The 71,080-nt window shown below is 40.1% G+C and overlaps 5 protein-coding genes across 6 annotated transcripts in view; 4 read left to right on the top strand and 1 right to left on the bottom strand.

Moving 5' to 3' along the window:
- ARR3 (arrestin 3) overlaps positions 1-5,961 on the top strand; it is a 14,857-nt gene extending 8,896 nt beyond the window's left edge. The window contains exons 10-16 of the mRNA XM_053474011.1: positions 842-926; positions 1,078-1,150; positions 1,992-2,129; positions 2,940-3,023; positions 3,121-3,144; positions 3,579-3,631; positions 5,389-5,961. Coding sequence (XP_053329986.1) covers positions 842-926; positions 1,078-1,150; positions 1,992-2,129; positions 2,940-3,023; positions 3,121-3,144; positions 3,579-3,631; positions 5,389-5,663 — 732 coding nt within the window. The 3' untranslated portion in view covers positions 5,664-5,961. The remainder of the gene's footprint in view (positions 1-841; positions 927-1,077; positions 1,151-1,991; positions 2,130-2,939; positions 3,024-3,120; positions 3,145-3,578; positions 3,632-5,388) is intronic.
- A 2,656-nt stretch (positions 5,962-8,617) lies between these two features.
- Positions 8,618-19,357, top strand: LOC128503825 (ras-related protein Rab-6B-like). 2 transcript variants are annotated; one of them, XM_053474019.1, is made up of 8 exons: positions 8,618-8,823; positions 13,634-13,692; positions 14,289-14,342; positions 14,933-15,041; positions 16,083-16,194; positions 17,160-17,253; positions 18,111-18,177; positions 18,429-19,357. In XM_053474019.1, the coding sequence occupies exons 1-8, from the start codon at positions 8,748-8,750 to the stop codon at positions 18,491-18,493; spliced, it is 636 nt and encodes a 211-aa protein (XP_053329994.1). In that variant the 5' UTR covers positions 8,618-8,747; the 3' UTR covers positions 18,494-19,357. The 2 variants fall into 2 exon arrangements, with proteins under 2 accessions (XP_053329994.1, XP_053329995.1); XM_053474020.1 differs by having other exon boundaries at positions 8,621-8,823; positions 14,936-15,041.
- Positions 19,358-24,150: 4,793 nt separating this feature from the next.
- Positions 24,151-32,958, top strand: LOC128503824 (START domain-containing protein 10-like). Its single transcript, XM_053474016.1, has 6 exons — positions 24,151-24,769; positions 26,565-26,712; positions 29,029-29,132; positions 30,367-30,484; positions 32,053-32,105; positions 32,400-32,958. The coding sequence occupies exons 1-6, from the start codon at positions 24,608-24,610 to the stop codon at positions 32,616-32,618; spliced, it is 804 nt and encodes a 267-aa protein (XP_053329991.1). The 5' UTR covers positions 24,151-24,607; the 3' UTR covers positions 32,619-32,958.
- Positions 32,959-33,767: 809 nt separating this feature from the next.
- On the bottom strand, positions 33,768-37,641 carry PDZD11 (PDZ domain containing 11). Its single transcript, XM_053474009.1, has 7 exons — positions 37,596-37,641; positions 37,351-37,445; positions 36,988-37,071; positions 36,822-36,878; positions 36,637-36,735; positions 34,144-34,204; positions 33,768-33,856 (listed from the first exon to the last, which is right to left on the bottom strand). Coding segments are annotated over exons 1-7 (432 nt in total). The 5' UTR covers positions 37,597-37,641; the 3' UTR covers positions 33,768-33,821.
- A 1,304-nt stretch (positions 37,642-38,945) lies between these two features.
- Positions 38,946-55,928, top strand: KIF4A (kinesin family member 4A). The gene is made up of 30 exons (XM_053472938.1): positions 38,946-39,062; positions 39,164-39,278; positions 40,280-40,470; positions 40,550-40,642; positions 41,233-41,399; positions 42,100-42,194; positions 42,524-42,643; positions 42,900-43,075; positions 44,096-44,157; positions 45,662-45,794; positions 46,277-46,335; positions 46,486-46,591; positions 47,156-47,230; positions 47,721-47,900; positions 47,983-48,086; positions 48,599-48,743; positions 48,830-48,940; positions 49,961-50,044; positions 50,658-50,771; positions 51,137-51,292; positions 51,381-51,475; positions 51,623-51,755; positions 52,201-52,371; positions 52,490-52,594; positions 53,345-53,422; positions 53,687-53,791; positions 53,868-54,011; positions 54,100-54,216; positions 54,707-54,829; positions 55,140-55,928. The coding sequence occupies exons 1-30, from the start codon at positions 38,946-38,948 to the stop codon at positions 55,335-55,337; spliced, it is 3,672 nt and encodes a 1,223-aa protein (XP_053328913.1). The 3' UTR covers positions 55,338-55,928.
- The last annotated feature ends 15,152 nt before the right edge of the window (positions 55,929-71,080 follow it).

The raw sequence follows: 71,080 nt of genomic DNA, 5'->3' as shown, positions 1-71,080 counted from the left end.
AGGAGGCACTTTCAAAAACTAGACTTGAAGGGAGTTGAACATTTCAGCTCTCTGATATTACTATGCATTAGAAAAGGCCGCCACGCCAGAGTGATTTTCTCAAAACATAAACGCAAATGTTAAAAAAGTGAATGTATGATGTGGCAAACCAGGTGCATGCACGGAGATATTTATGCTCCAGGCACATGCAATTGGTAGTGTAAATGCAGACCTGTCATACAATATGGTTATGTTATTTCATAGTAAGCTGCAGTAGAGGACTGTTCCTCTCTGACCGCCAGTCTCCTTCTTGATATGCTTTTTCTTCACTGTGTCTGACTGAACACCAGATGCATTCAAGTGAGCACAGCATAGTCTGACAGCCCATCACCTTATTTATTTATACAGTACTGACATTTTGTAGGCTGCTTCTGAACATAGGCTATGAAATCAAATCTCTCATTTATAGTAAAATGCTTAGCATTCTCAAACGCTCACGCATTATGCCTCACTTGATATGCAGAGGTGTGAGAAAGGCTACTAAACCTCCAAGTGAATGAGATGACCATATTGCTTCTATATTCTACATATTTTATACTGAAGTGGCTAAAGTCTCTTGTATTTAAGTGCATAGATCCTAAAAGGCAAAATGGGATTTAAAGAGATTTTTCTCATTAGTTTCATCTTTCTCTCTGTTGCTTCGCTCTGTCCTTCTCCCACATGTATCTTGCCTATGTTGTCACCGTCTCTCATGGGGTGACAGTTTCATTTTCTTTCTCTTAATATTTTTTCTCAATGTCATTTTACGTCACACTTGATTAACATGCTTGACCATTACACCTGTTGTTATTGTTTTGTTCAGTTATACTATCATGGGGAACCTATCAATGTCAACATGAAAATCAACAACACAACCAACAAGATTGTGAAAAAAATCAAGATCGCAGGTGAGTTGGGGGAATGCCATGGTGTGTGGCACAATACAAGTGCTGCCTGTCACAACTGCTTTTAGTCTAAAGTACATTTTTAATCACTTAACATACATAGCACTCTAATGGTTAAGTCGCAACACTGACCCGTCACCCATATCTTCCATAGTGGAACAGGTTACAGATGTCGTCGTGTATTCATTGGACAAGTACACAAAGACTGTTTGCACTCTGGAGATTAAGTAAGTAAATGGAACAGAGAATAGAGGATGGGTGTCAGTGAAAAACAGAGAGAGAAATGTGCATTTTATGATGGGGTAAAATCTTGAAACTTTTCCACGTAAAGCCTATTTCTAAGATTTACACTGTGTGTTTGATAACAACCAGAGGATATGCAGTACTTGGTTTTTATATGGACTATATTTATAATAGAGCACGTATTCTGCTGCAAAGTATCCTTCAGCAGCAGATGGTCTGCTGCTTCATTACAAGTGGGATGTTTCACTTAAACGGACAGGTATCAGTTAAAAAGCAGCTCAACTCTCCTATATAAAGCAAGTTGATGAACTTGGCTTGTAGAACTGGAATGCACTGTTTGCCAAGGGGATCTGGTAAAACATTCCACAGATAATGAAAATAATAGATGTCTGAGGGTAATAATTAATTTCTATTGCACTTTGATATTCCTCATAGAAGTGGGGGATAGTAGGTTTCCATAACTTAAAAAGGCTGGTATGTTATGGAAAAAAAGCACCAGCACCAAATATATATATATTTTTTTTTTATATAAAGGTGTCGCATGAGCAAAAACAGGAAAAAAATTAAATGATTTAACAGCAAAATGTTCTGGAATGGGACAGTCCTGCTCTTCTGACAGCTTTATACTAAATTCCATAAATGCCACTGACATGAATATAGACTTAAAGAGACATCTATTCAACATCAGTAAAGCCATTTTATTGAGTAATCTATTGCATGTTGATTCATACAGAAACACTAAAAAATAATATTAGTAATGCAATCTCTTTCACCAACTCTTTTAAGCTTCTCACCTAATTCTCTCTACTCTCCTAACCATCCCAGTGATACTGTAGCAGCAAATTCTGCACTCACCAGAACATACTCTGTTACTCCTGTTTTGGCCAATAATCGAGAGAAGCGAGGCTTGGCCCTGGATGGCAAACTAAAGCATGGGGACACCAACCTAGCATCATCTACAATGTAAGAATAGTTTCGCAATCACTTCTTCATTCCTTTATACTCTACCTTTAGTAAATGTTCTTCTGCTTCATGTCTAAATTATGCTGCACTTTTGAAGTATTATAGAGTTAACATAGAAACACATAAAAATAACTTATTGTATTAAAGACACATTTTTATGTAAAAAACATTATAGTTAGTGTTGACATGTCTGCTCTGTCTGTTAGCATCCATGTGAATATCCCTTATCCAAAAATGTACAGCTAAAGCAATGAAGTTTTGTTATTTTTCTTGTTGTGCTCTGCTTTTAGAAAAAGATTGACCTTTTGAAGAAGGAAACTCATTTGAGAGAGAAACATAGAAATGTAGAATTTGACAGTTGAATGCTTTTGGCCATCTAGTCTTCCCGTTACTTTCTATTGTAAGATCCTCAAACCTTGGCTGGTCCTTAGTCTTTTCATATAGTCAGGATCCCATGCCTCTTTAAATTCTATCACAGTATTAACTTCTACTATTTCTGCCACATAATATTCCACTTGCCTAAAAAATAATTTTATTACATCTAAGCTGCTGACCCTCTAATTATAGACCTCCTTCATTGGTGAAAGGCTGCTCAGGATGTCAACATGCAATACCCAGCTCTGTTTCACAATGCGATTGGGTTGAATAAATAACCTATCCTGTTCCTGACACCCATGCGTAGACACTTGTTAGGCTGGGTACCACTTTGAGTGAAGAGGGAGGGACTTAGCAGGTATTAACTGGGAGAATTAATATAAAAATGAACTTTTTTTTCATCAATTGTTCCTTTAATGGGTTCTTTATTTTCAGTCTTCAACCTGGAATGGATAAGGAAGTGATGGGGATTTTGGTGTCTTACAAAGTTCGAATTAGTCTGATGGTATCTAGAGGAGGGTATGTACCATTACGAGGCATTGCAGTTTATAAATGTAGAAACATTCAATAGTTTACTGATATGGTTGATTAAGTCATCTGTTTACTTAATTTTCAGCATTCTCGGAGAACTGACATCAAGGTAAATAAAGTAAGGTGCATAATTATTTTGACATATTTTATGTATACATGGAAACTTCCCAGGGTGGGCTACCCAGAGCTGTTCCTCTTCTGAAGGAGTGGCTTTGTGAGGGGGAGGGACTAGCTACACAAAGACCGCCTTTAGTGGGTAGGGAGTGGGAGTGGCCAAACCCTTCTCCCTTGCATGAAGAAAGAAGAAACTGATTCTGTGTGAAACCCAGTCCCTAGGTAGCATATGGCACCAAGGCAGCCGCGCATTGCAAGGTATACACACCACAGTTAGGTACATCCCACTACCTAAAACATGAGTCGGTTATGAGCTTTCTGGCACCCCCATTACATACTCAAACCATGTTCATGTTTCATACAATCCTCTCACAATTTGCTGTATCAAGTTTGTGATCTCTAACAACTAATTCTGCTTCTGTACTTTAGTGATGTTTCAGTGGAACTTCCGCTTACATTGATGCATCCCAAGCCAGCAGAAAGTAAGTTTAATGCCTATAAACATGTCTAAGGGATGTGTAGATTAAGTAGTCCCGTGATACTAGCCTGTTTAACTGAATACACACATTCGGACAAAGGAAGTTTGTTTGCCCACTGCGTTTACGAGTGCATTTTTAATCTGATGATATCCTGATAGAAAAGTAAAATAGGTGTGTGTCAAAACATGATGGGAAGGTGTTGTGTATGAAGTATATATGATGGATTGCTGAAACACCCTCAGCACCAGGGGTACATTAGCCTGATTATTCTGTGGCAAGCACATAAGCCGAAATGGAGTAAAAATACATTTTTAACAAGTATTACTAATTGGGCTCTCTCCATAAAATCTTTGTGTACTTGAAACGTATATTCCATGCTGTCATTCAACCAAATACTTTGGTATCATAATTTTAACTGTTGCATATCAACTAAATAAATTGAGGTTTAACACAAGCTAATAGACAGTAATGGGTTCTAGCTTTTTATAGTACTGTTATACAAGTATCTTGCATAGAAGCACAACTAAATCCAAACTGGGCTTTGAGTACAAATTTTATCCATACTTAAATGAAAGGTTAATCCACCATTGTTGTCTGTTTTTGAAAATAATTAAATTGTACATGTTTGTCCCTTTTACTGCTTTGCCTGGACACATGAAATTCATAGACACAACAAGGTAAGTGCTGATCATCCATGAAATACCACCGAATACCTGTGACCAGTGGCATATTTACCCCTTTGTAGCCATCGTTCTCACTGCAGAATGCGGGTATATGATGTCATATCCGACGCTCTTAAAGGAGTGCCTTGTAATGCATCTTATCGAAGGTGTGTTGAGTGGTGTCAGTACTTGAGCACGGATAGGCATGGACATGGATCATGGCGGACATTTGGGAGACCATGAGAGTTTGGGGACTAAGCAAAGTAGTACACTATATATTTTTTTCATTTAAAACAATACTAAATGTTACCCTGGTCAAAATGCGTTAGGGTGAATGATTATATTATCATTAGAGGCCCAAAACATTAATAGTTATGGATAGACATATACACGGAACTTAAAAATGCTTGCCCCTACACACAGTCACACTTGCCCTTACACACAAATATCGTAGCTTATGTCTCCCCTTGCAGCCACACACTTTCTAAACACAAACACTCTCTCTTTTCCCCTTTTTAATTATCTCTCTTTTCTCTCCATCACACTCCCTTTTCACTATCACCTCTCACCTTCTCCAATCTCTTACTTTTATCCCACTTCTTTTCTGTCTTAAATCCTGTGGTGGGAGGACTTCCTTGTGACACCATATCCTATCACTCAACATCAATAGCCGGCACATAACGCAAGGGAGCACTGAAATAGAGCAGTCCTGTCGGCTTCTGGAGAGGGCTGGCTGGTTGACAGATAAAACACATTGTGGCGCAGACACTGGAGTCCATGTACACACACCATGCCGACCACTGAACATCAGTGTTGTGGCGGCACCCCTCACACTAGCAGGCACCTGAAGCGGACTGCCCCGGCCTAGGTACACCACTGCTCCCTAGGCATAGGCATTGTTCCAGCCTGCCACATACAATTCTCAATGCAATTATACTGTTAAATTGGTATCGTTGTACAGTCATGCATAAAGACCACCAGTGGCAATATTGTAGATAAAATGTCTGACTAACTAACTTCTTTTAACTCTGATTGTCCAACTCACCAAATTATCCTTATACGATCTTATACTCTGTTCTCTTTCCATCCATCTTTAAGTGCTGAGGATGTGGTTATTGAGGAATTTGCTCGCCATAAACTGCAAGGGCAAAATGATGATGAAGATGAAGAAGCGAACAAAGAAAGCTAAATCAGAAGTGATGGCTCAACTCAAAATGGAACAGACATTTTGTGGTTTATGTAAATTACTGCATTTTACATGCACCTGTTTCTTTATTTGGTGTTGTGAGGTATTAGTAAATATATTAGGGTTCCAGGCAAAGCTTTCTTTGTATATGTTTGGTTGGGTGACAGTGCCAACATACATCCATTAGGCCTGAAAGTGAAAAGAGAAACACAAAGATATTTATAGCCAAATACATCGTTAGAAACATCATTCCTTGCAATGTTGAATGCCCACAACCTTCCCAGCATTATTTTTTTCATCACATTTTCCTTACTACGTTTTCAGGGAATGCTTAATTGCCATGTGACACAAAGCTAAGCACACATATTCACAGTAGTTGCCATAGAAACTGAAGTTTTCTTAAATGCTTGATTTTAATGTTCAATCAATTAAAACCATTATTCTAAACTATATTTTAAGAAATAAAAATAAAATGGCAGATCTGAGCTTCATTTGCTGTCTAGTAAAAAATATCTTGTGTTCCTGATATTTTTGTGCAGTAGCCTGAAAGGGGATAGATTTTTGAACAAGAAAAACAGAACTATGGAATGTCCTATAATTTGTTACTTTCTGATATTTAGCTACTGAAATAAGCATTCAAATGATCAATTTTTGCATAACTAAATTATTTAAAACTACGTAGTTTGTGCTTTTGTTTTGTAACCAGTGTAAATGATTCTGATACAGAGCGGACCTATGTGGCAAAAGGTAGCAAAATAAGCATATCAATTAATTATCCCTCCTGATGTTATCTCTCCTTCTCTTCACCTAGCTTCATAAGGGCTGCCAGGACCAGCTGGTCGACATCAAAGAAGTAGAATCATTTAACAAAAAGAGAGAAATAAGTTAAAGGAGAGGGATAATCATCACAATTCTGTTAACATAAGGTTTTAATACATAATGAAGTCAATTTTTTATTGCACTTAAACTACAGCACAATGAAGTTCACATCATATGTTACTAAAAGTAGACCCAGAGAAGCGCCACTTGACCCGGAGTCACAGGGTGGAATCTGGAGAGTTCCCAGGTATGAGTACTGCAGTAAGGCTGTTCTTCAAACCAGCCATCTGATCAAATACTTAAAGCTTACTGATAAAAGTTAACATCCAGTCTTTAAATCTACATCCAAATAATGCTTCTACAAGTAAGTGCAAACTAATTAATTCACAGCTGATCATCATGTGGTAAAAAGTTCCCATGTGACAGGTTGCCTTCTCGCAATGATCCCGCTCACAAAGGATACTTTCTTCTGTTGAAATATGTTACCTGATTTATCATGACACTAACAGTAAAGGTCATGTAAAGCGACTGATAAAACCAGAAATGAGAAGAACAAATTGTGTGATGTTCAATTGGTTGTAATTGCTAATTAACTAAAAATTGATCTGTAAGAGAAACTGCTGGAAAGATTGGTGAGAAGGGAAAATGAGGAAAAAATACCCAAATTATTTTTTTTTTGTGCACGAGTTATAAAAAAGGATTGTGGGGTGCAAATGATCTACATGGCTAGTTTGCCAAGTATTACCCTTCATGTTGTGTGGACAAGCTGCGCAATCCTTCTGGAAAATTCTGGAAAGATCAGGATAAAAAACAAAGAGAATTCTCCAGATCTACCACTTTGCCTCAAATGTGTTCAAGTGGTGTAATATACGGCCCTTCCGCATTGTACCAACATGAAAGACTTGTGATTCAACTGTGCTTGCCATTAATCATTGAAGCTCACACTAGATTACCGGATACCACTGCTTTATTATAACAACTATATGAGTGTGATCCAACCAGAAAAGAGGCCAGAAAATCACTTTCTACTGCTTCAATAGGCATTTTCTACAACGAATAATAAGATTTGTTGTGACCTCCACCACGTAGTTTAAATTTCATCTTGGGACTGCAGAGTGGTTAAATACTTTTGTTAAGTGTAAGGAAAGCAGTTTCCTTAAAGAGGGAAATGTAACATTACGTAAGTAGGAGTAAGACATACTGTCTGTACACCAATGTCTGGGACAAGGCTTGGGTACGCCATTGGAGTCAGTGAGGCATTTAGGCGAGTGAGGTAAAGCCAGGTGCTGTCTACCTGTGCACACGAAGCACTCTGAACAATCCAAACACTAAAGGTTATTATAGAAACACACATTAGATGCTCCAGATGACACATTGTTTACAGGTAAGCAATGGTATCCGCAATCTTTTACTTTGGTTAACCAATAAACGTTGCACCCCGTTTATATTAGCACTAAATATAATATTTAGTTTTAACAAATTAGAATAAAACATAGCTCCCAACATTACAAATGACCACCTTTGTCTTTGTGGTGTGGCCAGGGGCAGGGTTTTACCAAGGCTTTTTATGTAACTTTGCAAGTTTTCTGATTTCTGTAGTTGAGTAACACATATCGAATGTAATGGAGCATCCTAGCCTGTTAGTTCTAGTTTGTAATACATGGGGTGGATCATAATACCAGGCGAGTCAGGCTGCGTCCTTCGGTGCCTGGAAAGTCACCCCAAGAACAGCCCCCCATATGTAGAAGTTGGTCTGGTACTGCAATGGAAGCCTCGACAATTGGTGAGGGACATGCTCAAGAGACCCATGACTCACTGCAATTCTAAAAGACATGAAGTGTACTGATCTGGGTTGCCAAAGGTGCTTTTTTGCCTGGAGATCTATGTTATCTAGGGCCGGCCCTGGACATACACTTTAAGTGTATGTATCGTGAGTAAAGTGCTGTGTAAATTGTTGGCACTATATAAACAAAATATAATAATACAACACTGCAATTCACTCATGTGCAGAAAACCATTCTGGATACCTAGAAAGGAGGAGATTTCAGGGGAGGAAAGAAGGACTCGGGTCCAGAGCCTCTCCTGAAGAAATTATAAAACGAAAGATTATTGAGCATGTTTACTGATGAATTTATCATAACACAATAATTTACTATTGTGAGACTACTACCGGGTATTATTGAAAAGCAGTGTTAATACACATTAATTTAAAGGCAGGCTTGACTGTCGCACTCGATAGTTGCCCCTCCCTGTGAATTACCTAGCTCTTCCTCCTCCCATGGGTATACCAATATGGCGGTGATTCTCCTTAGGGTCTGACAGGTTTCGAAGGCGCGCGCAGCCCCTCCCTCTTACGCACACTGACACATTTCGTGCTCGCTCACGAGTGCGTGCTTGCGCTTTGGTTCTGGTCGGTTCTGCTCGAGCTTGGTGATTCGGTGTCATTTTCATCATGAGCTCGGCCGGCGGCGGAGAGTTCGGGAACCCCCTGCGGAAATTCAAGCTGGTCTTTCTTGGGGAGCAAAGCGGTGAGAGCCAGTGATGGCGGGAGGGTGACAAATGAGTTAATGTCAGATATTTAGTCCTTGCAAATATATAGCGCATCCTTACGTGCATACGCATTATGTTTAAATATTGCTCGTGCATGATCTATTAATGCAATACACCGTATAAGCAAGCTGTCGTGTACATTGTATAGACGGGAGGCCTTTTAGAGGTAGGCAGGTTGGGGCGGAGAGTGTCTGAAATGGATGCAAGAGACACGGCAGGTTTCTGTCATCCGTGTACATTTTGCTCTATTTCGTGCCTCTATATGTTTAATCGTTGGGTGGGTAGAAGACGTGTTGATATCTGATTTATATAGGTTTAATCAGACGTATATTGGTTGGTGTTCATGTATAAATGATAAAAAATGGTAAGACTTTTAAGTGGGGGACATTTTTAAAATCCATCCACAGATCCATCGACCTTTGCGAGAAGTTACCAGTCCATTTATTGTTAATGGTTCATAAGGAGGGTTCTGCATCATGGAATGCATTTGTATTTCTGTGTATAAGGCACCATCATGATGCACTGTGCTGTCCTCTATAGAAGGAAAACAAAGCAGTCATGGTGGCATAGAGACCAGTAATGGTGGTCTGAGCATTTTGGATCTCCGTAAAGCGAAGGCCCGTGGGTCTTTGTGTCTGTTCTAGACACCCCTGTGGATCGGTTTTATTAAAGGCACATCGTACCTAGAAAATGAATTGTGGTGAATGGATGATCGCAAAATAAAGCCCTGGTTCTGTACTGTCCAAGTCTGGGTATGTTCGGTACGGACGTGACATTGTGATCCCGGTACTTTCAGAAGAATAGGGGAACTTTGAAGGCAGATGTAGTAGACGAAAAGGCCCAGCACCCCATCAAGCCCCAATTAACGCTGCTTTCATGAAATATTACAAATATACAAATTACTGAAATTTTCACTGTAGTTCACAATGCAGTTATTTAATTGAAAACAAGTAGAAAATACTAAATGATACAAAAAAACTAGACATCATGATACATAATGATACAAAAAACTAGACATGTCTTCTGTGAGTCAGCTTTGAGAATGCTGTGAAGGATCTCATAGTAGCATCTTTATTGTATATCCTTCACTTAGGTTATACACAAACCTAGGGCAAGTGTGGAATACAACCTTGCCACAAATATCTTTGTAATTGCTGATTTCTTTGTAATTGCTGATTTCTATGCTTACCCATGCAGCGAAGGATGGGCACACGACCCTATATAAAATAAAAGATGCTTAGGAAGTGTTTTAAAAAAGCTAAAATCCAGCAGTCAAAATTTTTAACTGTGATCTATACACTTGAAAGGGAAAGAAGGGTTTTGGAACCACTCCTAGTTCCTTGCATGGTAATTCTGCAAGAAACACTAAGCTGAGCCATAAATCCCCTCTCGTTGGCTGATGTCACCACCCTAACACAATGTAGCAGTCGTGCATGCTGTTATATTAGCCGGGAAGGTGAAAGGCATTGGCACCACTTGTGAGCAGACCCTTCACACTACTGCATTTATTCGCTGATCCCGTGTCATCAATTGACCAAATAATGTTTTGTAATAAACTGCTACTCTGCGTTCGCTTAGACACTGTCATATTTCTAGAAACTGTAGACATTGGAGACATCCAAAGTTTTGCAGTCATTTGGTGTTCGGAACATGTTGCCAAGTTAGCAAAGATAAAATAAGACAAAAGGGACATTTTCTAGGGAGGTGACTTTTAAGGTTTAAGGACAGCACTCACATGTAAATAGAGCTTCTGAAACTGAGTGCTTTAAATAAAATGATAGAATTCCTCACCAAAGACACTGCTAAATGCCTACGAGGGTGACCTCATCGGCTGTTTTCTACAGCACACGGTCGTTGTGCGTGTTGCTGGTGTGAGGTGCAGCCAGTGGCATATTGTGGTTCGGCGCTGTCTTATACCTAAGCAAGAGCAGTGGCCCCAGTGAAGCTTCTGCGCCGCTATCCTTCTAAGCGCTTTAATATGATGTCATAGGCTGAAAAAAGACATGCGTCCATCAAGTTCAGCCTTTCCTATATCTGTTAATTTTTTGCTGTTGATCCAAAAGAAGGCAAAAAAACCCCAGTTTGTCTCTTCTCAGTTTTGCACTAACAAGGGAAAAAATTCCTTCTTGACCCCAAAATGGCAGTCAGATTTCTCCTTGGATCAACAAGCTGTTTCCCCATAATTAAAGATTATATCCCCGAATATTATGTTTTTCCAAGTATTCATCCAGTTGCTGTTTAATGTGACCTCACCAGCTTTTTTTTGGGGGGGGGGGCAGTGATATCCCTGTTAACCAGCTCATTGAGCGGTGGCACTTGGCTCCAGAGGGCCTGCCATCCTTGGCCAGAATACATCACTAGATGCAACCCTGCAGTCCTTTCTGTGGGTTTATTCACCCTGCATATAGAATGGTAACAGCTACACAAGGAAACTGACTGACTGAGCTGAAGTGCACCTGAAGTAGATACAGTTGAGTTTCTGGTGGATGACAGAGGCAAAAGCTATTCTTGGTCTAACGCCCAAGCTTACAAACAAGTCATAGTAAATCACAGTTCTACGGTTTATAGCCTTTAAAAAAAAAAGTGGCAGATGACTCTGGTGAGTGGGATGTCCTTTAAGAGGAGATGGGAGATCAACCAACAAGAATGCAGTTTGTTCCATCATAATCACCCTCCTGGTGAGAATACTCGGGTGCAAAGCAGTTCTGTATAAGCAGTCTTAAAATTAAAGAGTGCAAAGGCGTAGAGGATTGTGATGAAAGTTAACGGTGAAACTTGGCTATCAAATACATTAACGTGCATATGATAGCTGGAGTGTCACTTTAAGTTCCATGTCTAGCAGACATACCATCATTATTATACCCAGGAACTGTCACATCCAAGATAAAACAGTAATTAATCCCATCTATAATTTACTCTGTTTTAGTGTTACGTTACACTACAGCCATCAAATGCACTTTAATGCATATTGTCTTTGAGTGATCCCTGTACGTTTTTGTGATGCCCCCTTTAAAATGCAGGGGGTTCACTGCAGCTACTTATCTATGTTCTGCTGCAGCTTCTCTCTGAAGAATTTCCTTTCCCATGCACAAACACACAGTACTTTAACATGTATTCTTCGATCTGTAGCAAATAAAACATTAAACAACTTAAATTAAGAAGTCGTAGCTCTGGAGACCTCCATTTTCCTGTGGAGTGCAGGAAAGCACTCTTACTGAAATCATCGGGAGCACTTTTTGGGCATACAAGCATTGGGTCTCGCATTGGAGCCAAACACATCTCCTTCAAGCCTAGAAGCATAGGATGACTGCTGTCCACCTTTATCCTTTCATTTTCTGTACCTCTGTTTTTAGAAACCACATATCAGCACAAGCAGAACATCGTAACTCGTGCCCTGTAACCAGTCTTGATTATTAAGCAGGCTGCTTATATGGATCCAGCACTACAGGGTCTTACAACTTCATGGCACCTCTATAGGTTGAATGCTTGCTGGCAGGGCCCTGTTTACCTAATATATCAGTTTGTCTTAGTCTGTCCTAGTTTTGTCATATCCTGTGTAAGAAGTGCTGTATACATAAAAGATAATAAGACAATTTGTACCTTAGAAGGTAGGTGTTTGTCCATGGCAAGATTTGTGGCATTTAGTGAAATGTCTCCTCAAGTGAAATTTTTTCTATAGAAGCGGTATAAAGTTAGTGGTTAATATGGAATCTGATAGCAATGCTTCAAGTTCCTGAAATAAAAGAAAAAGTAAGAAAATTACAAACTAATGCATTCTATAATGAAAATGTCTATGAATTACATTTTGTGTATTTTGCCTATTAAATATTTGTTGACCTACCATGACAATAAAGACTTAGAAACACCTACACTAGGTAATATTCTTTGAGCCATTTGGTCAGCTTTCTACAGGGACATTCAATGTAATTCTGAAAAACTCAAATCCTGTAAGGCTGGTTTTTTTGTAAGCGGATTATTTTCTGATCTGTATCAGTGGTGTTTGAAGGCCAAAGATCAGCTAAGGTGAAGACTAACAAGGGCTCACAGTCTGGCGTGACATCACTACAATCAGACTAATGTATGATGTAGGGGTTTCTGTGTGTGGCCTTTGTGGTTTGTTTTATTTGTGTCGTATATAATATCTGCATTCATCAGTGGCACCGACCATTACACCAACAGCGACTGTTACACTGCATCCAAAATACATAGACATTAATATGTAGCTGATTCCGCCCCACCCCCTTGCAGCTATAACCGCTTCCACTCTTCTAGGAAGGCTTTCCACAAGAGTTTGAAGGGTTTCTGTCGGAGGTCTAGGGCAACTCCAGTTAACCTGGCCCTGTCACATGCCTGGCTTGCAATCTCTGTTCCAGTTCATACCGAAGGTGTTTGATGGGGTTGAAGTCAAGGCTCTCAGTGGGCCGGTCAAGTTCTTCCTCCCCAAACTCATCTAGCCATGTCTTAATGGACCTTGCTTTGTGCACTGGGGCAGCCATGCTGGAATAGAAGAGGGCCAAAATGTCTTGTTATGCTCAAAGGGACACCATACAGTGTGTGTATGTATATATATATATATATATATATATATGTGTGAATATACACCTGATATGTTTTTTTTTTTGTTTTTATTTACAAACCAGGAAATAATTATGTTGAGTTGCTTTTAAAATAGCAAAAGCTTGGTCTAATTTGAAATATTTTGGGAACCATGCCTCCTGTCAAGCCTTTGAGCAAAACAGTGTGGCATATTTAATATTAATATTGTACATTGTTTTTCTTTTCTTGTAGTTGGCAAGACATCTCTTATTACTCGGTTCATGTATGACAGCTTTGACAACACATATCAGGTGAGTGTCTTGGGCTTTGACCTCTGACAGCATGCTGTTAATGTTAAGACTCTCTGATCATGGTATTTAGAGATTAATCCAGTTTAAGGATTATGCTGTACATGATGTTCTTAGTGTCGTCCTTAATAAATTGATGATCTGGATAGAATCACCTGCTTGATGTTTACTGAGCCAAACTTACACAACCACATTGCATGTACTAAGTATCTAGTACTATTAAGGGCCAGGCCACTGTGATGGGCAGCTGTCATCTTTTAATGTGCCTGTTGGGGAGGTCATAGATTTGCCTTAAAACCAGCACATTTTTATGGAGATCTGTGCAGACTTCTGTAGCATATTTTAGTTGGAACTCCAGGATATGGCTGTAACACCTCTAAACACATCAATGGTTGTTATATACAAAAAGTGATCCAGTGCAAGGTTCAAAAAGTGTGATTATGTTGACCAATGCAAAATACAACTCCTATGGGAACCAGTGGTATGGATTATATTTAAATTGAGAAGTTGTCCATATGACTCATTTTATATGATTGTATAAAACTTCAGACACAGATGAACTGTTCAATATATTTTTGCTGTGTTTTTTGTTTGTCCAGGCAACCATTGGAATAGACTTTCTATCTAAGACCATGTATCTGGAGGATCGTACGGTGAGTGACAAGTCTCCTGGTTTATAAACGTTGGCCAAGCAATTAATGCCTTATGCCGCAGCCAGCGTCAAGGGTCCTTACAAGCCACGTGTCATCGCAAGAATAGCGAAATTAGTCGCCGGAATGCCGGCGATGCTGGCTTCTGCTGTCAGGGGTGGGGGGAGTCCAGGCTGTCAAACAACAGCCTGATCTCCCGTGCAGCGGCAGGGATGTGTCCCTATCGCTACAAGAAGGGCAGGACGTACCGGTACGTCCATAGGGGATTCTTGGAATGCTTTTTTTTGGGTGTACCGGTACGTCCATAGGGGACTGATAGTTATTTTGATATTAACCTTGTCTTTCCTTTTTCTCACGCTCACCTCACTAGATTTCAGTTATTGAAAAGCTTTACATTTTAAGATCCATAAATTTTAAGGATGGATTGTGGGTTTCTGTGAGTGAATTGGATGGTTGCGGGTCTTTTAAACACTGCATTTGCTGTGAGAAACATTTCAGCATCGGTTTTAAGAAATGTCTTGAAATGCTTCCCTTTTTCATATAAGCGCTAACTTTCTCTCCGTCCTCTTTTCCCTTGTCCGGACTATTACTAGCAGGTGCGGCTGCAGCTCTGGGACACGGCAGGGCAGGAGCGCTTTCGCAGTTTGATTCCCAGCTACATCCGAGATTCCACCATTGCAGTGGTGGTGTATGACATTACAAGTGAGTATATCCGAAAATGTTGTTTTACTGCCTCCTGTTGACAATAATTGATATAGTATAGTTTGTGACTGTTATATCTAGCCACAAGTCTCTGTTTACTACACGAGTTTAGTTTTTATTGTTTGAGGGGGGCTGCTAAATGAATTTTTTTTATTTTCATTTTAGTCAGTCTCTCCTCTTTACTTTTCCTTTAAGGTAGGACTTCCCATATTAAATAATTTGTGTAACACTTAGTAAAAGCAGTTAACAGTATTGTGTGCTTGAATGGTGTGTGTATAACCATGCATCACCAGCAGTGAGAATACTGCTTTTTGGCATCCTGCACCGTAGCGGTAATTAATTTAGGATTTATTTTTAGGTGAGGATGATATACAGCCTCTGTGTGTCTAGAAGTGAGACACTTTATGAAAGGTTAAAGAGACAATCGTTTTTTTTTTGTTTGTTTACAAAAGGGAGAGTTTGCAAGAGACTTATGGTTTCATCTCACTGACTACGCATTACATAATGAAGGTCCCAACACAGCAGATTTAGAAAGAGCTTAGCGATCCCCTTATAATGTATAAAGAGTGCGATTTCTTCAAACTCCCCTCACTGGAAAAACTTGACAGGGTTGGACCTTCATGATGAAACATCGACGTGTCTGCAATCTGCCCTGCCAGCTTTCTTGTTTGTCATTAATTTCCAAAGATAGAACCATGCCCACACAGAAAGCTGATATTTACCAAAAAAAAAAAACCACGATGGCGATATCAGTAACAATTTTAACAGAAAATCAAGGTTTCATTTATATACGTTGGGATAGTAAGTTGGTGAGTTTCCAACTGCATGGGAAACCTACAATGCATACCCTTTTCTTCATTTACTTAAACCGTCAGCATTAAATAGTTAGGCAGAGCCTCCTTCCCATTAAAAGGTAGGTCAGAACGGTTATAGTTCAGTGTCAACATGTCGGGTTTAATCACTTTGAGTTTGCAGAAAAGTTTGTCCTCTACATTTCCTCTTTACTATTTGCTACTTTACCTTTTTGATTACTATGCACAGATCTGAACTCATTCCAGCAGACAGCCAAATGGATAGATGATGTGCGGACAGAAAGAGGAAGTGACGTCATTATCATGCTTGTTGGAAACAAAACAGATCTGGCAGATAAAAGGTAAGAATGTCTTGTCTATAAGACCCTAAAAATCTGTGCAACACATTTCAAAGTATATGTACCCGATCTACAGTAACGCAAGTGTGCTTACACTCATATCAACTTTGCCTTTATCATGTATTTTTTATGAATGTGTGTTTATGGATGCATTAAAAAAATATTTTTAGACATTCCCCAGTATTGCCATTTTTTAGTTTCTTCTAGTGCTTACACCACATGCATTACATATGTACCTAATCCACCAAAGGATTTGGGTGTTACTTTATAACGGTTTTCCTTGCTCTGCAGTGTTTTACTATAGAGGATAGTTAAGGTTTGATCATCATTTCCTCATACTTTCCTTTCATTTGTTAGGTTCACTATTTTTGTCCATCTATGCACAACATGGCTTGAAAGCATGGCTATTGATCCATCAACATGTACACTTTTTATTTGTGTTTTCCCACCGTCATCCTCTCCACTTTTTCCTTTGTCCGCTGTTCCCCTTTTGAGTTGCTCATTTTTTATTTTTGAGTTCATTTGGTTTTGTTCCATTGCTATAGACAGGTTTCAGTACAGAGGGCAAGAGGCTACTCGGGGACTGCATGTCTTGTATAAGAAAGCAGGTCACACAGGTACGTTACTTGCCGTCATAGCCAGTGAACAACACGCGTCATCCTTGTTTTATCACCACCGCCGCTGTTTCTCAAGTAGTTCTGAGCTTAAATATGGCAAAAGAGTTGAGAAAATGTTCTTGCAACCCGAAAACTAACGGTCCTTCCCATGAATGAGTTCTTCTCCAGAAGGTATCCCTAAAATGTAAACTTAAATGCTCAGTGGTTGTTTGAGAGGCTTTCCAAAAGAGCTTCTACATTTAGTCTATTTTTGTTTGTCTAAACAAAATGTGTAAATGCCCATTTTCTCAACATTTTACTGGCTGTTTGTTCTTTTTTTCATGTCTCTTCGTCATCGTCTCGGTCTTCCAGACAAATCACCACTGAAGAGGGGGAGCAGCGGGCTAAGGAGCTGAGTGTCATGTTCATTGAAACCAGTGCAAAAACGGGTTACAATGTCAAGCAGGTACAGTGTTCCTTTTCTCTACTAGACACGTTATCTTCCTCAGCGCAGTTTTAATTGAATGGCACCTTATCCTTTAAGTAGATGTGTATTTTGAAAGAGTCAGTGGATGTTAATTCAAGACAGGGGACCGACCGATTTCCAACGTTATGTGGAATGCTTTAGTAAACAGTAGATCATTCAAAGCATTAACGTACTTAAACATGCAAGCCGTAGACGTAAAGATATCCTGAATCTAAGACATTGCCAAGGACTGATTAATGTCTAAGTCTTTACGCTGGGAAAAGTGGGCAGACTAGATCATCAAGACTTAGCCATCAAACTCTATGTGCCTTCATAAGTATTTGTGTGACACGTTACATGGTTTTGTTAAAAAAAAATATATACACACTCATATAGCCCATACAGCCCATACAGAAATATATGTATATGTATAGTCCATGTAGAAAGTTTATCACTTTCTTGACTTCCCAATAGCAACATGGTTGAATTTTTCAAAATGTTTTAATGTTTGTGGATTTCTAATTGCATGCAAATGTGATTTAACATTATAATAGTTATCTCCCAAAAGGATGTTCATGTACTGTTGTAACTATCTACACCCTGGTGCTGCATGATGTAATATTATAGTTGACTGTGTAGGATGTTAGCTGTGTAGCTTTAGGATGTTTTTTTTTTTTGTGGAATTTAGTAGGCTTATTTTGACACCACTAGTGGAACATTTTACTCACATTAACTATTCATGCAGCCTACAAACAGCCCCTTTCTGTTAAGAGAGTCGTTGATGGTCTTGTTTGTATTTGGACATACGTATGAAGAACTAACAAAGGTTGATTAATAATGTGGACTCTTCTTACCAGCTTTTCCGTCGTGTTGCTGCTGCTTTGCCAGGCATGGATAGCACACCAGAGAAGAGCAAAGAGGACAGTATCCTTTACTTTTAAAATGTCATGGTAAAGGGGGTAAATATCTGGGATGATAGGTGATCAGTATTTGATTTGCTTTATTTCTGTACCACACATATTACACAAAGTTGAACAATCGGGAACTGTTTTTAGCTCAGTCTATGTACTTGCTTCCCAGGTAATGCTGCAATCTTAAACGGCAAATGCCTGTAGTATAAGGCTACAGCTGTATGTGGCAAGCATTATTTTTCTTTAACTATATTTCCTCCCCAGTGATTGATATCAAGCTAGAGAAGCCACCTGAGCAGCCAGTGACGGAAAGTGGCTGCTCCTGCTAACATCCCTGGATTTCTCACAGTCTGCTCTGAGATCCTGACTGCTGTCTCAGTGCACCAGAACGGAAAGAAAAGTGTCACTATTTATCTTAGATTCCCAATGTGTGGATGCAGTGTGTGCTCCATCATTTTATGGGGGGGTGGAGGAGCCCGTGACCAAACCACAGCCTTTCTCCCCCCACTCAAACTGCATGGTGTTGTGTATGGTTGGAGAATGAACATTTTCTGTATGTATAGTTTTTATTTCTTGCACTGTGGGCACTTAACTTGATGCCCTTTCAATTATCTCAATGTGACAAACTATTGGAAAGTTGTGCTGACATGTTCTTGTTTGTTACTGTAAATGCACCAGGATGCAGCTTCGTTACAGGAAGCTGAAACTACTCATTCAGGTCAACAACATTAACTCCAAAAAAGCAGGTACAAAGTTTGACATAGTCACACGAAGGATATAGTGCTTTCACCCTGAAGGAGTTAAGCATATGTCATTATCTGTTCAACTCTTATATTGTTCTAGTGCTTTATTTTGCCACTGACAGCACAAATGTCAACACTTATATGCTACTGACTTTAGTTTCCTTTATCTGCACTTGTTTACATACAATCTCCAGTTCTGTACATTATTAACACAATACTGTCCATTCCATTGTACCTTTTGTGTAATTACACGCTGGTTATTTGTTTTTATATCTGTGACACGTGGCTGGAATAGAATGTCCTCGGTAGGATGAATGTTGATCAGAGCTAGTTTTAAACCAAATGTTTCTTGGCCGCATTTAGAGCTGTGTTACACTACGCACACAGTCTGGCCATACTCGCCTATCTGAGTCGCCTGATAACTAAATGATCATTTTGTCGTCGTTCCCCCCCCACCACCACCACCACCCCAAAAAAAAAAAAAAAAAAACAGGAAGAATTCTGTGAGAAGGTTCCCTACTGTTCATATGTTTATAGCATTTACTTCCCTAAACTTCTGTTGAGGGCTGATAAAAGACAACCTTTGATCTGTGCGATTGACTTATTCCAGCCTGTGCACACCTGTTCTCCCTCTCATTTCTCTGCGTATTCCCTGTGCTGCATCCTGGTAGTCGCATTGATGTTTCTTTGTATACAGGGTCGGTCCTGCATTCTGGACCAGAACCTCTGATCAGTCAGTTGTATTGTAATTGCAAATCACTGGATTGTAAAAGATGAACAATAAATATTGATAATGAATAAACTATATAGTAAAATGTTCCCTGAAACATAATACTCCTTGGATGTCTTATATTGCGTATCTACCCTATATTACCTCCTCATAGCTGTTATCTGAGTAGGTGTGAATATGAGTATCTACTATATGGACACAGCTGTCTCACTAAATAAAGTCTTCGCTTAACATTTTTTGTGCTCCTTCATTTTCTTGCTCTGATTTTTCACGAAATGAAAAATGTAAACATTTACTTTGCTGTTAAATGGTAGCCGTTGCGCTAATCTTGTTATTACACAGGAAAAAATTCAAGGTGCCTGCAAGAAAGTGATAACAATATTCAGATTATATTTACGCTGTTTACATATTCAAATATTGACAGAAAAAAGCACAAATTCGTAAGCTGTTAACCATGTTCAATAGGACTGATTAATTGGTCTGAAAAACATTTGGTAAATGCATGTGACTGTTGGGACATTTCAGCATTTAACAAAACCTTATGTTTCCAAGGGAAAGAAAGTAAACTAAATATATGACTGGTTGTGAATACACTGTGGAAACTTTCACAATGCACACAATTTAATGAGGTGTGAAGAAACTGCATATCACACAAAGATGGAAAGAAATGGCCAACAACATTGTAGTATTAGGTGGTGTTGGCTTCAAATTTTTTTTATGTGTTTCAGTGGACATTTTGATTTGCATAACAAAGTCTTCTGGCTAGTGCCATTTTGGGCCGTTTTTCCTATTTTTCCCTTTCGCAACTCTGTTTTGGGTGCCAGGGATCTTTTTAAAATATTAGCCGTCCGGTTCGTCCACCCTCCCGTTGGGAGTTGATTCATATGTACGGTGCTGTGAAAGATTTTGCCTCCTACCCGATTGTATTTTTACATATTTGTCAATCTTAAATGTTTTGGATTATCAAACTAATGCTAGACATAGATAACCCGATTAAATTTAAAATGATGATTTCATGTATACAGTAAGAGGCGGAAAAGGTAATCCAACCCTACTTGCCCCTGTGTGGAAAGGTAATTTCACCCTTATTTACTAAACCCAATTAACTAAATTTAATTGATAACCGGATTCAATTTCAGTAGTCACACCCTGGCATGATTAATGCCAGCCCTGTTGAATTGAAACATCAATTCAGTAGAGCCTGTCTTGCAAAGTGAAATAGGATTAAAGGTGGTAGAAAGCAGCACATGATGCCATGATCTAAACGAATTCAAGAACGCATGAGAAACCGAGTCATTGACATCTGTCGGTCTAGAAAGTTACAAAGCCATTTCTAAGGCTCTGGGGCTCCAGCGAACCACAGTGAGAGCCATTACCTACAAATGGAGGAAACATGGAACAATGAAGAACCTTCCCAGGAGTGGCTGGGCTACCTACTAAGAGTCCAACAACTCATACAGAAGGTCATAAAATAACCCAGACTAACATGTAAAGAATTGCAGGCTGCATTTGGCTTAGTTAAGGTCACTGTTTACAATTCTACAATAAGAAAGGGACAGAAGGGCAAAAATGGCATCCCTGGGAGAGTTGCAAGGCAAAACAGCCTCCTCTCACATTTGACAAAAAACATCCTGATGGGCCCGAAATAATTTTGGGATAATAATCTGTGAGCTGATAAGTCAATTATTATTAGGAATTATTTGGAAGACATTGGGCCTGTCAATGCTTTCAAGTATTACCACAGTGTGTCCAGGTGATCTGATCCTATAAAGCAAGTTTTCTACTATTTTGCTCTCCTCTTTGCCCATAAGTTTGTATACATTATAACATTTGATATTTACCGCCCTGTTTCCTTCACTAGATTGTGGGTTTTATATAGAGAACTGTCATTTTGGTCAACAGGCAGATGTGAATGTGATTTTGCCTCATTTTCTTTTAATTGAGTCTGGCACACTGGGCACATGGAATGGATACATTCATACACAGAAATGTTAGCGTCTTGTCAGTCCCAAGCTTCCACTGGCAATTCGGGGTTTATTTATATCACTGGAGCCCAAGATACCTCCATGTGCTGCTACTCGGTGTAAGACACTGGAAATAGTGGCCATAATTTCTCCTATCTTGGACTCTGAGCTGGGAAAACATACCTCTTCCATTAATGCAGTCTTGGCACAAGTTATGAAATATAGATGGACTACACCAAGCAGAAGTCATTAAAAAGATATGTGGCATCCAGAAAAACCCACCAATCTTATGGACCTTGTCTCTCAACGGTTGCCACAGAAACTGGGGTTATACTGTACAGGTCAGTCCACAAAGAGCCCATCAGGTGGGTCTGGAAAAATCAGTGCCTTCCAGAGCCTGTATACCCAGCCTAAAGATCCTGAACTATGAAAACAAGACAAAACTATTAACTGCTTAGGAAAATGTTGGTACTTTGTAGCTCGGCTCATGGTCCATAGATAATTTGGTCCAATAAACATGCTATTCTCCAACGACAACATTAGTGCAAAGCTAATACTGTTAAAACAAGACTCCCTTTGATTCGTTGGAACCAATAAAATGCTGATCTAACATGACTGGATCCAACCCCGAGCCGGCCCCACCAATGGCAGTGTAGGTTACCTTGTTGCCTTTTTTTTTTTTTTTTTTTTTTTTTATTTATATTTTTTATTATTGTTTTTTAAAACACACAACAAAAAACTTTAAACATTTTTACCTTAATTGGCACATATATTACCATATAAAGGAAAAAGACAGAAAGAGACTTTACATATACAAAACAAGACATATATTGGATCCGATACTTATGTATCTAAATAATTAAGATATAATACTAGAATAAATAGAATAAATATCATTACATATATGAAAACAATTATGTAGCCATTAAGATATTATTACAAAATATTTCTGGCTAAAAACTATAATATACCAAGGACTGTACATATTATCAATCTAATTTTCCCTCTTGGAGTATTTTGATCCATTTTTCCCAATGTTTTTGGTATACATAAGTTCTTCTTTCCCTTGTTGCCTTTTTTATGGACACACACTCTTTGTGGCTTTTGTTGTTTTATTTTAGTTTTAGATTCACCTATACAAAAAGCCATTCTAAGTTTATACCAAAGATACCATGTCACCCCCTCACATTAACAACAGACCAATTTTTGTTAGGCCTAAATTTTTACCTCATCTTTGTCAAGCAAATTGGTACACGCCATATCAATCCCCTAGTGCATGTCCATAGCTAAACGTTAATTGTAAAGTTTCAGGGAAATACTCTTTTAATTGGATATTTTCCTCTGTTTTCTGTGCGTGGGATCTAGAGGGAAAGTGGTAGAATTTCTTAAACGATGATCTGCAGCATTCTGGGGAACCTACTTTGTTTTGGGTTACCTTGAAGGTGGGCCTAAGGGGCCAAACTATTTTCTTATATGACCCACAATAAAAAACATCTAGATGACCACATCGAAATATCACATGGAAAACTTCCCAAACACACATCGATATCATTACGACTACCTGCCTAATTGTATAGGTCCCCCATTTGCCGCCAAAACAGCCCTGACCCGTTAAGGCATGGACTTTTATGTACAAGTGACTTACAACCACTAAAAGATAAAACGAATGCTGTATGGTGGGAGCTCCCCCTTAATTGGCGTGCCATGATGATACATGAATGGTTTGCACACATGCAAGGCCAATTTGGACTAGGGTGACAAAATGTCCTCTCAATGATTGTCCCCAGAGGCCCTTAACCTCAAAAGTAAAAAAAAAAAAAAAAAAAGTAATCAATCTTATTATCATTTTGAATGGCAGAAAACTATTGAAGTCAGAGCCATTGTACAATTATAGTAATTTGTAGCGTGATACTATTAATCCACCTAACATCAGTTCAGAAGGCATTATAAATACTACAGGGATTATGCATAAAAAGTGCTGTAAAGATTCAAACGCGGTCCCTTCACAGCAACCAATGAAATCATCCAATCGTTAAACTCTGGAATTGGTTGCTATGACGATAAGGCAACGTTTTAAACGTTGCGTTGGAAACATGTTAGTCACAACCCTCGTTGTATATAACTGCAGCTTACCAGCCATTGTCTCTTGGCGACTTTAATGTACGAAGAAAAGACATAACCCGTCTATTTTCATTTATTAAACGTGGAAAACGTCAGCGAAAAGCCAGTGATTCGCAAACAACAGTAAAATAGCCAGCGCAGAGGCATATGGCGGACATGTTTGTTTAGGGCAACATCGCCCAGGAAACAGTGCGACCAAATATGATTGCTAATAATCATTACATTAAATACAACACACGCAGGGCGTCCCTTATTTCATTCATTTGATCTCATTCGGTGTGCTCGTGGCCGAACAAAGATGGCCGCTTCTTCGCCTAGTCATGTATGTGTGAGCAGAGTACCAGTCCTGCTTCCATGCACGCGGTGCGAGTTCACGTAGTCCTTGGCTGAGTGCCGCCTAGCAAGTAGTTATTGATTGGGAACGCGCATTGCGTGTCCCCGCGCCTCGCACACCTGTTACCTGGTGTTTCACCGGAGATCACTGATTACCTGTATGAGGAGACGACCGGATCCGTATCTTACCTCCTAGGCTCCTAATAATCTATCGGCGAGGGGTTAGATGGAGAGATTATACGCATTTAACTAGTTCAGTGACTGCGTAGCATTGACTGTAATGTGACACAGTGTTACCTGGAAATCATTAGTACATGTGGAAACAACCGACGACACTAGAACCAATACTAATGCGACTGGAATCCGGAGGGTGACACTTCGTATTGAAATAATAGGACCCTTTTCATTTTCGTGACTGTGGCACCCGGGGAAACTTCCAAACTTCCACGAGAAGATACGCACCTTCTTTGGGAGACATCGCAGCGATATCGCCTCCTCATCACTCTCCGGCCCCCAACCAGGATCGGACTGATCTTCCTTGATTTCCCACTCATGGCCCAGGAAACCCCACAGATCCCCGATGATTCCTTGTTCTTGTCTTTCCGGACGCAGTGCGAGTCAAATGAGGGCTGGGTTTGTACTTACAGCAAGTCGGGAACTGGAGTATGGCTGAAACCCCCTACTGATAAGGCGTCACTCATACACACCGTCAAGGTTAGCACAAGGCAGGGTGGTCTGGGTGACATTAGCAAGTGTCATGGCTCATCCATGAATACGTTTTTCATCTGAATTCTTTAAGCTGCTAAATATATATATAAAAAATCAGGTGTCTCCATCACTAAGCTTAAAAGATTCATAACAAAATGCTAGCAAGTGTTTCAGATATTCTGGCCAACAGAGCTGACAATCTGATATTCACTGCCCATATTCAGGTAGATAGGTATATTGATCAGTAGTTTAAATTGGGTTCACCTACTTAAATGTTTAGTGTGTGTGTGTGTGTGTGTGTGTGTGTGTGTGTGTGTGTGTAGAGGTTGTAGCTGTATTAGTCCAGTGGTGTCAATATCAAATAACAGATGGACTAAGTATCTTGTGATAATACCTTTCCAATAAAAGTTATTTGATATATATATAGTAAAGCAAATATTTGTTCATCAAGTAAATGATTTCTGGCGTTATCACTGATCTGCGACTATCCTGTGTCACTGTAATATTGAGGTGTGACTGCGGTTCTCAGTATTTACCTTTTTATGGCTGCTTTTGATGGACAGGAAGATATTTCTATATATGGTTCAACAAAAAGTTGTAAAATTCCTTCGTAGAGCACAAAGTACAACTTTAATCAATATAAATATATATTGACTGATAGCAAAAGTTTCTGTTTGTCTTTTGAAAAGTTTTAAAGCTAGTTGATTGGTGTAGAAATTCATCATGGGGGAATTGGTCACCATTTTGTATAATGCCAACTCTTGATGTGTAGGATAAGTTCATTACCATACATTGTTTTTTTGCCTAAATCCCAAAGTTTCACAGTTGATGCAGTCTGCAGCTGACTCCTTCCACTTCTACACTGCTGTGATCATGCATAGGACTGCTAGTTGGCGCTTTTACTGCCAGTATGTTATGGTTGATATCCCTGCTTGAATTTAGGTGACTAAATTATGTTTATCTTATAAATAATGACCAATATTAGCCCCGTTTGGTTAACACATTTGGCGAGTCACTACATTGAATCTTGGCAATGGGCCGTTAACGTGTTAATATTTCAAGAGTCTCATGGTCAGCTAATTTAGAAAGTTTCCAGGTGTGTTAATTACACTGAAGAAGCTGACTGCTGTTAAACAAAAATGCTGTGCCCGGCAGAGAGTTTCCATGTGAAAAATGATGCTGATGTGGCAAGCTCCTCCCGTTTGTGCACACCAGCCAATCAGGTGCTTGCGTAGACATGCACTGGGACTCCAGTGTGTGACGGGTGACCCTGTCTTTGGTATAGGCTGGACGTCACCAAGAGCGATCCTGAACCCCTTCATCAAGGAAGGGAAGCACTGGGAGCGGGTGGACACGGCAGGCGTGGATATTTGTTGCTGTCTTGTGCAAAATCAGAGGACGGCAGCAGGTTTAATTGAGTTTATTCAAAGACACAACATGCATTTCCCATACAGCGCAGAACATAGACATGGACAGGCAAAACAAGAGTACAGCCAATAATATTCAAAACAAGTATACCTTAGACATCAAAATACTGACAACAATCATACGTTGATGGGAAACCTAGTACAAAAAAACCAACAGGAGCCATGGTAACGAAAAATAAAAACAAATAATGTAAACAGTTCCAAGGCCACAAAAATTGTATTGTTACGGGAGGTATGACCACTGGGAATGGGGGTGGGATGATGATTTTTTATTGAGCTGAGATAGTGTATCCAATTCAATTTGACACATTTATTTCTTAGAGTAGAGATGCTTGTATGGATGGAACATATTCCCTTTGTTTTCCCATCCGCAGGGTTGTATGACGTTTCCAGATGTATCAGCTGACACTGTATATGATGTCCTACATGACACTGCATATCGCCGGAAGTGGGACCTGAGTATGATCGAGACACGGGACATTGCTCAGCTTTCTGCCAATGCCGATGTGGGGTATTACTCATGTGAGTACAAACAAGGCTCTATTGTTCACGGAGTTCAAAGGTTAAAAATGTGTTTTAAGGGAACTCCCACTGTTTTCCTATATGTGGCATATCTATATCAATAGGGTGTGTAGGTTTTTTGTAACAAACAGAAAGCCCTGTGGTCGTTGGGTTCCCAATTATTCCAGTGTGGCTTACGGGTTGTACATCCAGTGTTGCCTACAGTTGTGTGTTGCCTTTCCTAGACTCAGGACACCGTGAGGAGTTGATACCAGTGTATGTGAAGCCGGAGTATTGTTGCAAATACAGGCACGTTTTGTTATGGCCGGAATAATGATCAAAGGGGGGTGGTAGTAGCCAGGGCCGGCCTTTGGGGTGTGCGACCTGTGCGACCACACAGGGCGCCACACTCCAGGGGCGCCGCCGCGGGGTCCGCCGCCGCCACCCGACGACGATGCGGGGTCCGACGACGCCGCCGCAGCCGCGGGGTCCGCTGCCGCCCCCTCTGGACCTAGATTAAAACATCGGTTTTTTGTTGTTGTTGTTTTTTTAACTTTATTTAAAATCCTCCATGTTAAATAAAGTTTTTTTTTAACTTTATTTAACATGGAGGATGTTAAATAAAGTTAAAACAAACAAAAAACCCCCCCAATGTTCTCATTTATGACCTGGGCAGGGGCGCCGAGCGGTTGCTCGTGAAGTTCTCAGCAACCGCTCGACGCCCCTTACTCTCCGTGACTCCGTCGCGGTGCCGGCATCTCAGTCCGGTGCTCAAGATGAGATGCCGGCATTTCAGTCCGGTGCTCAAGATGAGATGCCGGCAGGACTCCTCAAGGTAAGTTAGGAGAAGTGGGGGGTAGTTTGAAGGGGCAGGGGGGGGTAGTTTGAAGGGGCAGGGGGGGGTAGTTTGAAGGGGCAGATGGGGGGTAGTTTGAAGGGGCAGATGGGGGGGTAGTTTGAAGGGGCAGATGGGGGGGGTAGTTTGAAGGGGCAGAGGGGGGGTAGTTTGAAGGGGCAGAGGGGGGGTAGTTTGAAGGGGCAGAGGGGGAGTAGTTTGAAGGGGCAGATGGGGGGTAGTTTGAAGGGGCAGATGGGGGGTAGTTTGAAGGGGCAGATGGGGGGGTAGTCTGAAGGGGCAGAGGGGGGGTAGTTTGAAGGGGCAGATGGGGGGGTAGTTTGAAGGGGCAGATGGGGGGGTAGTCTGAAGGGGCAGAGGGGGGGTAGTTTGAAGGGGCAGATGGGGGGGTAGTCTGAAGGGGCAGAGGGGGGGTAGTTTGAAGGGGCAGGGGGGGGTAGTTTGAAGGGGCAGAGGGGGGGTAGTGGGGGGGCGCCAGAGGAGTAGTTCGCACAGGGCGCCAGAACACCTAAGGCCGGCTCTGGTAGTAGCCTCGGGTGCAATTGGGGGCGTTGTATAAAAATAATAAGTAGTAGTTACTTTATTTTCCAAATAAACATACAAAATGCAAGTTATAATTATATATGCTTCTCCAAGTGGGCAATACCACCCCCTGGGGGGTGCTGGAGCGATCCAGGTAGATTTCTAGGGGGGCGCTAAGTCATTTTTTCTGAAAAGGGGCATAAGCCAAGTAAGTATGGGAGCCTCTGATTTCCATGATTAAATCGCTCGCTGTGTCACGTGACGCACCCCTGTTGTGTTCCGATCTCAGAGGATTTTTGTGCCATAAGAACTAACTTTTCAGAAAACGCTCACATGAAATATAGAACTGAATTATAACGTTACTATTTGTGACCTTCATGACAAATATATGTATACATTCCTTACAATCATAGGATGATAAAAAAAAAAAAAAAAAAAAAGCATGGAAAAAAGGTATACAATGCCCAAAAGACTAAGTGATAGAAGGCAAAAATTGGGTAAAATATATAAAAGCGCGTGTAGGTATTCCCTATGCTGTATGCGCAGGCTACAACCGGTTTGTCTTTGTAGCGGCCTTTCTTCTGCTAACCTGAAAGGGATACTGAAAGGGTGGTCAATAAATGGAAGAGCCTCCAAGCAGAAGTGGTAGAGGCTAAGACAGTGAGGGGATTTAAACATACATGGGATAGACATAAAGCAATTCAGAATCTAAAAACAAGATCAAGGATTGATTACAAATTTGCTGATTGTATGAGCCAGATGGTTCTTATCTGCTGTTTCTATTACCTTTTAACTTAAGTAAACTCAATATACTTCACTCCGGAGCTGTGCCTTTTCTTCTGCACATCCCCTTTTATGTTTTAAAATGTATATTATATGTATATGTATTATTAGATCAAATAATGGGCAACAGCTGATTGACCATAAGTAGTACAGATTACATTATGATTCTTTACCAGGGAAATGCCCCAAGCCACTAAAGAATCGTGATGTTGTCACTCTTCGTTCATGGCTTCTTCTGGATGAGTTTTACATGATCATCAACTTCTCTGTCAAGCACAAGGTAAGGTTTTTTTCATCCTTCCGTACACAAATTCATATTCAAGGGAATCTGACCACATAAGTTTGGCAGGTGATCACATTCATGCCATTAAAGAGGTTTATTGATCTATAGATATTATTAGATAGTATGCAAAAAAAGTGAAATGTCAGACAATCTCGCCAAAGAAGCATGCATGTTAAAGGACTTTAAGAGTGTGCGCTCTGTAAAATGTTTTGTTAGAATTTTCCATCCCTGATATGCCTTATACCCCTTATCTGCCGCTCTGCCTCCCTGATATGCCTTATACCCCCCTATTTACCACACCCCCCCTATATGCTGCCCCCGACTTACCAATGCATCCCTAGACTTGTCCCCCATGCTCCAGACTCCCTGGGGTCAAGTGGGGGCAGCTGGTGGTTGTCTGGGACTTCTATGTCTAAACACCTGAAGGTCACATCGTGCCGGTGCTCCGTCATTTATCACTTACGTGTCAGTTTCTTTTAAGTCCGTTAGTCACACTTTACAGTGTACGGTGTTACACTTTACAAAGGCATATCGAAGCGTTTAGTGTGTCCACAGAGCAGTTCTCCTGACGTTTTTTGGCGTTGTTGTGCATTTATTTTGATTTCACTTTGGACTGTATGCTTCATTTTTTGCAAGTATATTTAATTTGCTGTAATATGTTTGATTAAAATGATTTTGTCTAAACATTTGTATTGATATACTCAAACCCAGCCTAGATTACTATAAAAGGTCAGTGTAAAATCCCATACAGCCCCCAATGACTGTAAATGAAAATACAAGCATTAACATGCATACCTGAAAAAAGACATACCTTGTTGCAGCTTCAAGTTGCCAATCACTGTTAGGAAAGTCTTCACATTGAAATGAGTTGGAGCACTTTTTGTACATGTGTGGAAGGTCTCATTAGCCAGCACTGGCTGGTTGGCAGTAAGCATATTGCGCAAGGACACTGGTAAGCAGTAGATGCGTTCAGCTGAGGTTACGGAGCCATTCAATACCTCCATGCATTTGCACTGAGAAATAAAAGTAATTAAAGATAACTTACCTACAAGTTTAGGTATGTAAAGCGTGTCACACGTAACACTCCCGTGAAGTCTGGAATTCATTACTAAACGTATTTAGCATGGCTTATCTTGTGTTTTCGAAGTTGGTTACTCAACTGTCTGTCTGGTGACCCTGTACACTTGTTACATGATATATCGCGTGCTGGTTATTGTCTTGTACTTTACAGCTTTACCCTCCACGTAAGGACATGATTCGAGCCGTCTCTCATCTTGCTGGATATCTGATTAAAATTACTGGTCCCAACAGCTGCATACTTACATACCTGGCACAGGTAGACCCCAGAGGTAAGGCAAGCACACCCATTAAAGGAAAGGCAGCAGACCTTCAAAAGAACCATGTAAAGGGTATAAATGCTAACTCTTTGAACAGTTACACACTTTAGTCTTTCCAGTTTATAATATAACCTGGGCTTACTGCACATTACGTTTTGTGAAAGAGATATTGTTGTACACACTTTTTGGGGGTAATACTGCCTCCAACCCTATTGTCATGATGAAGGGACTCCAGTGTTATGCCGCATGCAGGAGAGTAACTAGAAAACACGGGCCCTAGTGCAAAACATTGCCCCGGCTCCTCGACTTCAACAGCTGGTCTGTTACACATCCATGCTCACACACACAATTACACATCAATGCTCACATACAAGTACACATGCAAGGTGTTGTAACAGACACATTTTTAGCATACTTCAGTGAATATGAAACGTACTTTATGGAGACTTTTAAATTGAAGGTTTGAAAGAAGATTCACTGGTAGAGTTTGCTCGCAGCTTATCTGTGCATTGATACTGAAAATGAAAATAACGACCCCGTTGCATTCCTGTCTCCCCTTGCTGATTCAAAATAATTTAGAAAGGGCCTTTTTTAAACTATTTTGAATCGGTACGAGGAGGTAGGAAGAAGGGGTTGCGGTGAAACCGAGTCTGCCTGAGCAGCCTGAGGAAAAGCCGATGCAACCCCTGTAATTAAGCCAGTGGCTGCATGCATACTTATGAGTTAAAGGCGATAAAAACATCATTTTCTAACCTCTCCAGCAGTAAATTCATCCTGGAAGTACAATCTGTACACAAAAAATTTACTCTGTACTTGGGAGATGTTGCTGAACAGATAGTAGGGTGTTTTTTGACAGTGACATATACCAGGAGCTGTAAATTGGACTGCATCAAAGATGTCCCAAATAGGACATTAATGCAGGATGACCAGAGCTTGAAATAGCAATACGCTACTTGTTCTTATTGCCCTATAACTTGCAAAAATAAATACATTGGGCATTCCTAAACTCAGGACAAATATATGAATTTGTAGACAAAAAGAAAACCGTGCCTCTAGTGAACAGAAAGCTCCTCCAGCGGCTCACAACCAGAATCAATATTCCAATCTATTTAGCAGTTTTTTTTTATTGCCTTTTGTAAAATATTTTTTAAATAAGTTTTTTCCCCCACCATATTAATTTTTATTTTATAGTAAATCAGATGTGATCAAGATAATTGTATCTTAAAAAAAAAACAAAAAAACCGTCTTGTTCTGGAAAAAATATATAATTTGCTCTCCTTTACTGTACCAACAGAAATAAAATTACAGCCAGACTCACAAGGGTCTAAAAGAACCCCATAAGGGGTTAGTTTAACAGTTCTAGTACCCACGTGTACTGACATTAAAAAGCTTCTGGACTTCCTCTTACTTTTTATATATTTGGTGTAACAACAGATTTCACATGTCAGACCAACTGGTCCAGTTATGAAGGAAATGTTGTCCCCCAACGCTATATAAAAGACATAATGACATGTTCTATATATATATATATATATGAGTATCAGTTATGGTTGTAGACATTTAGTTTACTTTTTTTTCAGGTTCATTACCAAAGTGGGTGGTGAATAAATCTTCCCAGTATTTGGCACCAAAGGTGAGTGAACGAGAAGGCTGTGATTGTACTGCATTCCACACCTATCTTCTCCCTACATCAGGGGCGTCCAACGTGCGGCCCTCCAGCTGCTGCAGGACTACATCTCCCATAACGCTCTTTCAGCTAAGGGGCAGGCTGAGGAGTATGGGAAATGTAGTCCTGCAGCAGCTGGAGGGCCGCACGTTGGACGCCCCTGCCCTACATGTTGAATCATCTTCTATTTCCCTTGTTATGCATGTGTGCTCTGCTTTCGCCTTCCCTTTGGTTAAAAACCTAACATGGTGCTCCCTCTAGATCCTACGAAAACTTTACAAGGCCTGCGTTCAATATCCAGTTTGGAAAAAGAAGAATCAGCCTGGTTTTAAACCATGGCTCAACCCTGAGCAGAACACTCTACCTCGCTTGGCCCTCAATGAGCTGTCCCTGCAACGAGCAGAGTCTTTGGAACATGTGGATGAAAGTCGGTTGTGTGAAGTGAAAGAGGAAAAATGCAACAGTGATGATGATGGTTAAGGGAGATAGGAGAATAACATTCATTAATGATACAATGAGGGCTAACTTGTCCTGGACACAAGAAAAAAACAAAAACCTTGGAGTATCTCAAACAGTGATCTCACTTGGTGTAAATTCACATGGACCTGAGTGTCTCACAGTACAACACAGCTGGAAGGGAGTTGATCCAAAACTGATATTATTAATCCAAAGGGAGTGTGTGCCTTAATTTTCCTTCAATGAATAAAATTTTATTTTCTGTTCGGCAAGGGTTCTATGTGAGAACCAATTTTCAAGTTACTACTTGCCGTAGCTCATCCTGTTGTAAAACCACATATATATTACACTTTCTCCGTGTTTATGACGCTTCAAGAGTGAGTTCATTTTATTTAACGGGTATAAACTTTGGATACCTAAAATACTTGATTTTATAGTAAATATAATCCGGGAATTTTCATCTTTACAGTACAATACATGACATTTCATTACCGCAATCTGGATTTCTAGGAGTTCAGGATATTGCTAACAAAAGATTGCCTACACTGAAGAAGCTTGGTGTATACCTGTTGTTTTACAACATGGTTGGACAGAATTAAAGTGATAACTTACTCTTTAACAAGGGAACGGGTGTGGGAATATACATATATACACATACAGTGGGTGTTCGGATAAGAGTTGAAGATGCTTGGCCTAGCCAGTGACTGGTACTATAAATGTTAAAACTAAGTTAAAACTTATCTGCTTTTGTAATTTGAGGAAGGAAAGCCATATTTTTTTGTTTTTAAATACAATTCTATAAAGCATGCCACTCTGGGAGCATGTAATGTTGCCATTAGTAAACTGGACAGGGTACTTTACATTTTAAAATTGAAGACATTTCGGTTAAAAAATACATAATTGAAAGTAAGACAGGGTCCAAGGTTGTCTTGTATCATTGGTTTCCCTAAGAAATATTGATTGATACTAATATTTACATTCAGCAAGTGATAAGACTAAATTTATGGTTATGTAATCCTCATTCCTACATGGAATTTAGAATATCTTCTGTTCCTGGTATGGACGGTTGAAATCTAGGCTTACGCGTTCCTACCCGGTGCCGAGTGACAACAGCCTGATTCTTCAATGGTAACTCACACTCGAATATCGCAAACCACCAAAGAAAATCCTTAGAAATATAACAAAGATGGATGGATGTGAAGGCTGTAAGAAGAGCTTCCAGTGCTGTTAATGAACAGTTCTCTCCTTCTGGCGCTGATAATCTATGGATGAAATACAAATCATGGTTTTATAAAAACATTTCTTACAAGCACTCTATGACCAACAGAAAGACCACACTTCTGTGTGCTGTGACAGTGCCACACTTAGTGTGCTGTGATAAATAGAAAGACCACTCTTCCGAGCCTTGTGTCCAGATACGGACTGGCCATCCGGCTACGCGAGAATAAAAATGTAGTGTGCAGCCAAGCCGCACATATCCAGCTGCAGACCACACACCATCATGCAGCCATGTTATCGCTAATGACACTATATGTCCTGCTTTACTTACTGTATGGAAAGTAACGAACTTGCATGAAGATTTCACGGGCCGTTTTCAGAATCTCTACAGCCTGAAGTGAAAAAAACCCCAAAAAACTAATGTAAATATCTGTTTTAAAGTAAACATTCTATGATACCAATAACAGATTCTGTGGTGCTGGATATTTTGTAAATATATCAGAAGGCTTTTAGACTTCTTGAGGGTTATTTATAATGAGACAGAATTAAAAGGTGCGCCAGTCATCACAGCAGGTAGCGACATGTTGATTATTACTGTGCATATTAGCACTTCACCTCGAAACCAATATCTAGATAAATAAGCAAAAGGCAGCCCATCGATCAGAGAAGGGTATAAGAAAAACAAATATACCGGTATTTACCCGAAATATATATACCGGTACATACAGAATAAAGGGATGCACCGAAATGAGAATTCTGGACCAAAACTTCAGGATTCACTTTGCCGAAACCGAACCGAAAAAAACCCACCCCAAAAAAAAAAAAAACCCACTTGTATTAAAAGTGAGTAACACCAAAATTGGACAAAAAATTGCAAATATATATATATATATATATATATATATATATCAGCAATCACACTCCTATCATGCCCAGGCATACCCAGATTCCAGCATGTACTGGCTGATTTTGCATGATAGGAGTGTGATTGCTGCCAACAATCATATAATATTGTTACTGAAATCACACTCCTGTCATGCCCAAGTTCTAGCATGTACTGGTTGCCTGGGCATGACAGGAGTATGATTGCTGTTATATAATATTAATATTATTGCATTTGTATTTTTTGTCCGGTTTTGCTGTAGGGCTGAAACAACTAAATCGATAAAATCGATAATGACAATCATTGTCAACGATTTTCATTATCGATCAAATAGATTTTTATCGATTATAAAAAGAGGTTTTTTTCAGAGCAAATGCTCTGAAAAACTCCTCTCCTTATATAATCCGACCTCAAACAGAGATCGGATTATAACACTAGAATCCAGATCCCTCGCAACGCTGCAGGGGACCTGGATTCTCCTCACTGTCGGCCGGTCTCTCTGTCAGCCGGTGAGGGTCTGCATCGCACAGACAGCCTCCGTTACTGCCCTTCATTTACGCTGAGGCTTCTATGAAGCTGCAGTGAAAGTGCCTGTCAGTAACGGAGCCGGGTAGAGAGGCAGAGTGATGTATGGGAGGGGGGAGGAGTCAGAGGGGTGTATGGGAGCCACCCACCCATACACCACTCTGGCTCCTCCCCCTCCCATACGCCACTCTGCCTCTCTACCCGGCTCCCTGGTGTCTTGTCAGCAACGGAGGTTCACAGGAGGCAGAGTGGAGTATGGGCGGGGGGAGGAGGAAGAGTGGAGTATGGGAGGGGTGAGGAGGCAGAGTGGTGGTGTATGGGAGGAGGCAGAGTGGAGTATGGGAGGGGGAGGAGCCAAAGTGATGTATGGGAGGGGAGGAGGCAGAGTGGAGTATGGGAGGGGGAGGAGGCAGAGTGGAGTATGAGAGGGGGGAGGAGGCAGAGTGGTATAGGGGAGGGGGAGGAGGCAAAGTGATGTATGGGAGGGGAGGAGCCAAAGTGATGTATGGGAGGGGGAGGAGGCAGAGTGGTGTATGGGAGGGGGGAGGAGGCAGAGTGGAGTATGAGAGGGGGGAGGAGCCAGAGTGGTGTATGGGACGGGGAGGAGCCAGAGTGGTGTATGGGTGAGTTATAGTGGTGTATTGGGGGTATTATGAATTTCAGGGCATATAGGGGGTATAAGGCATATTGATATTAGGCATATCAGGGGGTAAAAGGTATATCAGGGGGCTCAGTTGCATATCACTGGCATATAAGGCATATCAGGGGGCACAGTGGAATCTGGCATATAAGGTATAAGGCATATATGGGGGCAGAGTGGCAAGCTGGGGGTCAGATGTGCATAACTGGGGGCAGTTTGGTAAATAAAAAAAATTTAAACAAGGCTTTTTTCCTCAGTTTTTATTAAATATGAAAAATAGTTAACGTATGAATTAATATTTACTAATAACTTTGTATTAAAACCTAGTTTGAGAAACACTGTGTTTGGGTTCTTGTAGCTTTTATTATTATGTCAGTAAAATAAGAAGGTGAATAGAGAGAGGCCATTGCAATAAAGAGATGAAAGAGTACGTTTTTTTATTGCAATTTTTCTTCAATTTAAAATAATGTATTTTTTTTATCCGATTAATCGAAAAAATAATCGGCCAACTAATCGATTATTAAAATAATCGTTAGTTGCAGCCCTATTTCGGTGCGTTATTTACTTTTAATAAGTGGTTAACACCCCCCCATCAATAATTTCTAACAGCAATCACACTCCTATCATGCCCAGACAGCCAGCTAACTTGAACGCAGATTTCTTACTCGATTATTTTCTTCCATTTTTTTTGTTTCAGCATTTTGCCGATAACGCCCTTTTTCGGCCACCGATATATCGGTGCATCCGATAAGTATACCTCGCATCTGTCCATTTACCTTGCTATGCTCAATATCCTGGAAATCCACATTGTTGACAGTCAACACCTGGTCTCCCTCTTGAAGTCCAGCCCGATGAGCATCTGAATCAGGAATCACCTGAACACATTACATAGTATGAGAATCATAGCATTTCATGTTAACTACTAAAGCGGGTAACCAAATGGTTACAGAGAAAATCTCACCTTTGATATGAAGATTCCAAGTTGGGATGCTTTACCACCACGGATGTTAAATCCTAACTGCGGAGACAGAAACACTTTACCAAGGAGAGGCATTGATTGAAGTGGTCCGCAGCAATTCACTGCTGAAACTCCCACCTTAATAGAATAATCCCCAGCCACACCTCACCTGAGCTCCAGGTGGTTTCTTCAGGAGAATTGTTCGTGGGAGGAAACAAGTTAAGTCGTTGTTATAGTCTGTGTTGTATACACGCTGGAAAGAGAGAGCAAATATGACTCTTTCTCCTGCTACATCTATGTAGGATCGATTTCCTAATTCACACCACTTCCTCGTGTGTGTATATATATATATATATATATATATATATATATATATATATATATATATATATATATATATATATATATATATATATATATATATATACACATACACACACACACCTTTAATGGTCAATCTCAACATTAAACATCGATAAGGATGGGGATACATATACAGATCAAAATGCAGAGCAGATGGCTTCGTTGTTACCTCTTTGGGTGGGATCCAAGCTGGAGGATTTTCATAAGAGGGCAGAAACACCACTGGATACGGATACTCCTCATAGGTGGCGCGGCCCTCCATCACTTGAAATCACAGGAGATTTACGAGAATTATTACATGACCGAGTGATACACACAGCAACATTGGCGCGTGAATGAAGTTATTACGACTGCAAAACACAGCTTTATAAAACGGGAGTAAATAACACTTAAGTTGCAGACCCCACTACTCACTTCCGGATCTCCAGCCGTTCAGCTTCTTACTTACTAAAAATTCATAACACTTCCGTATCACGTGACGCGATTGCGCCGTCTTAAAATGAAGGAGGCGCTCAGAATGCTGAGCGTACCCATAAAGGTGCTTTGTGCGCGCTGCTTGTAGAATAAACCAGTAATGTGCTTAAGATGCGTTCAGGTTTGTTTAAATAAAGCGCAATTTTAATCCCTCTAAACAATTTATTTCATGACATTAATAACAATTATTTATGAAGTCACACAGAAACACTCAATGGGTTAACGAGGCTAAGGGCTCGGAGCATATAGTTTCCTCGGGTAGCCAAATCAATATTTAAAGCTTAATCTCAGGTTAGAGTAATGTACCTCCAAGTACGTGGTCATGTGGCCACTGGCCATGGCCAGGTGGACTGTGACTGGGGAGGTTCCATGATGTCGCTATATTCTTCTAAGGCGCCCTTAACAAAAATGGCCGTCAAACTGCATCACGTGACCCGTACGCTAACCCAAATGCACCCTGGAAATCCAAGCGATGCGTAGCGTAACGTGTATTTTATTGGTCTGTTTAGAGGCGGGTTGGATTTGAAAAACTTGTCCGTTACAGGAGAAAGGGCCGGCTTGAGAGACCGGAATCGGAGGCGATTCTGTAAATCAGAGGATCGGTGACGGGAGACGTGCTTCCAGGCCAGAGGGAACGGGAGGAATTGAAAGGGCATCGCCCTGAAGAATATTGAAGTATTTGGGGAGCGCGTTAAAGGTCCCTGACTTGTGAGGTAAGGATTAGGCGGTGTCGCCACGGATCACAGATGTGACAGGTTACGGTACCCTCCGCCATAACCGGTTAGCCTGGCTGTATTCTTATTGTAACTGATGATTTACTGTACGTTATTGTATCTGTTTAGTCGGTAATTTGCATTATTGCCGTTTTCTTTATCGTGTGTCTCGGTAATTTATTACTGTTAGAGCAAGACTTGGCATCCTGGTGATGACGCCTGATTATTGGTAATGTCAAAGTTGCGTTGTTGTGTGTGTGTGTGTGTTGTTGTTGTTGTGTTTTTTTTGTTTTTTTTGTGGCTACAAGCTGTCAGATAATGCTTGTTTTGCTGTTGGGTGCTGTATTGTATTTTAGTGTAAAGAATAGCCATGGTCAGTACACAGTGCATTGTTCAGCAATATACTAAAGCGATGGGGCTTAGAAAGTGGGCCTCAGACATTCATAATAATGCAGGTCATCTGTGACTTTAATGTAAACATCTAGTGTATATTTGCCATCGCATCATCGTTGTTTTTCTTTGCCTTGCTTTTGTTTCATGTTTAGCGTTTCTTCCGTATGACAGGTAATCGAGAATCATGGGGAAGGATGAGGGCATTCCGGTGAGAGTTGCTCTACGTTGCCGGCCGCTGGTCCCCAAGGAGCTTAATGAAGGCTGTAAAACATGCCTTACGTTTGTACCCGGAGAACCCCAGGTAAGATCTAAAAATGTTTTTTCTATTTTTTTTTTCTTTTTGCATAGCTTTTCTTACTGACAAGACTTGTATGTAATTACTGTGCGATTCTTTCTGTTAAGGTAATTGTTGGCTCTGAGAAGTCATTTACTTACGATTACGTCTTTGATCCATCAACTGAGCAAGAAGAGGTCTATAAAGCCGCTGTTGCTCCACTAATTAAAGGCTTATTTAATGGTAAGTCCTTCTCTTTCTGTACCATTATGTTTTAATGCCAATATTAAGTTAAATATTTTCATTACCGAATCTACCTGTTCTTTGTATGAACGCATCATAATTGTATTGCTGTCAACTGCCTTAGGCGTCTTCCATCCTTGCATCCTCTCCAAAATATACCATATTTTTTCTGTGTATATAATATAGAGATCTATCCCCTTTACCCTGTTATTGGAGTCTACTTGGTCTGTGTATTTTGATAACTGGAGTTTTCGGGGTATGAGTAGTTGTAACAATAAAGAACTTTAATCACTCTATTCCACCAGACATCCACCGAGATGCGTGTTGTGCTGACACTTGTTGTGCTGACAAAGGTTTTTTTCTTTTCAAGGATGTATCTCTTGTAGACTTTAACTTCTTAATTGCTTTTCTTCAAGGGAAATTAAGTTTAACCATTCCATATAAGCATTAATTAAAATGCTCTAATGGCTTCTTATTTTCATTGAAAAGATATTAAAGATGTGGTTTCAATTAGGCAGTGCATTAACGTTCCTAGCATCTAGAGCATGGCTAGCAAGAAAATCTCAAAAGTGGAGTAACATTCTAGCTATGAGCATGGTCCTTCACACAAGCCTCTAGGACCATAGCTTTCATATGCCTGAAGAAGGGACCTTTGTGTCCCAAAGATCTGCATTAACTCTAGCCATCATATGCACTGTAATGCATGTTTTTATGAGGTATAATGAGACCGCACTGAACAGCTTGAAGCCGCAAAAAGTGGTGTGAAAAAGAGACTGCAGAGCTGGAGCTGCAGCTTCTTTTAAAGGCAACTACTTTATTCCAGCATTCTTTATTGGTGGTGCTATATGGGGCAGAACAACATAGCAGCCCCTGGCTATATCAAAGCCATTCTATCATTGCTATCTATGTACCTATGGCTAGTATACCAATATAGTAGTCATGAGGTCAAGTAGAATTCCACTCTTGTAGTGAAATACTAATTGAAATTGACGTTTATTTAGGATACAATGCTACCGTGGTTGCGTATGGGCAAACAGGTTCCGGGAAGACATACTCAATGGGAGGTGCATATACTCAAGATCAAGAAAATGACCTGACCGTGGGAGTCATTCCAAGGGTTGTCAAGGCACTCTTTCAGGAAATTGACCAAAGATCTGACTGGGAGTTCCTTCTTAAAGTTTCCTACTTGGAGGTAGGTTTACTTCTGAAATTAACTTTGGATCCATTATGTTTCATAAACTGTAGGTTTATTTAATGTTTTTACTTTTCAGATCTATAATGAAGAAATTCTTGATCTATTAGACCCTTCACGCGATAAGGGTGCGCCAATTAGCATACGTGAAGACCCCAAAGAAGGGATTAAGGTATTTAGAAAAATCACAATGCATAGAACGCACTTCTCAGCTTGGGCAAAACTTGATTTAGAAACCCTGAAAAATACAGTATCCCACCGATGAGGGAGGGAACAAATTCTACACCTCAAACTTGAAGAGAATCTATGAGCGCCTGCCTGTTATTTAATGTTTTGCGTTTGCCAAATTGCGAATCTTTTGGGAAAAATACTGCTTGTCATTCTGGCATGAGGTAACCCAAAATTTAAGGCGAGTAAAACTGGTTTTGGTCATCTTATTGACTGGGTTTATCTGCAGACCAGGATGTTTACTTTTTAGGCAGCTGTGACTAGACTGATATTTATTTTTGTAGGAGAGCTTGAAAAACCCTTTTTAAGTCTATTCATAATAGGCCTCTGTCAGATGCCCCATTAGATATTTGGTCCGAGGTATTATGGTGCGAGTATAAGATTTGATGTGCGTTCCCCGTTACACCATTTCTTTTACTTTCCATCCAATGATGCCAATTGTCATGGCCGTTCTAAATGTTTAACCCAGAGTAAAATCTGATCTACGTGCTTGTCCCGGTGCATTGGATAGCTTGTAACGTTTTTGTTTGGTAGATCTGTGGTTTGACTGAGCGGGATGTAAAGACTGCCTTGGATACGGTGTCTTGCCTGGAACATGGAAACAGCTCTCGAACTGTGGCCTCCACGGCAATGAACTCTCAGTCCTCTCGTTCGCATGCCATCTTCACCATTTCTATTGATCAGCGGAAACAGGGAGACAAGTGAGTGGCATGTTGCACATTTGTAAACATTTGTTACACTTTATCACCTCTGAGAGCAACATTGGACCATAAAGTGTTCTCAAATTTTGTTTCCATGATCTGTTTTGTGCTGAAAATCTCATGACTGCGGCACCCAGTATTTTATTTTATTTTAAAGAACGCACTGGTAGACCAAATAGTGACAATTGTGTTTTACTGTGTAATCCTATATTTACTACATACTTTATTTCTGCTGAAGATAACATAGGAAAGACGTGCACACTATGATCTGTCAAGCTGTTTTCTCTGGAGATTGTAATTCTGTCTCTTACAATATATGGGTTGGCTTATTTTGGCCCTTTCAGTTTGCTTGTAGCGTTGCCTGACTTATACAATATGCAGACCTCTCATGTAGTAGAGATGGTGACCGGTTGTCCACATCTATACTTGTCTTGAATTGAGAATTGTTCTAGCAGATGTACAAATACCAGGTTTCACTTACATTACTTTATGCAGGGAAGAATTGTCACCATGACTCTTAAGGGACTGTGGAGAGTCATTCTCACTAGACATATTAAGATTTTGTTTTGGGTTGTTAAAGTATTCTTCCGCTTCAGTTTGTTTGATATTGCTGCTGATTTGGCAAGTAGCAAAGATGTGGGGGTTTTTTTCCCTCTCTAATGTGACTGTGGTGTTTGGGCTACTTTTTTACATGTTTCAGAAGTAGCAGTTTCCGTTCCAAGTTGCATCTTGTGGACCTTGCAGGATCTGAAAGGCAGAAGAAGACAAAAGCTGAAGGTGACCGTTTGAAGGAAGGTATGTCTGATGTACATCATGCTTTATTATTTGGCGGTAGCGGCACACACCATTAACTATAGTTTTCTTTGCTTTTAGAGCTTGCTGATATAACAAGGCCCATTTCCATTTTTTGGTGACTCTCCAACCCCCCCCCTCTTTATGTATGCAGTTGAATTTTTTGATCTGTTTGTCAACTTGGTTACCCAGAGTAACATTGCAAGAATTTTTTTTTCTACTAGTTGTATTCATAGCTCCTGTATGCAATTAAACTCTTGCAGTGTTGATAACCCCCCCCCCCCCGACTGAGCAGAGAGATGTTTTGTACTTTAATGTTGTTCCTTTTGTAGGTATCAGCATTAATCGAGGCTTATTGTGCCTTGGAAATGTCATCAGTGCCTTGGGAGATGAAACTAAGAAAGGCAGCTTTGTGCCGTATCGAGATTCTAAGTTAACGCGTCTCTTACAAGGTGAGTGAGTGACCCAGTTTTTGAAAATAAAGTGTGGTGATGTGTGAATATCCAGCAATCTTTTTGTGTGTAAATATATAATAGAATTATACTTTTTCAATACAGTGGTAGCGTTGTGAATTTTATTTTTTGAGTGGCATGCTCTTATGTAGATTTTTGTGTTGGCACAACAAAAAGGAAATTTTGGTACTGTATGAAAGCCCATGTATCTTGGCAAAACGCAGTATAACACTCATAGTTTGTGTAATCGTCTTAGATTCACTTGGTGGGAACAGTCATACGCTTATGATTGCATGTGTCAGTCCTGCTGATTCCAACATGGAAGAGACCCTGAACACATTGCGGTATGCAGACAGAGCCAGAAAGATTAAGAACAAACCCATTGTGAACACCGATCCACAGGCTATAGAGCTTCAGCGCCTCAAGCAGCAGGTAAAAAATAATAATAATAAAATAAAAAAACAAGAAAAAAAACAGGGCTTGACTTTTAAACAAAAGCCTGCATCTAACCCGAGATTTTCCATGTGGTTCTTTATTTTTTTGTATGCTGGCATGCTAGCCAGAGGAATATTCCAAAGGTACAGAAGGGTCATGACTGAACGCAGCTGCTAGGGGAGAATGTATTGAAACATGTAATCCGCAAACGCACACCACTGGTGTGAACGAATAAGCGCTCTTCCAACACTTGATAATCTATACGACTCTTCCAAATGGGGAGCACATCCACATAGGGGAAAAACGCTATTTTTTGTCAAATATCTCTAACTCCGTATGCAAATAGAGGCTTAGTAGTATTGCAGGTAAGTAATGCACTCCAAGGACATAAATGAGACCATCATAAAATATTCTTTAATTCTTCATAGCAGCAATGGCACAGTATTACTCTGTTAAGTGGATAAGGTATTACAACAGATGAAATGTACAAAACCAGGCGCAGGGAAGTCCACTGTCCAGCAGCAAGAGCTTTGCAATACATCCCCCTCTCTCAACGCGTTTCACCCAACAACCGGCTTTCTCAAGAGATGAATCCGGATTTTCTTTGTACACGCTTTCGTACACTTCATCTGTCGTAAGTGCAATAATTTACCTTAACCCAGTGATACTGTGCCATCGCTGCTATGAAGAATTAAATAATTACCTGCAATACTGCTAAGCCCCTATTTGCATATGGAGTTACACTATTTTTTGTCAAATCTTTTTCCCCTATTTGGATATGCGCTCCATTTGGCATCATGTAATGCATGCATATAGAAAGCTACAAGACAGGTTGCTGTTGAAGGCAATGTTTCCATGTACAATGCTGCGTGTTTTCTGAAATGTGGGTTAGTTGAGCAGCTTTGCTTATCCCAGAAAGAAAAATTGACAGTGACTGCTCAGTGAACACTGCATTGTTGCGTATCTCTAGTTTTAACTACTGTGTGTAAAGTGATCCTTAATGTTTTTGTTTTTCAGGTTCAAGAGTTGCAGGTCTTGTTGTTGCAGGCCCATGGAGGAACTCTACCTGTCCTAACCGGGTAAGGATAATCCAAAGACTCCAGCAGAAAGATAAAACTACTGTTTATTTGTATATTTACTATGTCCGATGATAGATTCTACTACATAACCTAAAAACCTTGAGCAGGGCTTAAAAGGACAGTGGCATATATTGCTGTTTTTTTATTTTTATTACCGTATTTGCTCGATTATAAGACGAGGTTTTGCTCTGAAAAATACCCCTCGTCTTCTAATCGGGGTCGTCTTCTAATCAGACCTCAAATAGAGGTCTGATTAGGAGACTAAGATCCAGATCCCCCGCACCTCCTGTCTCACCCGACCCCCCCCCCCTACACTTACCGGTGCTTCCTGCTGTGTTGCCGGGGCAGCGGGTTGACGTCTACGCGATCCGCGTAGACAACGTCCGCTGCAGCCGGAAGGAGGTGTGGCTAGCAGCGGGGGTTGTCTGTCTGTCGCATAGACCTTCCCCGACTGTCAGAGATCAGAGTCTTTGATCTCTGACAGCCGGGGAAAGTGTACGCGACGGACGCATACAAACCCCCGCTGCTAGCCACACCTCCTTCCGGCTGCAGCAGAAGGCGACGTCAACCCGCTGCCCCGGCTGGAAGCACCGGTAAGAGAGGGGGGAGAGCGGGGGAAGGGGGGTGAGAGGTGTGTTAAATGGGGGTATAGTGTGTGTGTGTGTTAAATGGGGGTATAGTGTGTGTGTTAAATGGGGGTATAGTGTGTGTGTGTTAAATGGGGGCATAGGGCATTTCTGGAGTGGCGTTAAGGGGGCATTTAATAGAGCACTCTGCCTCCTGAAATGCCTTATACCTCCCTATATGCCACTCTGCCCCATAATATGCCTTTTAACCCCCTAAATGGCAGAGTGGCATATAGGGGTATAAGGCATTTCTGGAGGCAGAGTGCTCTATACAATGCCTTTTAACTCCCTTAATGCCACTCTGCCTCCTGAAATGCCTTATACCTCCCTATATGCCACTCTGCCCCATAATATGCATTTTAACCCCCTAAATGCCAGAATGGGATATAGGGGTATAAGGCATTTCTGGAGGCAGAGTGGCACATAGGGGGTCAAAAGGCATACCATGGGGCACAGTGGCATATAGAGGGTTAAAAGGCATATCATGGGCCACAGTGCCATATTGGAGTGGCAAGCCTGGGGGCAGATGTGCGTAACTGGGGGACAGGTTGGAAAATACAAAAAATCTTTTTCTCAATCATAGCTTTTATTAAAAAAAAATAGTTTACATGAATTAACATTTATTGGTAAAACTTTTTTCCTTTGGGGTTGTCTTATATTCAGGCTTTTTCTTTTTTTCCTAAGTTAATATTCAGATTTTGGGGGGTCGTCTTATAATCAGGGTCGTCTTATAATCGAGCAAATACGGTATTTATTTAAAAAGGTCCATTTACTGACTGCAACATAATGTCTACTACCATTAGCCTGTCCAAAAGCATTGTGATTTTTTTTTTTGTTTTTTTTTCCTCCCTGAGCTTTTTATCTTTTTATGCCATTAGCATTGAGCCATGTGAGAATTTACAGTCCCTTATGCAGAGGAACAAGGTTCTCGAGGATGAGAACGGTAAACTGACCAGAGAACTAGGTAATGCAGCAGAGCAAACCGCTCAGATCCTGGAAAGAATTATTCTGGTGAGTGGATGTAACGAGACATCATTTATGCGCTCCTGCTTTCCAATATTTTCTATCCTAGTGAAAAATTCCTGGAAAAGATACTTTAGCAGCAGATTTTTAATACTATAAGGGAGAATGCAAATACAAAGGGCTGTTAACTTTGTGTACTGCATATTATGTGATCAGAGCATATGGTGTATAATAAACCTACTTGTCCCCAAGTTTTAAATCATTCTGATCCAGCGTTACGGTCTAAGGAAGGAAGTGTGTGTGTGTGTGTGTAAACTTATTAAGAAGGCTTACTGTAGCATAGAAGATAAGCTTAACTTGTTGGTGCAGAAATTGTGATAAGATTCTAACTGGGGTGGCACTCTTATACTTGTTAGTGAATTGTCTCTTGGATATTCTGAGGCCAACTCAGTCTGTAGTCGGAAGACTCCTTTGATACAAGAATAAAATACTGGATGATCAGTTGATATACCTTTATGCCTTTTCTGCAGACTGAACATGAAAATGAGAAGTTAACCAGTAGGATGGACACGCTTAAGCAACATGCAGCGTAAGTTTTTTTTGTTTTTTTTTGTTTTTTTTTATTTTGTAACGTTGAAATGTGTATCTCATTGCTTTTAACCCCTTGTCCTTGATGGGTTTAAGGATAACCTGTTGTCCTTAAGGGGTTAATTACCTTTTTTATATCATGTGTTTTCAGTTGTAAGGTAAATCTTCAGAGATTGGTGGAGGCTCTAGAAGACCAAGAGCTAAAGGAGAATGTGGAGGTGGTCCGTGATCTTCAACAAGTCATTGTGCAGCTTCAGGTGAGTCTGTGGTCAATGGCTTCATTTTATTGCACTTAACTTTATATACCCAGGAAGAGACTGTTTTAATGGTTACTGTTGCCACAACCTCTCTAGCTACAAAAGTATACCTCATACACGTTGTCACCCCTTTCATGCGTGCAGCTGATTTATATATTAGTATTTCTTTAAAACCTCCTTGACTTTCTATTTTATTTGCTGTCCTTTGTCTATATAGGGAAACTGACATCTGTGTCTGTATGCGGGGGGGGGGGTTTGGGGGGTCTTTTTCCAGAGGCAGTTTGTAAATGGAAAGCTGACTGTAGATTCTTGCAAATGTTTGTGATGCACATTAATTTCTTACAATTGTCTAACGCACATTGTGTCGATATGGTATTTAGGAATATTTGAATGAAATGTAAGTTAGAAGCTGATATCCGGTGTCCTCGGTTGTATTGTCGCACTCCTTCTCCACTGTGCTGCATTAAACAATGCGTTTGGGGTGTTTTCCTTTTAGATCTTTGATTGTTTTGACTTGAGTCTCTAAATCTGACTCGCACATGTCTGTTTTTATTATTTTTCAAGGATGAAAGCTCTGGCATCGCTGCTTCTATTGAGTCGATGGCTGAAGAGGTTGCTGGTCCTTCCGACTCAGAGGAGGTAAGATGTTTGTTGTTTTATCTATGTTAAGCGGCATGCCACTTCCTTTTGTTGGTTAAAATATCAGTGCATGTTCACAAAAACACCCAATCCCTACTTTTAAGCAATATGCGTTTTGGAGTCCATGTTGCATGCAAACCAATGCGTTCATATAACTTCATATAACTTAGAAAGGCTAGTAGATGAGACACTAAAATGCTGCATGTGTAACAAAATAAATGGAGACTGAAGTGTCCTGTTTTTTTATACAATACGAAGAATTTAAATCTACAGTAAAAAAGCCTACTTAGACCTGTTCTGGCTTTGCAAGCTCCTTTTTTAGTTACAGGCCTGTTGACACTACAACAGTGTATGGCCTTGCTGCTGGCACAGGACCTCATCTTTATTTTACATCTTCATTTTGTGTGTGATATCTTTGCTTGAACACATATTTGAATGTGCTTTAGCCGGAATACAAACTTACTGCCTTCTTTTTTGTGTTTTTGTGTAGAAAGTGTCAAATGGAGAAAAACGCTCGTCAGATGGCTTCACTACTGACCATGCCCTGAGACAGGCCCAGCTTTCCAAGGAGCTGATAGAACTAAACAAAGCTCTGGCATTAAAGGAAGCTTTAGCCAGGAAGATGGTTCAGAATGACAGCCAGCTAGAGCCAATGCAGAATGAATACTTGGTAGGTACATGGAAGCGATGTCACCTGCATTTTATATTAAAATGTTAAAGATGTGCACCTAATTGCTGCATTCTGTCTCCAGAACAACATTAAAACATTGGAGTCAGAAGTCGGAGCATTGCAGAAGGAAAAAGAGGAGCTGATCCTTGCTCTCCACTCGGCCAAGAAAGATGTCAATCAGGCCAAGTGAGTAGCTTCTAGTCCCATCTAGTTCGTGGATGTGACTGAGAGTGTGTAGGACACAAACTGCGTAAAAACTAATGGTAAATGTTACCGGTTTGGGCATGTACATCATTTTGGCTGAGTGGTCTTTGGGGCATATTCAGAGTTGACAGCCCTTCACAGCCATGTTTTATGGCTCATAATGAATAGTGAAGGGAAAACGATAAAATCACAATCCTCCCTTTTAATGATTAAATCCTGTGCGTGCATCACTTGGGTTAAGACGGCCATTAATGCTAAAGGTAACAGTTGATTACTGAGTGGCAGCAGAGTTGTTTCAACGCGTTTGATGTGTCTTAATGTCATTAAGAAGAAAAGAAGAAAAAAAAAATACTCCACTAAGTAGCGGACAAGTAAGACGCCCCCTTTAATCTACATTTTACCGATGCTATTGTGGTATTATCCTGAGCATCGTCAATGTGTTGCTGCCTGACCTGATGGTCAATGTGATAATCCTAGTACGTTTATGTCCTAAGGCTGAGTGAACGCAGACGAAAAAGGTTGCAGGAGCTGGAGGGGCAAATGACTGATCTTAAGAAAAAGCTGACTGAGCAGTCAAAGCTTCTGAAACTCAGAGAGACCACTGAGAAAACGGTTTCAAAACTTAACCACGAAATTCAGGTATCTGTTAAAATTCTTGTTTTCATTTCATCATATTCCGTTCACCCCGCTTAAAACGTCTATTAAGTCGTGTACCATTTACATAGGCAATGAAAACCCAGCGTGTACAGCTCATGCGGCAGATGAAGGAGGATGCTGAAAAGTTCCGTACCTGGAAGCAACAGAAAACTAAAGAAGTCATTCAGCTTAAGGAGAAGGTAAGGGTTTCAAAATGAACCCCTTTGTAATGGTCTTCAATTGTATTTTCATTATGTCTTGGCTTTTGTGTTCCCCTTTTTTTTTTTTTTTTTTTTTTTTTTTTTTTTTTTAAATTTACATTCTAATCACAATGTATAAAGTGGGTGGAAATTGACACATTTACCAGTTAGTACAATTTATGTCGCTAATCAATTTAAGAGCCCCCCCCTTAATTTTGTTCCACTCAGCAGATATGTAGGTCATAGTTATAGGCAGTCATGCGGCTATTTTGGCTTTGAAATGCCACACTGAGTTGACTGGCAATAATGAAGTTCTCATTACTCTTTTGAAATGCTGTACTTTGCAGACTTTTACCATTTAAATTATTTAAGAAAGGTTTCTTTCTATTGGCAACGAATGCCACATTCTTTAAAAAGAACACAAAACGTAATAGACCTTATTTGCCTGTCAACGATAGGCAAGTCTTAGGCATATGGGTTTCCATGCCAAGTACAACACTGTATTTACTGCTGAAATATGTATAATTCCATGATCCTTGAGTGTTACATTCTGGAAAGGGACGCTGTATCCATCATGTGCACTTTAATGTATATCATAGCCGCGTCCCAGTTAATTGATCATTTTCTGTTTTGCAAATACAGATAATGCATTTGGCTTTTTTCTTTTTGTTTTAAGACTTGCAGGGAATGCATCCACCGCTGGCTACATCGTCTTCGGTGGGAGCACCTTTCTGCTGCTAATCTGCTTTAGGCAGCTGAAAGTGATGTTCACTTAATGTGTCGATTTGTTTATGTAGATATATACTTTGTTTCCCTACAAGTTGGCAAATGCGTATTAACAAAAAGCATGCGTTTGTCATTTGGGGTTTTGACTGCTACAGTTTTATGAAATGTGTTAAGTTTATCTTTAACTGTTAAAGTTGGTATGAAGTACAGATGTACATATTTGTCATGTGGTGTATGCTGCCTTTTTTCAGTTTATCCTGAATTTTTTTTTTTTTTTTTTTTTCCCCCTCTCAGGACCGCAAAAGGCAATATGAGCTGCTGAAGTTGGAACGAGACTTCCAGAAGCAGGCCAATGTACTCCGAAGGAAAACTGAAGAGGTAAATATGGATGTTCCTAAAGACACACGGCTACCATCATGGAACCAGAATTTGAAGACTGATAATTTGCACATATAGTGTTCCCGTTTCTCTACCTGGTGGACGCTTTTCTTTAACCCCTTAATGATCCAGGCACATCACCCGAAAAGGAAGGGTTTAACGACAATTGATGTGCCCGGACCGGCATGACTTCAAACTGGTGCAGAAAGCGATCTATGTTTTGCTTTCTGCACCCAAACGGTGTTACTGTAATGCCTCGATGTCGAGGCATTAAGCAATACCACGATCGGCATCAGGGGCTGTGTCTGGCCCCTCCCCAGGGCATCAACGTCCGCCATACACTGTATGGTGGCCGACGCCCGTTTTTAAAAGAGGTGTTGCTGAAATGCCTCGGACACCGAACTCCCACCCCACTCCGGAGAGCGGTCACAACCGCCACTGCGAGTGATTTGCCAAAAAAGAGAATCTGGCTCCACTTGCAGGTTGAATACAGGTACTGCATTGAACCATGCAAGTCAATGGAGCCCAGCTTTCTAATAACAACGTGATTAGTAAAATAAATAAAACAAATTAGTTAAAAACAAAAAACCGTAAAATGTCAATTTTTTTTCAGGCTTCTACTGCTAACAAGCGTCTGAAGGAAGCTCTGTTGAGACAGAGAGAAGCCATGGACAGGCGGAAAGATGCACAACACAAAGGCATGGAAGGGGCAGCGGTTAGAATAAAGGTATGGTGACGGTTGCCTCAACACAACTTTTTTGTTTTCATCTGCCAGGTACCCTCCCCAGAAACAAATTGTCATACTGGAAAAACACTTTACACAATGTATAGCAAAATTGGTTAATGCATTGTGTGCCTGTGTCTTATTGTTTGACAAAAAAATAATTTGCAAAACCAGGGAGCTATAGTGCTGTCATGTTTTATTTATGTATAGTTCCAGTTAGAATTGTTAAGCTTATAAATAAATTGTTAAACAAGCTACTGGAGTGAGCCCACACTGTCATGGAATATCTGCAGAGTTTTAATAAACTACGTAGGACAACAACCGTGGGTTTTAAAGAAGTAACTCAGTTTTGACGGCTTCCTCTCTAGAACTGGTTGGCCAACGAGGTTGAAGTCTTGGTGAGCACAGAAGAAGCTCAAAGGCATCTCAATGACCTGCTGGAGGACAGGAAGATATTGTCTCAAGATATAGCACAACTTAAGCAAAAGAAGGATACAGGAGAGTGCCTCCCTTCCAAGATCAGGGTGAGACTGCAGTTTTCTTTTGTTTCTTGCTTGCATACGGTTGTGTTTCTGGTAACATTACACTTTTTTTTTTTTTTTTTTTTCCCAGAGACGTACCTACACTGTGGCAGAGCTGGAGAGCATGGGACAAGAAGCCTCTGTCACTAAACAGATTGAGAGTCTAGAGACGGAAATGGAGCTTAGGTAAGCAATGGAATGTTTTTTTGTAAAACTCACATCATAAAAGCTGAAAGCAGGAAAAGGGACGAGAAACCTGACTTTTCTAGACCGTATGAGTGTGTAGCAGTAGAATGTGATGGCATTTTTGCTATTTGACTTTTTTTGTTATAGGAGTGCCCAGATTGCGGACCTGCAGCAGAAGCTGTTGGATGCGGATGGAGAGGAAGATAGGGCCAAACAGAGATGGGAAACGATTGCTAACATCATGGAGGCAAAGTGTGCACTCAAGTACTTAATGGGAGAAGTGAGTACATGGATGATAAAACATATATACTTTATTATTTTGTTAAAACTGAGCCCCCCCCATTACAGTTGCTTTAAAACATTTGAGAGTCCAGTGGAAACCAATCGGGAGGCCATGGAAGAAAAACAGCTCTTTCAGCAGACAGTCTGCTCGTTGTAATGCGGTGGTTTGCTTTCTCTGCTCAAACACCACATTGAGCTGATTTTGTGGCAATGCTAATGAAGTCATATATATATATATATTAATAATAAGGCCCTGAGCAAAATGATGTATGAGTTTATCAAATATAGAAAAGGGATTCGTGTTTTTAACAAACGTGGTAAAAATGACAACCCCCCCACACTTGTTTCTAGGTTATTAAATACTTGCTCACAAAGTGGTTAAGGTTTCTTGTCCCTCCGAAATCAGATGTTTGCGATTTCAACGGCTAATCTTTTTTTTATAGCTTGTCTCTTCTAAAGTACAAATCAGCAAACTGGAGAGCAGCTTGAAACAGAATAAAGCACACACTGCGGATCTACAGAAAACTCTGTTTGAGGAGAGAAATCAAATGGCGGAGATGGAGACTGAACATCAGAGCCAACTTGTGCAGCTAGAGCAGCAACACCAAGAGAAGGTAATTTTGCGGGCCCTGCCATTTTATATATTAAATGTTTAATTCCCCAGGTAAAGCAATGTGTATTACCTAAAATGATGCCATTCTAAGTTATATTTCATATTTTCTTTCTTTACAGATTCTGTACTTGCTGAGTCAGCTACAGCAGAAGCAAACTACACCTGCTGAGCAGGCCGGAGAAACCGAGAGGGAGAAGCAACTGATGGAGAGGTTGAAGTTCCAGGTAGCTGTTGTATTTTAAATAGGTTTTATGGGTCAAGGTATACTTGGGCATTTTTCATCGTTCCACTATGTTTCTGGTTGTCTGTTAATCGCCACCTAGGGAGTCTTAATTCACTTTTTTTTTCTCTTGTGGCTCTTTAGGACCTCTGACTTGTGGCTCAGCCTGTTGTAGAGGTGTATATTATTTCTGTTCCCCCAGGCAGATGTAAACAGACACTTCAGCAGGTGTCAAACATCCCACTTTGTGGTGGTCCCATTTTAGCAATCTACACCCTAGGGCAGATAACTAGGAGGCACATTTCTTCAGCTGGTGGCAGGTAGAGCTACAGGGACTGGCTGTGACCTTGAGTGGTGCTCCCTATACTAAGGTATTGTGTATACCAGTGATTGACCTCCATAGTATCCAAGTGCAACAACCTCTTTTTACCACTCGAGGTCATAGAACCCACTGAGCCACACTGTATATGCCTTTGCATTTCCATGGAACATCCTGTTAGTGTTTCCATCGTACCCTCCTTATGTGGGTCCCCCTGAAGATTTGTCTGAAAGTGATGCCATTTGCAGTCACTGCACCCGCTTGCCTTTGTGGTAAGATCTGGTTAGTCTGGGTGCATACAATGCTAGGGGATCTCATATGTTGGGGCCCTCTCCTCTCCTTTAGTCCAATAAAGTTTGTGGTTTGTTTTTTTTTTCTTTTCCCCCCCTTGGGGTCCAATCATAACACTGTGCCCACCATATTTCTTATATTAAGGATGAAGAAATTGAAAAAATGAAGGAGCTATGTGAAAAGAACCAACAGCTTCTTCAGGAAAATGACATGTACAAACAGGTAAGATAAGGAAAAGCGAACTGGGTGGGAGCTAGCCATCATTTGCCAATTGTGGACCTAGTGCTGTTGGCATGGACACCTGTGTAGATCAGCAACAACCAATACTTTTTTTGTTTCAAGTATGACATAAAATCTGATTAACTTGATAAATTGGGGATAATTGTATTTAAGGTTTCCGAACAAAGCTGCCCAACAACTGAAGCACTTGCCGCTGTACTGTTGTGTTATATACTTCTAACTAATAAGTTTCTTCTGTTCTACCAGAAATTAGCCCTTCTCCAGGTTGCAAGCGGAAAGAAACTGTATAACATTATGCCAGAAAAAACGGAGACCTGTCCAGATTCGCCATTTGACTTCATCCCTCCAAAGGTAACACTATGCAGTCCTGACATGGTCCTTGATTGGCAGAGGTATTTGCGTTGCTAATTTGCTCTTGTTGTCATAGCCAAGAGGCAAGCGGCGCACAAAAACCGCCACTGTGATCTTAGAGGACCTGTTGTCTGAGTCTGAGGAGTCAGAGGAAGAAACAAATGATAAAAATTGGAAGCCTGGTAACAATGGGAAACAAGCAAAGAAATCGTCCTCTGGGGTAAGCGGTAGTAGATGCTGGAAGACAAATGATTTTGGGACTAGAATGTCCCTTTTGATAGATATAATATATATCTTGCAATCTGCAGTGTTCCTGTAAGGCACGGTGTGGAAACAAAATGTGTCGCTGCAGAAAAACAAAGCAGAACTGTTCCGAGGACTGCTACTGTGACCCTTCGAAATGCCGCAACCGAGAAAACATCTTGGTGAGTATTCCCAATTACTTTGAACAGCTTGTGCCACTTGACCATCTTCAATAGATATAAATGCATATATTCCGATATCTCATTAAGTATCTTTTTCTACCTTTAACACATACCCGTTATACGAGTTTATTCAATAAACTCATAATTTAAGCCACAAAGCAAAATGTTTGTTTTCTTTCTGTATAGTAGCTACCGATATCGATGAAAGAGTATAACTCACAGAATAGTTATTAAAGGAGGCATATGATCTCTTCTAAATCATGCATTGCACAAGCACGTTGTAAGAAGATTTGGTCGCTTTTAAAATGTGAATTAAAGGTGTAGTCGGGCCCCCCACCCTGCTACTTATGCTCTTATTTAGATGTGGAGGGAACAGGGAAACTAATATTAAAGAACAGTCCTTATTTTACTACTTTTTGTTTTTTTCCCGTTTGCTATCCTCCTCCTATTGTTGATTAAATCTCTATTTTAATTCTGCTTTGCTTTTTAGGATGACGTTAATGGAGACGACCAATCGCAGGAGTCTGAGAGTTCAATGAAAATAAGTTTCCCAGCAGATGTGACAGCTGGGGGCTCTTTCTTCACCCCTCCATGTGTCACACCCACCAAGAAGGTATTGGGATCTCCTAAGGTCCTGTTAATTGTGACTGCATGTGTTTGGGTTTTTAAGACTATATATCTTTTTCTCATTAAGAGAAGGTTGCGTTACTCAAATCCTTTATCATTGTCAGCTAGTTGAAGAATGGTTATAGCTGGTAACCTGTGAATACATAAATGTACCTTTGCAGCCTTGTATCTGCTTTAGAGTAGAGTATGGCTGTAATATGTTTTTAGAATACAGTAAGTGCATGTTGCTAATGTCAATATAGTCATCTTTAAATATGCATAGCTTCTGAATGGTTTGCTTTGCCTTAATTACCTAGGTGCTTCGCGAGATCGGCGATATTGGTCAAGTGCTTTCCATCAGACTTCAGCGCAAACCAAGCACCGCTTCTGGCCAGACACTTACTTCAGATTCACAAGAGAATCAAACCTCTATATTAAAAAAGAAAAAGAAAGCTCTGTGCAACAGCAACGCAAGCTTCTTCTCTGGATCCTCGCCAGCCACAGAAAACGAGTGAATTTTTGGACAGAGCGTTAAATCATCTTCATTCTTAGTGTTAGTCCCTAAAGAATGGCAAGTCGATAACCTTGAATAGAACACTTGAAGAAACGACTAATTGTAAATATTTATGTGTGTGTCTGAAGGGAGTTTCGATGTCAGGTTCTTCGGTTTAATTTAATCAAGTTTTTTTTTTTCAAATTTAACACCTCGCCTGTGGTCTGTTTTTTGTGTTTAATTGTTTTATCCCATTAGATGCCTGCAATGTACTGCCATTAAACACAGGCAAATAAATTTAGTGTAATTTATCAGCAAAATGAACTATGAAGTCTTCAGCTAATCCATCCCCGTGAAACCTGTACGCAGTCTTTACGAATGAGCTCTATAGAGCAGTGACTATTTGCTCCCTATGTCTGTTTTTGTATTATCTGTTCCTAAATCCTCGTAAATATAGAGAATAACCTCTAGGCTAGATGACCCAGTGATATGTATGATAGGAAAACACATCTTCAGGTTTTTTTTTTTTTTAACCTTATGTCTGTCCTTTTTGTAGTTTCCATGGGAAACATATTTTTTAGGTTTATTAAAAATAAAACATGCCAATGTTTCACTTTTTATTTTTCATTAAGGGCCAGCATATTCCACAGAGCTGTACAACTTAAATGTGAGAGGGATACGAAGCATACACATTTACTGATGTGACACCTTGTGACACATCTTGTGCGACACCTTAATGCCCCAGGGAGATGTCTTGTGTGGATTGTACGCACAGATGTGTAAATTGTGTGTATGTGTTGGGGTTTTTATGAAAACTGGGTCGGGTACAGGTGCTGGATATTTAAACTCCCACAAGCAACAGCTTCGGAGAGAGGACATTCCCTTGTGCTCCAAGAGCAATGAGACGCCTGAACAAGGTCCCTGATCAAAGTGTGGCACTACCTGTGTGTGTGCGCACGCACCCAGGGCAAAATGGCGGCTTGCTAAGATCTTGTGTTACAGGAAAGTTAATGGGGGGGGGGGATCTAATTTGGAGCTGCACCATATCCCTCCATTATTTGTTGCTTAAAGTTATGTCTACACAATTTCCTCTGGCATAACATTTCTGCTTGACTCTAGGTAAATGGTATTGTGTGATGTTGTTTCAACACCCCATTAAACTGTAGTGACACTTGTGTTGAGAGAAATGACCACTTTTGCTACATGTAGTTGTGCTATGTATCCTAGGCTGCGGTGTTTTGTTTTTTCTTTCGATAAAGGATAACCATGATCTATTACAGTAGCCAGAGTGCACGTTTCCTATGGAAACTTTGCCATTCCGCAATTACGTAGAATCATAAGCATAAATGCTTTGTATCTCTCCAGTTGACAATGTGCACTAACACATTAACATTTTTTTTATTAAAAAAAATCAAACATAGTAAATAGAAAAATAAAAACTTTGGCATGGTAGAACTAAAAGTGGATTTTACTAAAAGTAATGTTTTTTCTTGTTTTTTAACTCTAACCATACTCACACAGATTCATATCAATGTTCTCGGTATGTCTTCTGCCAGGGTGTGTGCATCTTGCTTTTTGTCTGAACATGTCACTTAAAAAATATATTAATAACCCATCTACACTGTGATTAAAAAGTTCTGGAATGGGTGATTCATGATGTTAAACTTCCAGTACGATCAGGGGCCAAAAAGTGCTTTTCCTGTAATGACCAAAAGCAACAAAGTAACAATTTTGAACACACTTAATTTTACAGGAGCAGTAATTGAGGTGCAAAAAACTGTATCTTGGTGTCCTTCAAAGCTTCTATTTTGAGCTGAATAGAAACTATCAATGAAGAAAGGTGGCTGATTTGGAGGTTTTGTATCTGCTGGAAGCGAAGAGATGCTTAACGCAGGACACATAGCACCTCTCACCCCTTTCCCCATTCACTGCAAAGCAGCCATTTAGAAGAGTGGCTGGGGAGGAGATGACTTGGAACTGGAGTATGTTTGTAATGGGTGTATGTCCATTAGGAGGATGTTACTGGTCAGGAAATCCTTTGCATGGTATTTTTAAAATATCATTTACTGGCTTGATTTGGTTGTCCACACTACAGAGCCCTAATTTACATTTCAATGAATTGCTTCATTAAGAAGTTGTCCAAGATACTGTCCAGTTCCAGAAGTGCTAGATATAACTGGGTAAACTAGCATGGATTAGAGCCTAATGCTTGCCATAACCTGTCAAATGAGGAGTGGTGCAAGCTGAAGCCAAACTGGCTAAAATGTGTAACTGTAGAGACTTGTATGGGAAAGTCTGGTGGTTTGGTGGATGAGTCTACCTCAGCTTGTGGAGCAGCTGGGTCACCTCGCCCACCTCCACACCTCGATGACGCCAGCTAGTAACTTCTAACAGGAACGTGAGAGATTCCTTTAGCTTCAGAGACCTCTCTCTGCTTAACTAAGGATTTTCAGACAGCATGAGATATTATTGTCACTTTCCAGGCTCTCATTGCAATATGAATATGTTAAGGTTGATATTCACGGTTCATAGTGAAACGAGGCTTTTCATGTTACAATTACTCCAATCCTAAAATGGGTATAAGCATTTTGCCAAGAATATAAATGCATCCTTTTAAATTGTTTTGTTATAGAATACAATTAAAATGTAGTTTAGACATATTGAATATATATTCCTCTTAAATAATATTATTTGACTTTAATATAGTATAAGTCAATCTATTTGGTGGTTTAACTATTGAGCAACAAATGGTGATTGTAGTAGGACAGCAGTTTTTAATTGTGGCAACTCATACTGCATCCTGCAGAATTATTTGCGTTGTGCAAATAGATTCACTATAACATCCAAGGAGTTCCATTGAAATAATCACTTTGGAGAATGTATGTGTCTCCTGCCAGGTGTTACCCTTAATATTTATTTAGACTCTCAAGCTGAAAGAACAAAAGCCAGGAAGTTCCCTTTGATTCAACCTTTTATTTGTTTGAATTATAGTGTTATTTTATTTGGCGTTCTTTCTAGGTTTTTGTTCATTGATGTTTAAATATTTTTTTTTCCTGAAAAGTTTATAGCATGTATCATTAGCTAATCCTTCAAACAAATAATACAGAAGCGATACTAGTTATTATAAAGGCTTGGACTCTACAATTCCATTCTTTGGAGGTCGATAAGATATTGATGTAATGACAAAGTATTCACTAATATGGAAATTAGTAGGTTGATATATCAATTCGCTTACTTCACTAAGCAATATGAAGAACCAACGCCAGCGAGATTGTCTAAGAAGGTTTTAGCTGTCCTTGCATAATGTATAGCGCAGTAAGTGAGGTGACTTTAGAGAAATCACAATTATTTAACAATCAGTCCCATAGGGCCATCACAGTTCTTGAAGAAGGAGGCTCACCAGGGTTGTCATTATTACGTGGCCCACTCAGTTCAGTTGCTTTTGGATTACATCATTTCGGGGAAAAAGCATTTATTTTGCCACGTTGGACCATTGTCTGATGTGGTGCAGAAGGGTTAGTTGGTGACATCCTTTGCATAAATATCAATGACTGTATCAAGGGAATTGAAGACGAAATTCCGGAGTCAAGCATTGGCTTAAATATTTCAACATCACAGCAAACTGATCAACCACAACCAAATAGTTTTCAAATGTGTTGGAGAGTTGTGTCTGGTTTGGTTGTTCCATTGCGTTATGTTCCCACCAACTCCACATAATGTCTTTTTGGCCTATCAATTTTGTTGATGCAAACTGATGTTTGTATTTGTTATAAACTATTTTCTATATTCTGAGTGATGCCTATTTTTAGGATCAGGAAAAACTTTGCCTTGTGTACTCCTAGATCCTTTCCACCTTGTGACACAATGGCTTTGTTAGTTCATTTCATCCCAGGTTTCCTTCATGCATTGGTTGTGGATTAGTGAAAAAGGCTATCTTTCATAATGGATATAACAAATAACAGTCTCTTTTCGATAATTGTAGATTGCGTACGCAAAAGTGAGATAACCACTCCACAGGAATCTAGAGACAGAAATCCTCCCTACTTTGTTTTTAGGTAATTCAAGCTGTTTTGGGGTATTTCACAACCAGACAATTCCACAATGAATCATGAAGGAAGGATTCTTGCTGTTTTTCCCAGGAAATCTACCACTAACAACCGGTTTGTTTTGTCTGCTGCCTTATAGACGTATAGGTGAAAAAGAGATTGTATGTTCACTGAATGTACTATTTACAGCTTGCCGTACCACTGCACATTTTGTTCCTATTCATATAAGAATTGATGTACAGTATATCCTAATATGAGATGGAAGAGTTTTATTATTAAGTATTTAAATTCATTCATCGGTAGCCAACATTTTACATCACTTTATCTGAGTATATATAGAGTTCACTCTTAAACAGTATAACCAATTTATGTTTCTCGCATATTAGCTAAAGGTGAAAACAGAATAAATGCATTTTGTGTTGATTATATTTTCAGGCTTAAGAGGGTTTTCAAGGATAGCTGGGGACAAAAATAATATGGAAAATATATTTCTATTAACATAGCCCTAAAAAGAAGTGGGTTGTTTGCCTAGAGTGACCCTGATGAAAATCAAAAATGTGACTAGACAAATCATCACAACTCAGATGAATGTGTATAAATTCTTGTTGTGAGTGAGCACATGAATGAAATATTGATGCATGAATCATTGTTTGTGCAAATGCATCAAGAACAGGGCGAGTTTATTATGAATGTGTTAATAATTTCCAATACTTTAATGGATATTTGTTTGAGTATCAGACCTTTTCTATCATGGAAGTCGCTGGCTTTCAGTGTAGCTGCTATAATGTATCTAGTGCTAAGTGTATATTTAGTGCAAAGTTTTTTTGTGTAGGGGAAGTATTTCTGGGAAGAATAGTTTTTAATATTTTTGCTAGGATTTTTAAGAAGGAGTCTTAAGTCTATATCTAGCAAGGAAACCAGTGTTTAGTAGGAAGGAGCAGTAGTGTCCTATTCTTTAGGGATTAATATTATTCTGGTGAAGTCAGGAAGGATTTTTTAAAAGCGGATTTGAGTGGCATGAAAATGTGATGACACACAATTTTATTGAATTGTGTTATTAATCAGGGGATCTCTGGAATGGCTGTGAGTTTGTGTGTGTGTGCATTTATGTGTGTGCGTTGGGGGTGTTTGTGAGATTTGATTAAATGGGCAAGCAATCCGACTTGTTCACTTATCTGTATAGTTCAATCATTTTGTATTTGAAGCATAAAAGGTATGCGGTGTAAGGGAATATGATGAAGACCAGTTTAGACTGGTAAATTCTTTTGAACTCTTTTTGCTGTCTTGGTCAATTAAATGTTAAGCTTCTTTAAGTTGGCAGGAGATTTTGTTTTAAAAGTTTGCAGTGTGAAATATCAAATTATGTTCACTCTTGGGACTAATATTGCCATATTCCAGTATAGCATGGATTTATTTTAGGTACTAGTTTTTAAAGCTTCCGATGATGGCTGGGGACTCAAATTCTGGTGATTCATGAACATACCTGGGAACTTTTGGGCTCCGGCTACCCAGAGCCTACACTTGGAGGACGTGACCGGGACTACTCAAGCAGCTTGTCTGTCCCATATATTCAGAGCATGGTCTTGTTACCAGTGGGGTACCTCAGGAATCTGTACTTGGACCCATTTTCTTAAAAAAATATTATTGGTGATATTACAGAAGGTCTTGATGGTGAGGGAAGACTTTTTGCTGACGACACAAAATTTGCAACAGGGTTAATGTTCCTGGAGGGAGAAGCCAAATGGCAAATGTTTTAGGTAAACTGGAAAGATAATCAGAGCTCTGGCAACTGGCATTTAATGTGGATAAATGCAAAGTAATGCATCTAGGGCATAAAAACCCAAAGAGAGAGTATGGATTATGTAATACTGTCCTAACCTCAACGTGTGAGAAAAGGGATTTAGGGGTAATTATTTCTGAGGATTTAAAGGTAGGCAGACAATGCAGTAGAGCAGCAGGTAATACTAGCAGAATGCTTGGTTGTATAGCGAGAGGTATTAGCAGTAGAAAGAGGGAAGTGCTCATGCCGTTGTACAGATCGCTGGTGAGACCTCACTTGGAGTATTGTGTACAGTGCTGGATACCGTATCTCCAGAAGGATATAGAAATGTTGGAGAAAGTTCAGAGAAGGGCTACTAAAATGGTTCATGGATTGCAGGATAAAATTTACCAGGAAAAGTTAAAGGATCTTAACATATATAGCCTGGAAGAAAGACATGAATGGGGGAATATGATAGAAACATTTAAATACTTAAAGGGAATACTTCCACAACAAGAGGACATGGTTTTAAGCTAGATGGGCAAAGGTTTAAAAGTATCATCAGGAAATATTACTTTACTGAAAGGGTAGTGGATGCATGGAATATCCTTCCAACAGAAGTGGTAGATGTTAATACAGGGAAGGCATTTAAGCAAGCATGGGATATTGAATAAGGCCAGGGACTTTGTCAAAAAAAGAACTGCCTTTATTTATTTAATCTCACCTCCGAAGAAACTGTGTAGTTGGCAAAATGCGTCAGACTGTAAGTTTGTCAAATAGCTGCAGAATTCATTAAGATACAAAAATATTACTGAAAATTATTGCTATGCCATCCTATGAATGTTTTAGTTTATTTTACATTTTTTGATGTACTTTGCATTTTAGAATACTACATCAAATGATATATATTTATTACTTATAGTTATAACAAGACAATAAGGCTTGGGTGCTGTAGGCTCTAGGTTTTTTTTCCCCTCTATAACATTTAATATTGTCTTTGACACAGTTGAGAAACAACACTACAATATCATATATGACAAAAGGAACATCCCAAGTATGGCTATTTGAAGTGATAAAAGGCTATACACTACGGGGTTCCCATCCCTGCCAAGCCCAAGCACTGCATGACTAACTGCCTATAGATCCTTGGCTAACAGAGCAGGCCATATCACCAACTCTTGAAGAGTCTGCTGCTTGTAGATTCTGATTTGAACAAATAAATCTCTTACGCAATAGCATAAAAAAACATATATTTTAGCTGAAAATAATCCATGTCTCAGCTTGTAGGTTTACTTTTGCTCCAGTTGGAGAAAGAAGGTGGTGTCTGGGTGCCGGCCATGCAAAGACAGTCGAACATGTCTTGAAGAAGACAAGAAAATCTGACACATCCTACCAACAGATCAGCCTAATCATGTACTGACCTCTGAGGGGAACTAATTTGTTTAATCGCCATCCACTCTGTATAACGGAAGCTCTTTTGCATGTGTACTTATCTAGTAATAAAATAAATGGTTTGCAAGTATTTTAAACCTTCGCACCATCATGGTCTTTATTAGCTAATGCTATTGTCCATTAGGCCACCAAAAACTTTCATATTTTTGATTTCCTAAAGTGACGGAGGCATAGGGTCCAGCAAATTAGTAAGAATACATTTCATAGCTATTGAGATTACACAATTCACTAGCCTTACAAGTTTTCTGGGACATTCCTGGGGCGATTATTAGAACCCAGTATAAAGTCAGGGAAACATATACCCAGGTCAAAATTCTAGGCTAAACATGTCTATTCAGGGAGCGCCAAAATATCAGAATTTTTGGGCACAACCATAAATTATGTAACAAGTCAGCTGCTGGTAAGTTACGTTGCAAACATCTATCCGAGTTACAAATTCCTATATGCTTGTGAAAATGAGAAAGATATGTATTTAAGACTCCCGCCAAAATGACTACCAAAGTGTTTTAGCGTTATGTGAGGGGTATCAGTCAACCTTTAGTTTGGACCCATCCAACACCGGAACAAAATGACTATAGATCTTTTAAGTGGAAAGCCCAGTACCTGCCAATGGGCTAAAAAATAGATCCAGCAAAATTCCTTGCTCCAACTACATAACTTTTTGCCTGAAGACAAAGCCAGACAGCTGCCATACACAACTGACTCACAATGTTATACCATTTCAGATTCGCCTCATTAAACCCATCCTTTATTGTTTGCATCAGATTTTTTGTTTAAAGCCTTTCACTTACCACCCTTCCAGATGAACCTTATCATCTCTCTATTAAATGAATGGATAATGTGGTTTGAGCATTTGGAATTTATATAATATTTGTGGAAAGGGGATCATTCTTATCAAGTTGATCCTGCTTATAAATGACAACAGTGGGGGTCTCCAAGCCTGAAAATTATGGTGAAACACCACACATTTAATTTAAAATTGTGTATTGTGATCCCCTATGTATCAGAATTATTGTGTATGTGCTTAATAAAAGCTGCCAGAATTCATAGACATTGAGAGATTGAGTATAAATAGTGTCTATATAGATTGAAACATTGGGAATTAAAGTTATTGGTAGAGATAAAAGTTTGTGGAGAAGTGTATATTAACTGGATACACTTTATAAAGATCATCACGCTCCAGGCTAGAAAATGATCTAAATTTACTAACGTCAGTGGAGTTGTGGGGAAATCTACCACTTTCACTAATGCGGCTAAGTACGAATATTGTGGTGACCTGGTACAAAGCCTGATTGTAACTGGGAGATTATTGAGGGAAAAATAACTTTCCAACAATTAGCTAAGATTTTATTTAATATTTTACAATCAGTGTTAAGAAGGGGAAATGGCCTGGGAGAAGGGGTCTCTATTTTCTTAGGGATTGGTATTATCAGGGTACAATCTGATGGCAACTCTTTTGAGTATTTTTTGAGTCTAAAAGTGGTTTGTTTATATGCGCTTTCAAATTCTTATAAAACACAGAGGGAAGGCCATCAGGAACGGACGCCTTACTCAATTTCAAACTACCCAAATCAGAAGTTATTTTCGCTCCGTTATTGTTGAATTCAGCACTTCCTCTTGGTCCGCTGTTAAAGTAGGGAGTTGGGCCCGTGCTATGAAAGACTCTTGCTCGGTGGAATCTGTGGTGCCTCGCAAATACAGAAAGCTATAACTCAGTGAGAGTAATTTCAAATTCAGCTCTGCTTTCTTTTTGGCCACATAGGACATAACGTGGCCTCGAAGAACTATTTGCCAAAACAAAAATGGGTCAGTGGAGTGTTGATTATAAACCCATTAGGTACCGGGGGTTTTTGGTACCTCACATCCCAGAGCTAAATTACCATATGTGGTTTTAATTATGATTCCCCTTTTCCGTGTTTGATGTACCCACACAAATTATACCTCTTTTTTTCCAGAACAAATAGGGCTTTCATTTTTTATTTTCAAATTTTCTTAGAATTTCTTCTACACTTTAGGTGCCCCAGTCGAACAATTACGGAATTTATGTTCAACAATATCGCCTGATTACAGACATACCACATACATATTATTTTTATGTTCTAGAAGGCCACATCCATCCCTTATACAAGTGAACGGGGGCAAGGGGTTATACTTTTTACATGCGATGTAAGGTTCTTGTTTTTTTTATTATATATATATATATATATATTTTTTTTTTTTTTTTTATTGAATGGGTTAACCTCATAGGACATCCAAGCGAACCCGCCCTGAAATCTAATAAGGCATACAAATACTGTGACATGCGCCAATTAAATGACGAGGGAGAAGGAGTCTTAACTTGGAACGAAAGTGATATTGGCACATGATCTGAAATTATAAGGTCTTTGATGTCAGTGCAAAACATTTGGTGCATTAATCTGAGAGAGATAAAAAAAAATCAATTCTAGTTAAAGAATCATGTGGCGCTGAATAAAATGGGTATAATTTTTCTGTCATGTTAGGGACTCTCCAGCAGTCAAATTTAACGTGGATTGCAGTTTTGTGACAGGATTTTTTTTACTCACTCCCATATAGGTTTACTATAGTCCAAAGAGGGATCGGCCCACTCATTGTAGTCCCCTCCCAGAATTATGCCGGTAATATCATATATTAGGAGCCTACCACTAAGTTCCTTGAAAAGGACTTATGCATGTGGAGCAATTCAGGATCAGAAATCTACTTTACGTATCAGATTTTACTTGATGTATTTAAAATTTTACATTTTTGCTGAATAAAACTGCAGATCCTCCGCTTTTTGTTGTGTATGATGAGAAAAAGCAGTACTAAACTCAAGTAGGCTTTGACCTGTTGTGCTCCGATTCAGTCAGGTGGGTCTCATTTGAAAAAAACACTATACTAGCCTGTAGATGAGATACGTTTGCTCTCCACGGAGACTCCAGGAGAAGCGCTTCTGCGTTTCCCCGGTTGACACCCGAATCCTCTGGGTCGCAAAAAATCAAGGTCCTACCATGGCCATCCCAGTTCCTTTACTTGAACCCCATAGAAAACATGTGGGTAACTTTAAGAGGAAAGTCCACTAGTGTCAACCTCGAAATTTGAAGGATCTGGAGAGATTCTGTATGGAGGAATGGCCTCAGATCCCTTGCCACGTATTCTCCAACCTCATCAGGCATCATAGGAGAAGACTCAGAGCCAGGGCCGGCCTTAGGGGTGTGCGACCTGTGCGACCGCACAGGGCGCCATGGTTGCAGGGGCGCCTGACCGGGACTTAGATTAAAGCATCGTTTTTTTTTTTTTGTTTTTTTTTTAAACTTTATTTAACATCATTGATGTTAAATAAAGTTTAAAAAAAAAAAACGATGCTTTAATCTAAGTCCCGGTCAGGGGCGCCGAGCGGTTGCTCGTGAAGTTCTCGGCAACCGCTCGGCGCCCCTTACTCTCCGTGACTCCGTCGCGGTGCCAGCATCTCATGTTGAGCGCCGGACTATACCGGCGCTCAACATGAAATGCCGGCAGAGCGAGAAGACGGATGCCTCCCGCTCTTACCGCAGGACTCCAGCAACAAGGTAAGTGGGGGGGGGTAGTTTGAAGGGGCAGAGGGGGGGGTAGTTTGAAGGGGCAGAGGGGGGGGGTAGTTTGAAGGGGCAGAGGGGGGGGTAGTTTGAAGGGGCAGAGGGGGGGGTAGTTTGAAGGGGCAGAGGGGGGGTAGTTTGAAGGGGCAGAGGGGGGTAGTTTGATGGGGCAGAGGGGAGGGGTAGTTTGAAGGGGTAGTTTGAGGGGGGGAAGTTTAAAGGGGCAGAGAGCGCGGGTAGTTTGAAGGGGCAGAGAGGGGGGGTAGTGAGGGGGGGCGCCAGAGGAGTAGTCCGCACAGGGCGCCACAACGCCTAAGGCCGGCTCTGCTCAGAGCTTTTATCTCAGCAAAGGGAGGTAGCACAAAGTATTGACTAAAAAGGTGCCACACATATACTTCATAATTTGTTGGGTTTTTTTTTGGATAAATCTATGTTGTGTTTGCAATTGTTTGATCTCCATGAAAGCAGAGTGTTTTGTGTATTCACAAGCGATCACATGCATGGAACTGAGGGGGATTGGCTGCCACGATCGCTGGGGTCACCCAGCGGTCAGTAGCAACCATCCCCTCGCGATCCCAGCGTTCAGAGCGACGCTGGATCGTGTATCATCAATGACGTACCTGGTACGTCCCGTTCTGCTGATGACATGTGACCAGGAAGTACCAGATACATCCCGGTCTTGAAGAGGTTAAACAATAAACCTCTTTTTTCACAGCATTATTTACTCATATTTATCAAATGTGCCAATATTAGTGGAGGGCACTATATATCATGCCTCCCAACTGTCCCTCTTTGTGTGGGACAATTGCTGATTTTGTCACTCTATCCCGCTGTCCCACTGAGCTCTACCTATGTCCTGCTTTTTGGGACAGAGGTAAAGCTCTTCAGGAGAGCGGGATTCTGGACCACAAACCTGTGGTCCCAGTTTCATTCTGCGCATACACAGTAGCGTTGCCTCCCAAGCGCCATCCCCTGGCACCCCGAGTTTTATAAATAAAGATAGAAACAAAGCATTTGTAGGAAAATATACTAACTTGAATACCATTATACTTGAAGTTTAGTCACTGGAGATCTGAGTAATGTTTATCTTATAGGGATGAGGTGTACAGTCATAATCCTTTGTCTGATATCATGTTTGTCAGACTAGTTTTATGGAAATATTTAGTTGCCACATTTAGGGAGCCACTACGTGTAATATTATATTCATATAAAGGTTGAAAAGCTTTGGGTCTACTCTTTTTGAACATTCCCAGGTATGCAGATTTATACACAATGTAACACAACAAATAAACTTCTAATAGTGACCAAACTGTTGTACAGGAAGGGATTTTAAATTTTGAAAAACAAAATCAAATTGCTTTTTGTTTTCATGCATAATACTTAAGGGTGGTCTTAGACCAAATGGCAAGGATCCTCGTTGGCGATCCTTCCACCAAATGATTGTGTTTTTTAGGGCTGTAGGACACTGTGATGCCCAGCACACTTTAAGAGGAACATCTGCAGAGGAAAAATGGGCAGAGGGATTTGGTCGCAATGAGGCAAAAGAAGCCAGGAGCTGCCACCACTTTAAGGTTAGTCTTAATACATGCGAATGGAAGGTTCTTAGTGGTCTAGTTTAGCTGTTAACAACCATGAAAGAACAAAGGAGGTGTGTGAATGTGACAGGTGTGATTTAATTAACTGCATCCACAATCCACTTTGCTTCTAAGTGATTGTTTGGAACCATAAATGTAATAGTAAATTGCAGTTGTTGAATTAGACACTATTTAATGTTGATGCAGGGAGTTATGAAAGGTGTTTGGCAGGAGAAGCATTCCCAAGAGAAGCTTTTTTATATTATTATATATGTGACTATATCTTATTTATAACTGTATAAACTGATGGTTTATGTGGTGCGATTAGATACTGAAACATTCAGCCTTCTCTGTCCATCTTTGCTCTACTTGATTGCTTTACATTTTCAGAGAAATGCTTGTTTGTCATAAAACATGGCAAAGGAAGATGTGTTAGGCCTAATATTTACTCTACGTGGGAAATTTAAAGCACAAAACTGCACACACCAACATCTTTTTATAACTTAGGGTGTTGGACACTATGTTACTGCTTTGAAGACTTCTATTTGCATGTTTTTTCTTGCAAAGCATAGCCTCGTGAAATTAATCAGTACATCAGCTATTAAAATATAATTGAAGATATTATTCATTTAAACAGACTAGTCATGTTTGAATACATTTATATGGCGATGCACCCACAAGAAACCATATTTTTTGGAACATTTTCTTGACAATGATGTGATTTTAAATTAAATGTAGGGGAATGTAAATATTATACAATAAGATCTGGAATGCAGAACAGTTATTTGTAGAGTACTTTTTGTCTAAAAAGTAAGCATTTCACCTTTGGGCATGCCAGTGCGATTTCTATGTTTTATTGGAGTTCTCAACATTTAGTTGAAATTTTTTTTCCAGGGCTGACACAGAAATATGTGGTTTATGTGCCATAATTGTCAATATAGGCAAAAATATGCATTTCCACAAATATGACATCATTGTGTACCACTTCTGCATCCCCTGTTAAATTAGACAGGTACAGGTTTAAAAGTAATAGCAGGAAGTATTACTTTACTGGGAGGGTAGTGGATGCATGAAATAGCCTTCCAGCAGAAGTGATAAATGTTAACACAGTGAATGAGTTTAAGCATGCATGGGATAGGCATAAGGCTATCCTAGATATAAGATAAAGCCAGGGCCTATTGAAAGTATTCAGAAATTGGGCAGAGGATTGAGGATTATGGAAGTTGTAGTCCACAAGTGCCCAATGTTAAAAATGTATGTATATATTTATTTATATATACAGTATCTGTGTGTACTAAATTTATTTTATTCAAATCTCCGTTCATTCAAGGTATGCATGTAGACAAGTTACAGTGTGTACAGAAAGAAAACAAATACAGGAGACACCTCCCATGTCATCACAGTAAAAACAATAGTCCGTCAAGACATAGCATTATAGAGAAGCATACCAGTGTCTAGGAGACTCTAGAAGGAACATCAGACAATGTATAACATAAGATGCCGCTAGTGTACTGACAGATTATGATCATGTCGGAATGTACCGTATGGTAAAATCACAACAGAGATAACTAACATAACAAAAACAAAATAACGAGAACCGAGTACTCCAGGAAGGCAGTATTAGCATTTCATCCTGAGATTAAATCAGGGAATTCAGGTGAGTGAAACCTCCCATGGAACGTCAGAAATGGTATAGAGATCCTTTATGGTTGATCAGTCCCATCCCGATCATGTGGAGGACAGACGTCAAAAATTTTTGGAGAAGCCACAAACATGGTCCAAGGTAGCCATTTAATATTATTCTTATATTCCTTGCCCTGGGTGGAAGCCACCATGTCTTCCATTTGCGCTATAAAATTCACCCTAGTCACCCAAGCACCAAACAGGGGTGCCTGTTTCCAAAACCTGGGAATAATTGATTTTGCCGCCTGAACTAAGTGGATTGTCAATGATCTTTTGTAAGTGCCAAACGGGGATTGGGTGTGATGTAATAACAAGGTACCCGGGGTTGCTGCAAAATTCGGGTCGGCAATGTCCCTAATCACCCTGACCACCACTTGCCAAAATGAGTGGATGTCAGCACACTCCCACCATAAATGGAGAAAAGAGCCGTCATCCAGTCCACATCTCCAACAAAGAGGGGACATCTGCGGGAGATAAATGTGTAGTTCAGCAGGTACCTTGAACTAGCGAGAGAGGACTTTTAAAGAACATTCTTGTATTTTAGTGGAGATCGAGCCTTTATGAACTAAGCCTATCATCTTATCCCACTCAGAGTCTGTGAAGGCTGACTGGAGGTCTCTCTCCCATAAACTGAGAAAGAACGGTTTCGTGTTCACTTGAGTCTCCATCAATAAGACGTAAAGTCTAGAGAGGAGATGAGCTGGTTCAGAACCTGCGACGCACAATTGTTCAAAATTTTTCAGGGCTCTACTAAGTTGTGGATTCGGCAACATAGTAGTCAGGTAATGTTTTAGCTGATGGTATAAAAAGGTCATTCGAAAGGACTGGAAGTCCTGTTTGATTAAGTCGGAAAGCTTCATCCAGGAGGACTTGGCATATTTCAAATGTTTGGGCACTAATAATTTCAAAAGGTTGTTATTAACATGCAAGGTAAGTTCCGGATTGTGTGTAATTGGAAAGAGAGGACCCAGAATAGTAGTCAATGTCTGCTTGTCGGCTAGCGTCTATAGGACTTTTAATGTCGCGGAGATGGTGTGGTGTGTGCCGATTATAAGTTTCCTATGGCGGTACGGTAGCCAGGGGGCCGCCGAAATATGACCCCCGAAAAAAGAGTTCTCAAGAGAGAGCCATAGCTTTGGTGCCCCTATCGACCATTCCACCACTCTAAGTAGATGAAAGGCCATCCAGTAACTCTCAAGATTGGGTAAGCCCATTCCTCCCTTAGCTTTGGGTCTAATGAGGCGTTGGTAGGAAAGTCTCGGGATGAGGTCACCCCACACGTATTTCAGGAAGACCCTGTGACAGGAGTGAAAGTAAGAAAAATAGGCCAGGACTGGAAAAGGTATAGGAATCTAGGAAGGATATTCATCTTCAGGACCCCAATGCGGTCAAACCACGAGATGTGTGGTACCGCCCATGTACGCAAGTCAGCAGTCACTGATGTTACTGATGCGTCATTACTAAAATTATTTTAAGGAATACTTGTTTCACATTTTATCTATCTATTTCACAGTTAGCTGGCTGATGTTTTATTTATCTATTGATAAAACTTAATTTTGCATTTGCGCCAAAATAAATGATGCCAGTTTTGTTATCATTATATGTGAAGAATGCCATGGTCTAATGAATGAATTGTGTTAAAATAACACCGAAACAGGCTGGTTAATCTGTGTCTCTTT

The sequence above is a fragment of the Spea bombifrons genome, chromosome 8, assembly GCF_027358695.1.
Source record: "Spea bombifrons isolate aSpeBom1 chromosome 8, aSpeBom1.2.pri, whole genome shotgun sequence".
NCBI classification, from domain to species: domain Eukaryota; kingdom Metazoa; phylum Chordata; class Amphibia; order Anura; family Pelobatidae; genus Spea; species Spea bombifrons.
Note: the sequence above shows the minus strand (reverse complement) of the source record. Positions and strands in the feature narration are given on the sequence as shown.

Coding starts and splice junctions, on each gene's coding strand:
- LOC128503824 (XM_053474016.1), top strand. CDS start 24,608: ATGGCCCAGGAAACCCCACAGATCCCCGATGATTCCTTGTTCTTGTCT. Junction 24,770..26,564: donor CACTCATACACACCGTCAAG/GTTAGCACAAGG, acceptor TCCCATCCGCAG/GGTTGTATGACGTTTCCAGA. Junction 30,485..32,052: donor GGCACAGGTAGACCCCAGAG/GTAAGGCAAGCA, acceptor CTTTTTTTTCAG/GTTCATTACCAAAGTGGGTG.
- LOC128503825 (XM_053474019.1), top strand. CDS start 8,748: ATGAGCTCGGCCGGCGGCGGAGAGTTCGGGAACCCCCTGCGGAAATTC. Junction 14,343..14,932: donor TGTATCTGGAGGATCGTACG/GTGAGTGACAAG, acceptor GACTATTACTAG/CAGGTGCGGCTGCAGCTCTG. Junction 16,195..17,159: donor ACAGATCTGGCAGATAAAAG/GTAAGAATGTCT, acceptor TCGGTCTTCCAG/ACAAATCACCACTGAAGAGG.
- PDZD11 (XM_053474009.1), bottom strand. Junction 37,072..37,350: donor CTTGGATCCCACCCAAAGAG/GTAACAACGAAG, acceptor CTCTCTTTCCAG/CGTGTATACAACACAGACTA. Junction 36,736..36,821: donor TTGGAATCTTCATATCAAAG/GTGAGATTTTCT, acceptor TAATGTGTTCAG/GTGATTCCTGATTCAGATGC.
- KIF4A (XM_053472938.1), top strand. CDS start 38,946: ATGGGGAAGGATGAGGGCATTCCGGTGAGAGTTGCTCTACGTTGCCGG. Junction 48,744..48,829: donor AACTTAACCACGAAATTCAG/GTATCTGTTAAA, acceptor CCATTTACATAG/GCAATGAAAACCCAGCGTGT. Junction 53,792..53,867: donor TTGACTTCATCCCTCCAAAG/GTAACACTATGC, acceptor TTGTTGTCATAG/CCAAGAGGCAAGCGGCGCAC.